Source organism: Watersipora subatra, chromosome 1, assembly GCF_963576615.1.
Source record: "Watersipora subatra chromosome 1, tzWatSuba1.1, whole genome shotgun sequence".
Taxonomy (NCBI): domain Eukaryota; kingdom Metazoa; phylum Bryozoa; class Gymnolaemata; order Cheilostomatida; family Watersiporidae; genus Watersipora; species Watersipora subatra.
Genome location: NC_088708.1, coordinates 64,264,554 through 64,336,642, shown reverse-complemented (window position 1 = coordinate 64,336,642; position 72,089 = coordinate 64,264,554). Strand labels below are relative to the sequence as shown.

The following is a 72,089-nucleotide window of genomic DNA, read 5'->3' as shown; positions in this document are numbered from 1 at the left end:
GCGTATGTTCTATCAAACAGTCCCTTTTGCTTTGTGTTTGTATCTTGGTTATTTTCTATGCTTCAGCAGTAAATTACATCCAATAAAACGTTGAACGAGTAAACACCCCCACGCAATCGTCAATTTTCAAACCATTGAAAAAGCTGAAAATAATAGGTTTTTTATCAGTGTTGCAATTTGAAAAAACACTAACACACCAAAAGAGAAACTGCAAAAATATATTTTTCCAATTTAGCTTTTTTATTTAGAAACTGGGTCTCAGCACGATAAATAAATTTAGTCTAGCAATTGCACAAAATTTTTATATTCTAAAATTTCAGAGAAAGATTGGGAACAGCAAGATTTTTTGTGGCAGCCTACAATGCTATTGAGAAAGTTAGAGCTGAACTGTTGGTCAATGTGTATGGTGCCGTCCTGGCTGTGCAAAGTAAGGACTCCATCTCTCATTTTTCTCTGGTAAGTAACAAGCTATCTTAGAACTTAGCAAACAAGTTCCTTTGACTGGCACGCAGCATATTTACTTAAAACAATAGCAAACTAACTTCTCTGAGCAAACATCGAATGCCAACAACTTATTTTAAATCATCATTTTGCATTGTAAAGCTGGCACAAATCTTAATACTCTTTAAGCTGCATTATATATAAAAAATTCTGTCCAGGTTTCATAAAGTATTGAATGTTTGTATGGGACAGTCTTACACTGTCACTGATAGTTTTGTTATATTGTACTACATTGTTTGCTGATGGGCTTTGATAAAACAAAATGAACCAGCTTGTTGGCATTTATGCCAACAAGCTGGTTTAATAATTTTTTTCTTTATAAAGTTGCATTCAATATACGCTGTAAAAACAATTTAGGTTCATCACTATATTATACTATATTATCAATGTAAATTTGTAGTTTATTTTCTTTTTACAGGAGGACTACCTGTATCTCTACAATCTGTTGCTCTTTTCCACAAGTGCCTGAATTTTAAAACTATATCATGCAGAATGACTTATTTTTCATTTATAAAACATTATGTTGTCCTGTTGTACGGGTTTCATGTGCTTGCCCCTTTAACATCACATTTTACGTGAGCAAAGTTAGTGGAAGCACATGCAAATTATTATTATCTTGCACCTGTGAAAAATTGTTATAACTTGAAGTTGTGCCAACACTTACTGAGTTATAAATACTTCATTTACATAATACACATATTTTCTTGCGTAATCCAATGTATTTGTTGATGTTTATATTCTCAATAGTTGAACGATTTTTTCTCTATATCTCTTACACATGAACATTCTTTATTAATATCTCATCTCTGTTATCCTGCTGTATGAGTTTTGCATGCTGGTTCAATAAACTCTTCATTTAAAATTTGAAATGCTTATAGAAACACACTTAAATTTTATCTAGTTGCATTTCTACCAACTGTGGAAACTTGGGATAGCCTTAAGTTAGGTTAAAACTCTTTGTTTACTAATATTGGCATAACATACTTGACATATTCAGGTGATCGAATAAAACTTTGGTGTTTTAGGTGATTAATCCCTTCTTTAAACAGTTTTTCACATATACAAATATTCTTCCAGCAACGAATTATAAATTATGTTGCACAATATTTATGTTTCACCAGTGATTATATACATTTGTACTCTTTAAAAAGTACCTTGTAATAAGGTAGACAGTCTCTAAATGTCAACATGGCAGTTAGTGATCTTGTGCAGCTTGCTTGAGCAGTGATCTGGCTAGTGAGAGTGCTTATGTACAGACATACCACAAAACCAGCCAGTAATTATGTAGTTATACTACTAGGCAGTCTGAGTGAAGACAACTCAGTTGATATATTTAGGCTATACAATTTTGAAAGCAATGATAAAGTAATTTGTATTTAGTACTGCAAATAATTTTGCACTATAAGACCTAAAGTAAATTTAGTTTGGGATTAACAAGCTTAAAGATAATCTGATCCTAAACTTAAGAGTTAGTACAAATAAGATTTATAAAGGTTAGAATTATAACCTTCTGATATTAACCTTCAAGCAAGCGGGAGGGCAAGCGAACCCATGAAAAGTTATGGCGCTATACAAGGGGCACATAATGCGTAATTTACAGAGACTGTAAGAAGGTAATACAGAGAAACCTATATAAGTTTTGTCTAAGCTACCATGCAAATTATATACAGCTTTATTATGTAAAAGATAAGTATCACACAAAAAACATAAAAATTGCTTCAAGTTTTATTAGTAATAACCACTAACTAGTCTGTAAGGTATATAGAAATATTTGCTGAGCACTAACACTCTGGCAGTCAAGTGTGCAGTGAAGGATTATCAGGTGTGCTGACAAAGCACTAGGAATAAGTAGGTGCACAACTATTCATGAATACTAAAAGTTGGTAGATGAATGCAGTTGTCAGTGTTTGGTTACTAACCTGATTAACACAAGTTTGAGTCCAGTACAGAAAATTATTAAGCCTAATTTTTAACCTTGAGTTTGGACAGACATAGAGAGAGACGATGCTTTTATTATAATAAACAGGGAAAGTGACACAAAAGCTGAATGTGTAATATTTAAAAAATTCTTTGAATGTACTTGAGTTTACCAAAACAGTTGATTTCTCATTGAATATTTATTTTACTTGTGCACTAAAGTTATTCTAAAGCGTCAAAATGTTACAAGTCACAACCTCTCCTTTCTACATGCTAACCAATTACTAACTGCTTGTCTTATTCTTTAGAATTTAGTTTTTGTTTGCTAGAATTATGATTCAGTGCATAGGTTTGTGTGTTATGATTTTTCTATAACACCTTGTGACTGTAGTTAGCCAATGAAGCACCAGCTCACACGGTAGCTTATTATTAAAAAAGCAGCTGAAGTTTTCAAATCTTGCATAAGCTAATTTGAGCTAAAGAATCCTGGGTAGGTTTAAGGTGTGTGAATAAAATAAGCGGAGTGAGATTACTTTTGTGTATGAATACCATTAGCTCACAGCGAGCCTTCATAGACTATTAAGGAGCAAGAAGGAAGTTAAACTGAGTAAATATTCATTGTTCATACATAGCTTATATCAACAAGATTATCAGCACAGCTTTAGTGAGCAACAGTTCAGTAAACATGGCAGCTAGAGAGAAGTCTACATTGCTCTACACCATGTTGTTATGGATGTTTCTCTGCTGCTCTGGTATGTTTAACTCATTCATATTAGTCCGCTGTTAAGCATCTCTTTCATCTGAGTCTTTATCAGAGGATTACACTTTATATACTGTCAGCACACTAGTAGTGTTACTAGTCAACACAAGTCAGCTGATTCATTCTTGTTTTCTTTCAATATTCAAACTTATCAGCGTAGTAGGGTAATAGACCCTTTGCAATGATAAACTTACACAAAATTACAAGAACTTTTATAAGAAAATATCTGTATTTTTAAATCATTCATGACTGTTTTTTACTGTTTGAGCGAATTTTATTGCCAGGGAGTTTAAAGACTAAAATTGATCAAACTTTATCACAGTTTGAATGCTCAGAACAAGTGAAAGTGCAATTATAAAGTTTATAGTTCTAAAGACTCAGACAAAATATAAACTCGAAATGCTCCAAACTGAAGGCAATAACTGGTCTGGTATCACATATTGCAGCGATAGCATCCAGTTACATCATTTCATGCATATTTTTATTCTGAGCATTTTAATCGTGATTAGTTTTTGTCAATTTTAATCTTGAAACATCTTGGCCATCAGATCGTCTCAAGCATAAAAAAACTTTCTTGAACAGTAGAAAAATAATGATGCTTTCTGATGAACTTTAATAAAATTTTGCGTAACATCATTTTTAAATGTATGTGTTTAGTAAAACAGACATCTGTATAAAAACAGTCCAGTTCCCTTTTATACTAAAGCTAATTGACTTGATGTATATTACATATTCACTGCATGTTTTAGTGTATCAAGTACAAAGTCAGCAGAGTTCTGTGTTGTACAAGAGCTGTTCATCTAGCAGTCAGTTGAACAGCCAGTCTGGGTGTGAGAAAGCTATCGATGGGCTCATTACTTCTAGCTTCAGATCTGAGCAGGACTTAGAGCAGTGGTGGAAGGTTGAATTAGCTGGAGAGTACTTTGTAGAAAGGGTCAGAGTCTATCATTCTCCCCTACAAAGTACGTGTTTCCAAGTTGGTAAAAAGAAGAATAGCATAAATATGAGTCAGTAGTTAAAACAAATTGTCTTTCTAGGAAAACAATTTCGTATTTCCTTGACATTTTAAATTAGAATCAGTCATTTCATAGCTATAGATATTACAAAACCTTTCTTTTATACTTTCCCACATACTTTTTATTCACCTTTGCAGCATATTTTTGCTGATGTGGAATTTGGTTTTAGTGTAAAAATTAGCTATTTTCTTGTTCATTGCATATTTAATTCCCAAAAGAAAGCTAAAATATATGTATCGTACTGTTAACTGTATTAGAAAGTTGCAGCTGTTCAATCAGAAATGATGAGGTCACGACTGTTTACTAAACAGCAAAATAATATAAAGTGGTGATAGATAATAATCTTTTAACCCTTGCTGTACAAATTTGTACACTCAGGTGCATCTGATCATAATAGTTTGAGAACAAATAATTGCACTTGGAGTCAATGAGTTTGTATTCAATTCAACCGTGCGCTTGTTAAACAGTGTTGAAAAGCATGGTACAATTACCCTATCAACAATAAACTAGTAATTTGTATTTTTAGTCACAAGAATCAGAATAGCCCTTCTTTCAACATTTATCTATCTCTCATTCCATCTACATCTATGTTATTAATCTCTCTGCTTCTTTCTCCAACTCTATCTCTATTTTTGCTGCATTGTCCATCACCTCTGTTCTCTGCTATCCATTTATGTTTAGCCCTGCTCTATTGCTGTAGTGCAGTCTAATTTTATATTGTCTTCTCTCAGCATCAACAAGTTTTGAATACAATAGTTGTATCAGCAATCTTTTAAGATTTATCCGTTGCACATATTTCTAAAACCTTAGAAAAAATTAATTAGAGTGAAAACATTGGCAACAGGTTGTTGTAATGTTCTCACATTTTTTCATGGAATATTTTCCGATAAATAGTGGCCATCAGAATTTATTTATTTGTGCTTAAAGTTTCTGCCAAATTCATAATAAAATGTTTTTTATCAGATGATGAAGTTTTTATCTGTGGGTAGCTATAAGTATTGTATTTTTGTTTCAGCTTTAATACTTTACTCAATATGAAAAACTTGAAATGGCTCTATACATGAGTCTGAATATGTCTTACTTCATATAAACTAACTGAAACTATAATAAACTTGATGGACAGCAACATAACAAGAGAAATGATTGAAGATAATCTTTTTTGTTAGTACATTTGTTATGGTGTCAGACAGTCAAGCAGAAAGTCAAGCAGCAAGCAGTTAAAAGCGAGTTAAGCATTAGTCAACAATTATGAAAACAGATAAAGGAATTAAAACTTTAATAATTTTAAAATAAGTTTGAGTTATACGTAAAACAAACTTCCCAGTAGTTTTGCAACATGATGAACTTGCTAATACTGGTAGAGTGAACAGAGAAAATAACTACAGTATTGTTGTTTTGTTTCCTTGAACAATGCATTATTTTGGTGCCTGTCCAGTTTGTCAGCTGCAAGGCTAGTTCAGAAATAACTCATCGTGATGAGATGGCACATAAAAAATGTGAAGGTCTGCTCACCTGACTCACAAATAGTTGACTCATCTTATTCAAGGTTAGTCAGTTTTTGTCAAAAAGACATTAGGACCTTGTCTTTATTTTGTGACAGACCAGTTCATTGATCAATCTGTAAATTTAAATTTAGGTTTCTGTAGCAACCAACAAACTGTGTTTACAATGTTTCACAGGCTGTAATAAACATATAGTTGGTAGAACAACACAATCTGTATGGCGTGTTTTATATCTTGCAATACTTAAATAGGTTTTGTTAAAACAAGTACTTTAGCTCAGAATATACTTAATGGCAGATGTTTCCTGCACCAACAAAATTACAACATCGAATCAACTAGTCAATATTGAGCCGGAAAACATGCTGTAGAAATCTGTCACTTATCGATAATTTCTTCTCCTTAGCGACAATACAAACAAGAGACAGTAGATAAAAGCAGGTCATAAAGTAAGCACTATGAATAGATATAATAATATGATGAGTACCATTTATGTATAGTGAACCATATGGCCCAATGCTTGTGGGGAAAGTTAACTTTTTGAATCTGAGCTTACTGATATGAGATGACATTGAAAAACACCTTGTCACCAACAGTTTAACTTGTAGTAACGCAAAACAGTTGAGCGAGTATTGAAAAATGACATGCTCCGTAATTACACACTGAGCATTACATGGCATGATGAGGATTGTTGTACAGAAATTGCAGAAGCTCCTTAAAATTTATTACTTTTTTGAATGTCTCACTCAAGTGCAAACATTTGATACAGCTTAAAATCGTAGCAGATGTAGACACAATATGACTTGTTTTTCTGTGTTTATTCGGTCAAATACCTTACCAAGGATTTAATAATCCAATTTGTGATGCATATTTTCAACTAATATTTAAAGAAAATGTAATGGCTATAATTACAACAACTACTAAATTTAGTTTAACATATACATGTACAACATGTCATAATTAGGTACAACTTAAAAAAAACATGTTTATGCTTTAAAATTCTTACAGAATTGTAGTTTTTTGTTTAGTTTGCATTTCTGTAGAAAAAAACCTAATTTTAACATCACACTACTCTCCCACAAGGTCTTAAAAACAATTATACATTATTATTATTATTGTTATTATTCTCTTTGCTACTTTCTCCGAATTCATCTCTCTTTTTATTATATTGTTCGTCACCTCTGTTCTCTGCTATTTATTCATGTTTAGCCTTTTCTGCATTGCTGTATTGTAGTTTGATTCTATATTAGCTCATTTTGACATCAAAAAGTGTTAAATACAGTAGTTGTCTCAGCAATCTTTTTCAACTTATCCGTTGCACATATTTTTAATGATCTAAGAAATCTAATATAGAATAATAACAACATTGGTAACAGGTTGTTGTAATGTTCTCACAGTTTCAATTAATTAATATCTGGTAAATAGTTGCCAGTATAAAGTTTTCATTTGTTTCTAAAGTCTTGATAAGATGTTTTTCTCATTCTATGATGAGGCTTTCTATCTATAAATACCTATATAAAAAGTTTTGTTTTTGAGTTGCAATACTTTGCTCACCCAGAAAAGCTTCATAAAGGCTCTACCCATGTATCTTAATATGTTCTACTTTATAAAAGCTAAATGGAAGTATTAAGATAGTAATCGTGGTGATGGACAGCAACATATTGAAGACATTGATTAAAGATGATGTTCTTAATTTATTGGTAAAATCTGTTGTAAAATTATGGCAGCAGGTTAAGCATTTATCAGCAATAATTAGAAAAGACGAATGGATTGAAATTACAATAATTTTAAAATAGGTTTGAGTTTTACGTAAAACAAACTTCACAGCAGCATTGCAACATGATGAACTTGATAGTGCTGGTAGAGTCTAAAGATTAAACAACCATTGTAAATTTGTTTCCTTGAACGATGTATTCGTTGGGTGCCCGTAATTTCTGCCAACTGCCAGGCTAGTGTAGAATTGACTCATCTTTATGAGATTACTCATCAAAAATGGCGCAAGCCTGCTCACCTGACTCACAAATAGTTGACTCATCCTATTCAAGGTGAGTAACTTTTTGTCCAAAAGGTTGTATGACCTTTTTCTATCTTGTTACAAATAATTATAATTTTTTGAACCTTGTCTGCAACTTAATACAAAGAGTATGTTGATGAATTGTAAAATTACACTCAGGCCTGTGTAGCAATCAATAAACTGTGATCACACTGCTCCAAAAGCTGTACAAACATGTAATATGTAGCATACACAACATATATTGCATGTTTTATATTTTGCATTAGCTAAATGAGTTTGGTTAAAACAAGTACTTTAGTTATGGGTACATTTAATGGCACATGTGTTATCTGCTAAGAAATTCCAACATCATATCAGCTCATCAATACTGAGCAGGAACATCTCCTGTTAGAGTCTGTCACTTATCAATAGCTGTTTCCCCATTAGCATTAATACAAACAATAGATGATATATAAGAGGATGTCATAATATAGGCACTATGAATAAACATGATAACGTGCTAAGTAATACATATGTATAGCGAACAGTATGGTCTATAGCTTGTAGTAAAAGTACAGTCTCTGAATCAAAGCTCGATGGTGTGGGTTGACATTGAAAAACCCCTTATTACAGACAGTTTAATTTTTGTAACGCAAAATAATTGATCGAGTATTGAAATATGACCTTCTCAAAAATGACACACTGACCGGCGCATGGCATGATGAGGATTGTTGTGCAGAAATTGCTGAAGCTCTTTAAAATTTGACACCTTTTTTAAAAGTTCCACTCATGTGCAAACATTTAGATACAGCAGTCAGTGTTAGCTGTAATCCCAGGTGTACTTTTCAAATGAAATATTAGCCAAATTAGTTTTTTAACAGGATTAAATTGAGTTGGTGTTGGAAGTCAAATATTTTGTGCCCATTATGTTGGTTTTAAATTAAGATTCTTTTATTGGTGTCAGTAGCACATATTGAAAGCAATATTTAACATTACTTACTTGTACACATCATTTATGAGCTGGAAATTTCTGCTGGCCATTATGATGTAGCTTACTTGAAATAGCATACAAAATGGTGGTGATTCCTATATATTATTTAAAATTTTAATAGTCGCTGTCATTTGATGAAAGCTTGCAATGGATCTTATGACTTGTATTAGCAGCTATTCATTATTTGTTTTACACGTTCAATTAGCTTTCAAGTTGTGAGTGCATTGTTTAGGTTATATAATATAAAAAAAATTGTTTGCTCACCCCGGAAACCCTGTATTGGTGGTAAATTCTGCTCTAACTCGGGTCTTCTACCAGAGACCTGGGAGTTTGAGCACTCGCCTCAAGATCTTAGCTGTTCCCAATACCACACTTTTCTGCAACTCACCTGAGTTGATTGTTTTTGGTATTTGGGCAAGCCACATTTTATGCGCCGGTGTTATTGCGCCCAGTGCCCCAATGACTACTGGGATTACAATTGTTCTTACATTCTAACATTTTTCAATCTCTTCTCCAAGAGGAAAATATTTCTCTACCTTTTCTTTTTCTTTGCTGGCTATATTGTAGTCATTGGGTACTGCTATATCTATTATAATAGCCCTCTTGTTCTCCTTGTCTGCCACTACTATATCTGGTTGGTTTGCTAAGACATGCTTGTCAGTTCGGATTTAGAAGTCCGAGAGGATCTTAGCGCGGTCATTTTCATTCACCTTACCAGGAGCTTCCCACCAGTGTTGTGGTTTATTAAGGCCATACTCATCACATAGACTTCTATACACAACACCTGCAACATGATTATGCCGCTCAGTGTATGCGTTTCCTGCTAGCTGCTTGCATCCACTGATGATGTGTTGGATGGTCTCAGATGCTTCTTTGCACAGTCTGCATCTAGGATCGCCTCTAGTGTGATAGATTTTCGTTTGGAGTTGCCTTGTTGGGATCACTTTCTCCTGGGCTGCCATGATTAGCGACTCTGTATTGGCCGTTAGGTTTCCTTTGTTCAGCCACAGATATGACTGGTGAAGATCGCCAACCTTAGATATTTGTTGGTGGTAAGCACCATGAAGAGGTTTCGTGTGCCAGTCAATTTCCTCATCATCAGGGCAAAGGTTTGTTGTAAGAGCAGCCGATTGAAATTCAGCTAGCAACTTATCTGAGATGGCCATGGAGGCTGCATATGCTTTGATGCTTTGCTCCTTCTCTTTCACTGTCTCCTGTACACTGTTGAGTCCCCTACCGCCATCTTTCCTATCAAGATACAATCTAGTAGTATCAGATTTTGGGTGGAGTGATCCATGCATGGTCAGCAGTTTACGAGTTGCTATATCAGTTTCTTTGATGGCTTCCTCAGTCCACTTTATTATGCCTGCTGGATATCTTGTTACTGGCAGTGTGTAGGTATTTATTGCCATGACTTGGTTCTTGGCATTGAGCTGGCTCCGTAAGACCTGCCGAAGGCGTTTCTTGTATTCGGTAATGGCTTTGTGACGTACCTCGGCTTCGTGGTTGATGTTGCTTTGCATAATCCCCAACTACTTGTACCCTTCTTCTATATCTTTGATGGTATAGAAGAAGGGTATATATATTTATTTATATATATTTATATATAAATAAATAAATATATATATATATATATATATATAGATATATATATAAAAGTTATACTTATACACATTAGCAAAAATAGTGCTCAATATTTTGAGTAAAAACAGGGTTGATATAAAATTATGTGTACACATAGTTTTTAGTACAAATAGTTATATATATATATATATATATATGTATATATATACCTAAATGTTTATATACTAACCCATTAACACATATATACATATATATGTATAGGTGCAAAAGGTTTAACATTTAAACATTTAGGTTTATACGTAGATATATATTAAGAGCTTTGTGTGCCACTTCTACTAAAATGTGCTCAATGCTATGCAGAGCATATGTAAAGTGTATTAAACCGTAGAACTAAGAGGGTGGCAACATTTTATTACTATTCAGTTTCGTACAGCTAGAACGACTGCACTCATCAAATAAAACTCGTCTAATAGAATATGCTCTATGTAAGGTATACATAGGTGTCCGAACGAAAATAACAAATAATGATAGTGATTATATTTATTGCATTGCTTAAACTTTGCATGAAAAAACCGCGTCACATGTAATGATTACCAGCTGGCATTTTGGTTGAATGCCTGGCACTGCATTATTAATAAGAATGTTCTATAAATAGTTGCAGATGAAGTATTATACAAATAATGTATTAAGTAAGGTAATGCAATGTTTATAACCTGTTTTTATTATGGTACAATGCAGGACATTCACCTAGTCATATAATAGGTATTAAAATATATTTGATATATAGGTAAACAGCAGAACTACTGCAATATTTTATACGTTACGCTCTTTACCTAAGAAAATTAAAATAACTGTACTTTTTGTAAAGTACCTTTTAGGTTTTACTATTACACCATAGGTGATAGTTGAACTAATTTGGTAAATTGGTTGGCACGTCTTTACCAACATTTTCATTCTGCACAATTTCACCCAAATACTTGAATAATGTTGTTAAGCGTTTGCTTTTCATTTATCATATATAAAGCTGTGAAAATTAAGTAAGCTTCATCTAATGCTTAGATCGGACTCAAAAATTTACCAAAATAAAGGACCATTTATTACTGTGTTACCTTTCATTAATTAGAAGTATTATATACACATGAGTAGCTAGATTGTATTCCTTTCTTGTTCATTACTTTGATGGTAAGTATGCATGACTGTTAAACTGTACTGTAATATTTGCTAAAAGAATTTCAATAATAAATGTAGATATACTTTCAGCATTTCATACCCGAAGCAACTACATAAAGCATGAAAGATGTATCTGCACATTCTAGAATACCAAACAATAGCCAAAAATATATACAGACCTTTGCAACGTTTGTACATTGAGCATATGTTCAGTAAAAAAGCTACATGTATATTTGTTACATTTTCGAATTATTCATAAATTTACAATTTTGAGATAATTTTTATAAACAGTTTAGTTCAAAAATTATTGAGTCATGGAAAAAATGTATGGCTGTGCATATTACAACAAGAACTTTTCCTGATCATTTAAGGTCATTTATTTAACTCAGACTGCTGCCTATTAGAAACTCTTCAGCAAATAACATACTTGAGTCCAGTACTCTAAGTATATGTCGAGTATCACCAACAATCACTACTTCTAGTGTTATCAGCCAGTGTTAAAGGAACTGACATAAGTTATCTAAACATTAATCAGTTATTTTTTCCTGCTGCCTTTATGGTTACATATCGTACTTAAAATCTGTATCAAATTGGTCTCAAATGTTTTTTTTATTGCTTTAAATAAGCCTGTGATTTTAAAAAAATTATAAAACTCAAAAATGGATTTGATTTTATAACACTAGTTTGAGATTTTGAAAGTTTAAAATTTCTAAAAGCCTTAATGTGTTCTCATCCCAAATTGAAAAATAGTGGCTGTTTCCTGATTTACTGATGAAAATATTTTTATTTATGTTTTATGAAGGTCTAAGAAGGCACGAACCAAAGATCCTGTCGTCAAATAAACTACTTCCTGGAGAACCGCATCTCACCACCTTGCTTCACTGGATGCTTTTTCAAAAGTCTGATTTTTACAGAGATAATTTCATAAGTTATCAAGAATATGAACCTAAACAAGGGTTACAAACTCATACTTTAGCTAAACACATTGCTCTCTACAGCGCAACAGCCAATGGTATCAACATTCAAGAAGTGGAGGTCATTGGTTACAGTGAGTGAATTTAACCTGCAGAGCTAGGACAGTGCTTTTTATCATTGAAATACCTTAAAAACAAAATACAGCTAATAGATTATCAGACATTTGTGTGATTTTTGAATAAATGTTTATTTGCCGGCGTATTCATTTTGCAATTAGCTTTATGATTAATCATTACTTTGCATTAAAAAAACATTTTTCAAAGGCTACCATGTTTATTTTTGCTAAATTTTTCATAAAAAGGTTTTAAATTTTTGTAAGCTGGTTTTGCCACAAAAATTAAGTTGGGCCTGGCTACAATTAATTTGACAGCTTTTTTAGAAATGAACTATTGAATCAGCATTTTATGTTGTTAAATTGAGTGAGTTTAACTTCAAGTTTAACATTTCACAAATATTGATGGAGCCTGTAAACAAGTTTTTAGAACCAAGATTTTTCCTTGTAATATTTAAAGTTGACATGCTAAAACCACCTTGCAAATACCAACTTTAATTATAATTGGAAATAGCCTGAATAACAGTATTTTTTATGTAGGCACTGCAGATTTTAGTCCAATCAGCATCAATACACATCAAAGACACTCAGACTGTCAGATACTTACTCGGATTCTTACTGCTAAAGACGTAAGTACCAGAGGGATAAAGAAGGTTAGTACTGTGTTGGTCTTAGTTGCCTGAGGTGTTTGAAAGAGAAAATCAAATTTTATAAACTAAGGAAAAAAATTTCATTTTAAAAAACCTTTAGGACAATAGTTTTAATGCATTGAAGTATATTGTTTGCTAATTTTTGTGTTAATCACAAATTGTAAAATGATATTCAAATATTTATGTATTTAATACTCGTTTTTGTTTGGCAAACATCCAGCTTTCTTATTTGTTAATTAATGCTCAGTAAGTACCATGACTCATGTTTCTGAATACTTGACATCTGCAAAATCAGCAGCATCAGCCGCAACTGCTATTTTTATAATATATATGGCAGCTACAATTGGTGGACAGAGTCAGTAAAAGGGTCAATCAGAGATAGGGCTCAGAGACATGTACAACTATGAAGTTGTACCATGGAGTAGAACTATGAATTTGTACTCCATGGTTAGGCAACTACGTATTTTATTTTACATCAGCAATAAATGAAACGTGTGCAAATTCACAACTGAATAGAAGAAGTCAATGCTATCTTAGATATGGAAAAAAATAAGTGCTAGTACTCTTCTACTACAATACAAACTTTTTCATCTCTGGTTACACTGTCAACATGAAAACAACCCAATTTTTTATTGATGTGCTGTCTAAGCATAATATGCTTAGACAGCACGTCAATAAAAAATTTGGTTGTTTTCATGTTTTCTCCTTATATTATAAGGAGTGGAGTGTTAGGCTTTTAGCATTTTAAATATGCCGTTTTCAGAATTTTTGCAGCCTTGATCATGTGGTGTTGACAGTTATAGGTGGCCAATTTAAACATGTTTTTTTGGCAAAATATCAAAAAATTAAGAAGTTATATCAGCATTATATTGTTAGTATTCTTGGTCACTCATGAATTTACATTTGACGACTTGTGGCAAATACGTGTAACAAGGCGTGATTGGTCATCGACTTATTAATATCTGAATATGTTTCAATTATTGCAGGTATCAAGCAAAGAGGATGTTCAAAATCCGCAGCATATAAAGGTGTGCAGTAAGAAAAAAACTGTGACAAAGGTCAGAGTAAAAAGATCAACCGCTTCTGTAGTGAATGTAGAAGACTGCATAGGTATGGTATTGCTTAGCAGATTTGTAATTATATTGTCTAGAGCTGAATTAAAACCATTTTACTTTTTACAGCTAAAATTTTATCCAACAATTAAGTTAACTGATGAGAATAAATCATCAAACAGCAACAAATGCTAATAAGTCTGTATCTGTTACAGCAGTGTTGAAACTGTTAATGTATGTTAAAAGCCATTTCAATAGAGAGCCTATGAGAAGAAGGAAGTTTTGCCATTTAAAATTAACAGGTTTTATACTGTGGCTGATCAGTCCAGTTTTGGTACTTTGCAAGGATAAAGCTCAAAATTCCTTAACCTACCTTGAAATAAACATATTTTAGTTGAATTTGATCAAAAATTATGCAGCAACCAGTTTACTGCTTGTCTCTACGGAATATTGCAAAACTTTATATCATTAGAGAACCATAATTTTCTTCTATCAGAGCCAGTGAGAGTAAAATATTTTGATAATTTTCTACATTTACAACTGCCTAGAATGTCCTTGCATTACTACTAGCTTTGCTTTTATTTAGCACCAGACAATCCACGACATCTTTTGAATGCTGGTAATAGAAACAAGCCAACCAAGGTCACAGAAAGTGAGAGAGAAAGATGGATGTACACGATGAGATGGGAGGTGAGCGACATACAATTATAAATGATGATATTATACTAGAACTACTCTAGTATTACAAGACATACTGTCTATCAAATTTTTATGAAAAAGTCACTAACATATTCGCTCTCATGTGAATGACGATTAAATTCATAGAACATCCATGAGTGTCTATGAATGCAATTACTATTCATATCAGTCGCTTAATAATTATTATTTGATCTGCTTTAGCTTTTTTGATGGATTTCTTATTTTCTATGAATTTGGTTAGCTGAGATGAATAAACATTTATTTGTAGGAGCCAACCAGTTCAGGATGTAACGGGATAACTCACTACCAGATACGATATCCTAACATGACCTCTCAGCTAGTAGCCACCAATTCTACTACTTACACTTTTTATGAAGACGGAAACGTAATTGTAACCTTCTCCGTAGCAGCAGTGAATGATGCAAATATAGTTTCTTTTTCAGAATCTATAACAGAACATACAGGGGAACTGCGTGAGTTTCTAGTCAATTTTTATCACAAAAAGCCATTTGTGACTAATTAAGTAAATCAGTATTGTTCAGTGCCTTTACAATCGATAAAAACTTTGAAATTAATTGCGTTTGATAGATTGTCATCCATTCTCCAACTGAAACTAAATATTTCATTTAGGTGACTAAATATTAGTGGCATCATGCTAAATGATTTCTGGGTAAACACTGAAATGTTAAGTACTTTATGTTGGTGAGTCATTTTTACCAGCAGCCTAGTTAAGCAATACCTGCCCTTCAATAGCATTATATGAGCATAAAATGCTTGCTATGTTTTATAATAAGCAGAATCATGGCAGTCCAGTGTTCCATTAGACATGGGCAGGTGTGCCAATAGAGTGCAGAGAGTATGTATGTACATGACAACTCTAAAATACCAGCAGGCAAACAATATGTGCAAGTGTTAGAGTCCTTAGCAGCCAATAAGAATGTTATATCCTTGATTTCTGTATGATGCAACCTTTTTTCTGACCTTTAATCAGGGCTTTAGACAAATGGGCCAGCTAACACTTATCTTATATCATTAAATGTTTCTAGCAAAACCTGTTTGTGCAACATGGCAGAAATATTTATGATCTTTCATAACTCTCAAAAAAGCATTTGATTATCTATTAGTTTTCGTTAATGAAGTACTGTATAGGTGATGCTTGTCACTGATGCAGGCAGAGAGTTATTACACTTAGGGCAGTTATATTTTTATAATTTCGAACTTTTATTGTTTATGAAATACTGAATATCTTTAACTATTGACAATTGTATTTTGTTCCCAAATGATAGTGTTAGTAATCTCAATCAAAATGCACTAAGACTTGCATTATATTTTGGCAGTGTTGACAGAGAATAAAAAATGATAGAGAAAAACAAAGTGATAAAAGATTAAACTAAACTTACAAACTACAGATATGTAAGGTATAGCTACAAGCTATACCTCACGAACAATACAACTAACTCAAAACGACCAACAATGACCTTTATTCGGTTCAACGAGAAACATCGCAATCAACAGCTATTACTAATCACCAATTCACCTGTCAGACCACCCATCCGCTTATCTCCCCACATTGGAATATTTAATAATAACATTTTACAGTTTGTTTGACACCTGTTATCTCTTGGTATTCTACTCAACTGATAACCTGTTTAGTGCTTTGTTTTGCAACTGGATTTCTACTGATATTGTCTGTTCTTGTGTCTGTAACTAAATCCATACAGCAAATTAATTATGTATGTGTCTCTCGCAACCTGCTCTTGTATTCATAACAAATTCATATTATACTTACAACATCCTGACAGATGTTATTTTATCTGATGCCTAAATACTTTTTGTATTGCCAAACCTATAAAAGGCAATACACTTTTTATATGCAGCAGTCTGTTGTATACAACCTTCACTAATGCTTGTATATACGTACTCAAATATACTTATTCGCATCTACGCAAGATAAACTTGTTACTTAGTATAACTAAGTAGTGAACTTGTTGCTGTGTGCAAGAACGAGTTCAAGTGTCAGTTGGCTGTGTGCCCTGACATTTTTGGTGTCAGAAGTTGAGAAGTATCTACAACTAAGACATGACTGACGAGGAGCCTACTGGGCAAGCTGCGGTTGATGCCCAGGTTTCTGCTGCGGTAGAGGAAGAAGTTGTGGGGAACCCCGCTGAGGTGGGAGACGATGAGGCTCAGGCTGAAGGCTTGCAAAGGCTGAGAGGTCAGATGACGGCAAGATTTGCGGATGTGGCCGACCATTTAGACGCCACCAACAACAGGATTGATGGCGTAGAGGAAAGATTGGACCAAGTGCTGCGTGCAATTGGCAGACTAGAAAGGCGTCTGGGAACGCAGGAGACAACCAGACCAGAGAAGGAGGAGAGTGAGATCTCTTTTGACGGTAAGTCAGTTAATTATAGTTCAAAGAAAGACTGGGTCAAATTCGGTCTTGTGTACTCTGGAAAAACCGCAGAGGAAGATTTTGACTCATTTTGCTTACGTTTTGAGACATGCTGTAATTTGAACGACGTACCCAAGGAAAGTTATACAATGCTTTTGGGTGTTTATGTTAAAGACTTAGCTGCGACATATTTGAGAGAAATAATTAAAGAGGTGGGCACTGTGGCACCATATAGTGTAGTGAAAGTACGCATGAAGAAGCGCCTAACTGCTTCACATGGCGCAGAACAAGTAGCTTTAGAGCTGTCTACCATTAAACAAGGTGCTAACGAAACCGTTAGAAAATACTATGAGCGATTTAGAAAACTAGTTAGTCAGGGTGAAGACTCTGAACTCAGCCCTTTTGTTTTACTACATTTCCGGCAAGGACTGAGACCTAAGATTAAGAAAAGTGTAATGGCGTTGGCAGGCAAGACTCTGCCTGAGTTGTTGCAGGCTGCCACAGGTGTGGAGGCGGGCTTGGCTACAACGGCCGAGGAACCTTCTTCTGTGGCTGCCAATTACAGCTCGGACAGAGGTCACTTTCCACCTCAAAACACTAGGTTTAATAGAACGAGAGACACTAAACAAAAAAGGTTGTGCTACCGATGTGGTTCGGATAAGCATTTGTCCTACCACTGTGATGGTAGCAGTACTAACAGCGCTAACAATAGTAGACTTAGTGGTCATGGGCGCGGTGACAGTAGTCGTGGTGGCTACCAGCAACGCACCAACAACCACACATACAATGAGGCTCAGGGCGACACTAAACAACGCAATTTAAACTCGACTAATGGTAAAATAGTTCAGCGGAATCAGCAGGTGCATCCAATGCAGTCACATCCATGGATGCAACCTCCACCTTAGATGGCTTGGTATGGTCAACAAGTTCCATACCCTCCTCAGGCACCAGGGGCATCTTTTGCGTCGACTGGGTCGCAGGAAAAGCAACTTGCTATTTCGAGTGAGAAACCTGAGCCAGTAGACAATTGTACCATCTTTGCCTCTTCTGCTTTTGAAGTCATTGAGACTGTTGAGGAGAAGGTGGTGGTAGTGGAGCCTGAGCCCATTGTAGATGTTGTTGAGCCAGATTTAGAATGCAGCGTTGCTATATTCGATGACACTGACCTACAAACATATACTAACACTGTTTCTACTTTTGCAGAGAACAAATTGTTAGATGTTAGTTTAGGTACAGCTATGATAGCGACAAGCAAGGAGGAGATGCCACAAGAAGACAAAAAGGACAGGTCAATAAAGGAGACGGAGTTAGAAATTCCAGCTCCTACGCAAACAATAACAATTCCTGAGGGAGCACCCGAGCGAGCTCCCCATCAATCAACCATACAGACAATGCCTTTGGATAATAGAGGAGGTCGTCCTAATGAGGTACTGTGTGATCAACAGTCAATGCGAAAGGGTGAGTCACGAAAGTCATGTACTAGACCCCCTGACCGCAGGCAGGTCAATGCGGGCAGAATCAGTCACCTATTACTGAGTGTATTGTGCTTATTCACTGTGGTTACGCCTTGTGCGTGTCAATCACCAATGATATGTAGGACAGGGCATACTATTGCCAAGTTCAAAATTCCTCAATTGCCACCCTGCATTTTACCTGATACGAAATCTTCTCATGAACCCTATGACTTGACATTCACACTGTACAAACCTAATTTGGTGCAGTACAAAAGTAAGGCATTCCATTGTCGCATCGTGAAAACTGAAATTGTAACTCACTCTGGATTTTTTGCGAATGGGCAAACTAGAACAGATGACTATTACGACCAACAAGTGTCAAGAGACACTTGTTATTCCATGTTTAAGTGGCATACGTCACCGCATGGTGATTTAGTCCAAATTGGCACTTTATATCAAACTGATAATATAGCTGAACCAGCTTACCATTCCGGTTTCTATTGCTGTAAGGACTATGAATTTACTGTTTACAATGCCTATTTATATGAAACTACGGTGTTCAAAAGACATGGAGAAAAAGAAGAAGTAGAGAGTCCTGCTGGTGTGACAAGTCATTGCACCTACCTTTCTGGGTTCTGCAATCTCAGAGATGGATCTGCACTGCTTTGGGAGCCGGACAGGAAGGAACAGTGCCAATACTTACCACATCAGCAGTTTCATGGGAAATTCCAAGATCGTTTCTGGATGGCCGATAGTGGTGAGCTAGCTCTTAGTTTCAATAAAAATAGAATTGTCAATCAAGCTTCGGAGTGTGGTGGTGAGGTACAGATAAGTGATCAAGGAATTGCGTGCAATAGACCTTTAAATTCTTCTCGGTCAAGAAGACAAATTAATAAACTTGATGGCGCAGTAACTGACAGTGAAGTAAATTCTAAACTACAAGCTCTTGAGTTGCGAATTAATGAGAATTACAACCATCTGTTCAGAACCTCTTTCTTGGCAAATTGTCAAAGTATGCAATCATTGGCGCAGCTAGTTATTTCTGCACTGGAACGCAATCCTACCCTAGCAACACGACACTTGTTGAATCATACGTACATACATGCTAAGCTGACACATGATTTACTATCAGTGTATCCATGTGAACGAATTAATGAATATTCGGTGCTAACTACAGAGACCTGCTCTAGTCGCATACCTTTAAATGCTAATTTGGCTGGGAATAATCAATCAATTTTGCTTGACACCCACACTAATATTGCATACCACACTCGGGAGCTGAGCGACTGTTCTTTAGATCAAGAAATTCCTGTGTCATTGGAAGGCCAGTTGTACTATTACCATCACAACACTGGAGATTTAACTAAAATTACAAACTTGGATTCTATCAATCTAGTATTTTTGAATTATTCAGGTTTTGCCATTGCTCCAGATAAAATTGTGATCCATGAGTTGCTACTCTATGATTGGGATGTTTTCAAAGACAAATTCAGTCTAAATGATTGGACCGGTTCTGTGTCACACCAAACTAACATTTTCACACACCTCGGGACGACTTCTGGTTTTCATCAAGATCCAGAAAAACAAGCTGGTATCTTTGCAAACAATGTAGTAAACACGGGTATGTTTTCGTTTTTGTCAAACGTAAATGAATTGAGCGTCAAACAGCTATGGATTTTTTTATGTTGCTTAGTAGTTACAGTCAAAGTATTGTGGAGTTGTCTGCTTTTGTGCACTGGTGCTAAAAACTTTAAAGCCAATCCACAACAAACCATTAGAGAATATTTCATGGGAGCTAGTGCTAGTAGAAATACCAAGGATAGTAAAAACACAAACATTAAAATCTCGTTGAACCAGAACACTACATCCAAAAATGAAGATAGCTCGGATAGTCCGTTAGAAGATACAAACATTGACATGATTGAATCTCAAGTAGTACAGCCTAGGTCGGAGGAACCTGTTGTAGTTAAACCAGCTACTGTAGCTGCGAGTACATCAAAACTATTACCAGTAGTAACCTATGAAAGACCACAATGTGTTAGTGCCATCTCATCACGAGCTGCGACATTTGATACTTACACCACCAGGGCAGTTAGAATTTCTAAGTCGCCTACTACAAAAACTGCAGGTAGCAGGAGGCACAGGCATGAACATGCTACACGGTCTAAGCCGCCGACATTGAGTGACATTTTGTGTACTTTCACGCAGCTTGTACATGAATCTCTAGTTAAAGCAACAATTGGCAATTCAGAGTTCAACGCATTGATTGATACTGGAGCACAGATTTCGACCATTTCAAAAGCACTTTGTGATAAGTTAGGGTTAACCGCAAAAATGAGAGAAACTGTAAGATCAATTCGGTCTGTGAGTGGTGACATAGTTAAGGGCATAGGTGAAGTTTATGCGCCTATCCGCTGCATAGATAATGAGCCTGTTGATGCTAGGCTTTTAGTTATTGCTACATGTCACTATCCATTAATATTAGGTGTTGACAACTTGAGACATATGGGCAGGCTTTGCATGGATTACTCGACTGGCAAGTTACACATTTGCAAAGACTAAAGAAAAGTAAACCTCCAGTGACTAATGACTTTCAAACACCTACATATGTATCTGTGAAGCGCGGTACCGACCCAGGCACTTTGAACGATGACTCTAAGACTACGCATACTACTGACTCTACTGACGCAGACAGTAACAAACCTAGCCATTCTTATAACTTGAGATCGAGACACTAGACTGATTAGCTTTACAGGTATGTTAAAATAGACCTTATCTAAAATGGTAATGATCTTGTTAGCTAAATTAATAGACTTACCTAATGTTCGCTGAATTGGTGAACAGCTTGACTAATGATCACCTTTATTTTCGGTATGCACTGAGGCTAGCTCTTTGGAACTGCGGCAACTGCTGCTTTCTACAGCTGTTGTGAAGGCCAGTCATCAGTTTAGACCCATGCTATGCTTGGCTGAAAAGACTGGTCGGCTCTCGTACTCTGCTGACATCTGATGACGCTGCCGCCATAGCTACCTTATTATGGACTTACTAGCCAAGATAAGTTTTCAATGCTGTTATACTAGCGATTTTTTTTTGTTTGTTTTTTTTTGTTTTTGTTGGGAATTTTCATTTGAGAGTAGCTAGTTCCCTCTCCAGTTAAAAGGGGGAGGGGAACATGATAGATATAACAATATATGGATATTTTAATCACATTTATTGGCATGTAACTTGTGAAATCTACACGTTCTTTTGCTTTATTGTAAGTGGCTTTAGTCGAATCCTGAATAGTAGGTAGGGACTCACCTAGTTAGGATGCCACAGTTCTATTCATTTGTAAAAAAAAATTTGTTTCCTAAGTTTTCTTATGCAGTCAGTTGAATATGATCTAATGAGAATATTCTACTTCCTTTTATTCAGCTATATAGAAACACGAAACTCCATGATGTTGGATGTCAGAGAGAATACATCAGCAACTTGCCAGAGACACAATTTTGGACATTACGAAATGAATTGGGCTCATTCACGAATTACAGACGCAAGACAGTCAGTGTTCCAGAGACAAACTGAAAGGCTGACAATTGACAACATAACCTTAACGAACCCGCCACTCCTCATCAAACATCAAGAAGAACGACAACGCAATAACCAACACCAATCTACCTTAAAAGAAGTATAACCAGCATCTCCAAAGAGGGAAGGTGTAAGGTATAGCTACAAGCTATACCTCACGAACAATACAACTAACTCAAAACGACCAACAATGACCTTTATTCGGTTCAACGAGAAACATCGCAATCAACAGCTATTACTAATCACCAATTCACCTGTCAGACCACCCATCCGCTTATCTCCCCACATTGGAATATTTAATAATAACATTTTATAGTTTGTTTGACACCTGTTATCTCTTGGTATTCTACTCAACTGATAACCTGTTTAGTGCTTTGTTTTGCAACTGGATTTCTACTGATATTGTCTGTTCTTGTGTCTGTAACTAAATCCATACAGCAAATTAATTATGTATGTGTCTCTCGCAACCTGCTCTTGTATTCATAACAAATTCATATTATACTTACAACATCCTGACAGATGTTATTTTATCTGATGCCTAAATACTTTTTGTATTGCCAAACCTATAAAAGGCAATACACTTTTTATATGCAGCAGTCTGTTGTATACAACCTTCACTAATGCTTGTATATACGTACTCAAATATACTTATTCGCATCTACGCAAGATAAACTTGTTACTTAGTATAACTAAGTAGTGAACTTGTTGCTGTGTGCAAGAACGAGTTCAAGTGTCAGTTGGCTGTGTGCCCTGACAGATAATTGTAGAAAAAAATCAACTTATTCAGCTTATAGTTGTGTTTTTGCTCTACGTATAGACTTTTTACGCTGTAGTGACTTATTATAGGTGATTAAAATTGAAACTCACAGCTAATTGTTTGTTTGACAAGGTCCCCAAACAACACCAAAAGGAGTAAACTTAGAAGACAAACCTTCTCAAGATTGTATGATTCTAAAATGGGCATCCATTGACTACCCTAATGGTGACAACCTAAAATATCGGGTACGTATAAGTATTGCAGTAAAATTAACCAGAAAGGTTAGCTGGTAATAAATTTTTTGTGATGATGCAAACTTTAGAAATAACAAACTTCTAATCATGGGAGCTGCAACGCATTTCGCACAAAGTTGCCACAAACTCTAATGTCTATGTACTGATTCTGTTATATCTGAGGATCATTGATAAATACGATAAATGCATAGCACAAATAATCGTTGGACGTGTATCTTTAGCAAGATAATTATTAAAGTGGTTCTGTGTTTTAAAATATGTCTATAAGAAAAAGAAGGAATTGCTAAACTACTATTATATAAAGTCATTTTCATGTATATGATTGATACAGTAGTCATTTAAACAATTTTCTACCATTCCAACATTATTATCAGGTAACGGCTAAGTTTATTACAGTATAAATGTACAGATGATAGTAATTGGAATGATGCTGGTACAGCACTAGAGAAAGAACTCTGTAATCTACCATCATACTACTCTGGTGTACAGTGTGAGGTGAAGGCTGTCAATAGCAAAGGTGATAGTAACATTGCAACAACAGATTCTGTAAAAGGACAATGTTCAGGTCAGTAGATAAGATATTGTTAAAGTTTTGTTTAAACAGAGTAAGTTAATGATGTGACTACACCATTAAAACTGTTCAAATGAAATTAGGACCAATATAAGGCTAAGGCATCAGCTGCAGTTTCATGTAATTTTTGCCTTGGTAGGCTAACCCTGTCTAGAGATTTAAGAGTTTGAATGAGATATTTTTTTGAAAAATGCAGATCCAAGCGGATCGCTTTGATGTGGCATATATAGTCACCACATATGAAAAAAGATGTTGAGCAATAGGTATTCCATATTTTATTCAGCCAAGGAGCACAAGATTTTTATTTCAGTCCTAATAAATGTTGTCGTTAGCAAACTCACTGCCTGTGATCTCAATGATTTTGGTTGTTAGAGAATTCAGTCAATGAATCACAAACACTGAATTGACACGTTTTATTGGCAAATAACAAAAAACTCCTTTATAACAAAAGTCTTATTCAAGTTAGTTTGCCTAACCTATTACTGTGGACTGAAAAAGTTGTAATCAGGTGTGCATATGTTTACACAGCCTTTAGAAAAAACTAATTAAAAAATTTAGGTTAACTGTCTGAGACATTTGAGACACCTGTTATATTGTGTCTGTAGCTACATTTAAACTGTTATCCAAAAAATCATGAGCAAATACAAAACAAAGCACCCACTAATAGAGCTGCTCAACTTTTATTGCAATAGTCCATGTGAATATGAAAGACAGAGACAGGCTGGCTCGCTACAGTATGTACATCATTTTGGGCGACTCGCTGCACATCATTTTTTCTGAGATTTTCCATCATGATGAGTTTTTTTTCCAATTTATTCTTCAAATATCTTAGCAGAGCAATTCCCTAAAACAACACACAACTTTTTAAATGATAAAAACAGTTATAAATTCTGTTAAAATCAACTAGAATTTAGTATGTTTACATTTTTAGGTTGCACCGTAACTTATTCATAATACTTTTTAATTTTGTAAACTCAGTTTGATTTTTAAAAGATAAAGATATACAGTTACATAAAAAGGTACAGATATTCGACCACAATGCAGCAAGCTTAGCTAAAGTTAACTGTCAACAGTTGTAAACCGTTGATGATATAGCAACTCTTTTTTAATATAATCACCTAGCTCTGTTCATCACTAACTACTCTAAGGTCTAAGCATTAAAAAAATATACAAGCACAAATGAATGTTCAATTTTAAACTAACAAAACCATTTTTCTGTTATAAGACGGTGAAGTACAGTTTCTATAGTTCTATGCAACCAGGCTGGCATTATTTTATGCAATTTTCAAATCATTTAAAGTATTATTAAATGTCCATGCCCGGTTTTGAATAGAGTTTCATCAATTACAGTATAGGAACAAGTAATGTAAACTTGTCTTTGCATCTTTATCAATTTTTCTAGCTATTGATGAATTGAGTATGGTAGATTTGGGATTTACTGATACAACCTTGAGCAAAGCCACATAGAATACCAAGTGCTTTTCAAACACAAATTTAAAATATTAAAGCTGTTTCGTTGTTTGATTCACGTGATTTTAGGGTCCTTTTGTAAAAAACCATTAATAAAAAAAAATAATCAGCATCTCATTCCACTTCATAACACTGAACAGAATTTTATGAAGTGCCCTTATTTTTCTAATAGAATACTTAAGAAACTGTATATAATGTTTTATAACTTATCAAGCAATCAAATTAGGACATTATAAGGCAGGATTTAAATGGAGACTTTGATGACCAGTTGTTACAAAACACATTATATCGATCAATAGTTATAATATCTAAGCTACTCCAAAGTGAGGATTATTTTAACAGAAATACTCAGCTGATATTCACATATACTCATTGCTAGCCTTACTAGCTATTACACTATGTATTATTCGACAACTTTAAACCTTCAAACAATGGGAAGCCTTTTTTGTTGCAACCATTGATATCAATGAACTTTTGAAATCCAAAGTGATTCCAATGAACAACCTAATCAATGTGGAATAGAAATAACATAAATGATTTTGAATCATTTTTCAAAGCATTTTGTATTATATATTGGAAAGGCATTCATTTTAAAAATAAATCTAAACTTCAACTCTTACAATTGCATTCTTGAATGTTTTTGAATGAGTATGTAGACTAAAATCTGTACAGACATGATTACTCCTCACACATTTCTGTTTGTTTATTTCAAATATTATACACATAAATGTAAATCATGATAGAAAGTTGATTTACGAACTTTTCAGCCTTTATCTGTAGCATAATACTGCAAAAATAGTACCCATTAGGTAATTTGAATATTCCAAACTAGACTCATCTGAGATGAGGTTTGAGAGAAAATGTTGAAATATATACCAATTTAAAACAAAGCTATTTAAGAATTTTTAAACGTGGTCCACTACCTATTGTACTCTGCTATTTGAACAGAGGTTAATGTCTCATAACCTAAGAAAGTCAAATTTTATATTTTATAAGTAAATCACTACTGTCATAAGCAAATCGAAGTTACGTGATCAGGAAGTTACAGTAAAACTATCTCAAAATTTGATTCAGCTAAAAGCTTTGATGTATGCAGTTTGTTATTGTGGTATCTAAATTTCTAGTTAATTTTATTTGTGGAGCAGGTAATTCTTTTAGTTTTATAAACTGCTTACATTATAAAAATTCTCAAAAATACGTCATAACATATTATAGCCTATTCAATATGTTTTTTGTTTCCTCTTCAGAACCTTCAACTCCAAGAAATGTCTCATTTGGACAGCACTCACTGGTGCAGCGTGGAAACAGGAGAAGAATATCATACAATGTAACTTGGCAGGTGAGTAATATAAGTGTATCTCTCTTTAGGTTGTGCTGCAACACAGGTTGGTACGAGTAGACTAAGAACTGTGTGAGTAGTTTTTTATCGAAGTTTTAATTTTCTGTTTGTTCATGTTTAGGGGAGCAGTTTTTATAAATGAGTTGCATATAGTCAGAACTCATTTGAATAACCAAACACACAACCAGACTACATTCTTAAAAACTAACACTTTACATAGTACTTACTCAATAAACTAACTGTTGTGTTTGATTAATTGCTCAGTCATTTCATCAGGTCTATCATAGTAATGACTGTGCAGTCTTTTCTATGCTGTAGTAGTAAACATGTTATATCATACATCTGATTAAGTGGTCATGATTACTTACCCAGATGCGTGACATAGCATACTCACTATTACTTAAACTTCAAACCTGAAACTGAATGTAAATAAACTTTTAAAGTTAAAAGCAAAAAGGCTACATTTCAAATAACAGAGATTAAACAATTTAATACATCTATTCTCACAAACTCACAAAAGCTAGAATTCCAGAATTAATTCAGAGACCTTGTTTGCCTAACCAAACTCTGACGTAAGTAAAACTAAAAGTGGAGAAAAACTATTAAGTGTGTTGGATTGAGCCACCAATACGTAGCGGCGTACAGGACGTCTTACGCTACAAGTGACAATCAATTACTAACTTCGGGTAGCACTGCGTTGGGCCGAGTTACCAACACGCAGCGGCATATGAAATGTCTTATGCTACAGGTAACAAGTCACCAACTCGGGCAACCTTACGTTAGAATGCGTCACCAACGCACAGCGGCGTACGAGACGTCTTACGCTATAGGCAACACAATTGCTTGTCTCTAGGCAGGGGTCGACCCCTTGTCGACAGGTCGACAGGTCGACAGTCTACAGCAAAGTCGACAGGGTCGACAGCCAGTAGAGGTCGACAGGTCGACTTGTCCTGCTATACCGAGCAGCGCTTAGAGGCAAAATGCCGAGATACTTGCGATAAATCAAGTAATTCTCCTTATTCAGAAAAACTGAAGAGAGAGATGGTTCATGGAACAACATGTATTTCAGAACGAAATAATAAGGCTGATGCCTTCCTTTATATACTATAACATATGCAAATAAGGCCAGTCCCTGAGGGCGTGGCTAAAACGATAAAAAAGGGCACAACTGCCTATATAAAAAAAACGTTATTTACTTGGTGGCAAATCCACCACATAAGAGTAGTGAAAAATGACTAATTTTTCAGAAAGAACAATGTCTACTACATAGAATTGTCACACAAGAACATAACAGAACACCACTATGAAACATTAAAAGAAACACCCAATAAAAATTACAGCTGTTGATCAAAAAAATGCTATGCAGATTTTAACCTAGATAATCACTCATATCCCCAAATGAGTTCATCAATCATCAATGAATAGCTTAATTAATGAGATATTTGCCTGGAAATTTGGATGTTCCTTATAAAATCCAGCAGGATGCAAGTTTTTAATTCTAAGATTTTTCCACGACCAAACACGAGCGAAGCGATTGTTTGAGACATTTATGATAAATACATGTGCACACAACTCATGAAAATTCTTCATCAACATCGTCGCAAACCCTTGTACCGAAATCTCATCAACCAAGTTAACCATTTTTCAATGGACTCGTTTAAGTATAATAATGATACAAAACACATATAAGCCTATTTAAATATGTTACCAAGTCTTTGAAAATTGTCGAAAATAGCCTATAACTTACCCATCTGATTGGATTATACACAAATAGACAGATTTATTCTGCCTGAAATCGTTATTAAAACTTGACAAGCCTTACTTTTATCCAGGTTTTGCAGGTACGAAATTGTGGTACACAGTCTATCTGCCTATGTTTTTTCCCAAATACCGAATGTTTCATTAAACTATTTAAAACGTTAGCCAAAATTCTTTACATCTTATGTACAAGCTAGGGCCGAACTACAACGACCCTTTATGACGAAAACATTTTTTATTTTGCTCAGGTTTGCAGAAAACTTCCGGACGTGTGAACGCTCATACTTGCTTTCAGCTAGATCGCTATCAAAACCATTCTTCATTTAGCAGAACCAACTTTCAAACTGTGTATATTACACAACAGCTTGCCATTTTACTTCTAATATTGCATGTCAGAGATATAATAATCATATTTCCTTATTGCTGTTGTTAAATTACCTACATTACAGTAGGTAAAGCCTACAGCTTTAATTAATATTCATTTTATTGTTGGTAAACTAGATTAGGTGTGAATTTTTTACAACCTTTTGTTTTGTACAATTGACTTTTTGAATTTAGTTTCAAAACGATTTGACAATTAAAATGTACATACAACTTCCCAGAACACCACGTCGTGGCCAACGCATTGGCCGTCCACGTGTCTTTCAATTATTACAGCTCAATAGGAGGATAAATAGAAGGTCCTCCCAGCAACCATCAACATCCAATGCTAATGTTCAACAACACGCTACTCAAATTAATAACAACAACTCATCTGATTCAGAGAATTATTTAGTAGATGTTGTAGGCGATGTAAATGACATGGACTTGGCAGCCCCTTTGTTACCAAATAATGATCATGATTTTATGGACATCATTGGCCATGAAATTATTGCACAAGACAACATTGATCCTCCCAATGCTGCCCCTTTCATCACATTCCTCATTTTCAATCTTTAGATTGTCATGTTTTTTAAGAACTACGCAACAACTTTCTAGGCAGTCTTGACAACAACATATCGCAGCTGACAACAGGGCAGTATCCGCCTGTTTGAAAATGGTATTGCAGGGAAAGTTCAAGAAGGGTGCCGAGCGCCCTCTTGGTGGAGGGGAAGGGGGTCCAGGGTTTTCCGCCAGAAAATTTTTCAGTATAACTAGTCAAAATGGTGCAAATCTAGCACACTGGGCTCCTGAGGGGGCACATGTTCTAACAGAAAATTTGACATTATAATCCAGTTTTCTAAATATAAAACTGTTTATTGAGATTGTCTTTAACAACGCCTATTAAAAATATAATGTGAATGAGAACTGCTAAAGGGGTTGGCCACAGCTAGCATGAAGTAGAATTATCATTGGGTACAATGCTGAATGGTGTATGAGACGAGTAGTCTCCCATGAAATAACTTAATTAAATAATATTGTAGAGTTAAAAAGTAAAACTAATAGAGCAGCATGTTAAAAATAATGTACTTATACTATAGTCTATAATACTGAGCAAGTAGTACCTAGTAGATTTAAGTTTGAGCTATGCATGTTACATGCATAGCTGAAACTTAATTTATTTCTATGAACAAAATCTTTTGTACATAAGCATTAATTTACATATCTACTACTACAAAAAATACAACCATGTACAATTGTCTCTGTATGAAATGCTTGGAAGCATTCCCTTCGGTAGAGTCCAACGCTATAACGTTGCCGTGCGAGCTACCACAACGATCGTTTTCTCTGTATATTCCAAGTATTATAAAAGTCTAACATTTTTACATTACTTCCATCATCTGAATTATTGTTATTCTAATCACACCAAAAAATCACTTACAATTGGAGAATCAAATAACATTTTATTTTACCATTTTGAAAGTCGAGCCGATGTTGACTGGTATTTCCAGCTTTATTCTTTTCCAAGGAGGTGCGATTTCATTAGCACAAAGCAACGCCTTTTGGATAATCGTTTCATATCTTAATTTATCGACTAATATCTTGTTGATGATATTTAAAACTTACTAGCATTCATATCCTTTGTTTATTGTTGCGAGACGGCAGCTTTACACTAAAAGCGACGCAAATGCCGTTTCCCCACACAACTGATAAATGACATTTTGGCCATTTTTCCAGCCAAAGTGTTAAAATCAAGCAAAAATGACGTGAATTCCGGATTTTTGAGCCTCAAAAAATGGTACTGCCATGGCAGTAGCTGCAGTATAGGAGGATACAGCCGTGGCTGACAACAACGTATCATCATGTGTACTGGATGTAATGAGAAACATTTCATTACATACAATGCTCAAATACAACTATGTCATACGTGCCAACAAGTTCCCTTGTCAAACTCTGAGATTATTAGAATTTCCTTTTTGAAGTTGTGCTCCCTCAGATTTATTTTATATCATCTTGAACAACTCTCATTTACACTATATTCTGTCAATTCCTGTTGTCAACTACTTTTTCAACAAACAGCACTACCCTTTCTTTTTTCCATTATAACTTATTCCATTATCAGGCCGTGGGCTGAATGAAGGGGCAATTTCTAGTTCTATATATGGATATATATGTGTTTCCTCACCCTAGTTTACCTAAGGTGTTGTTTAAAATTGTTCAAGGCCTCTACTAGATATGTGGAAGTTTGAGCAGTTGCATCAAGATCTTAGTCTTTACCAATAATGCGGTTTTCTGCAACAGGCTTGTGATGGTTGTTGCTAGTATTCACGCAAGCCACATTTGATGTGTAGGTTTTACTGTATCCAATGCTCTAATATATGAATGAATATGTATAATTACAGCGGGCAACATAGACTAGTCCTAAAGATATTTATAGACCTAAGTTCCTACTTTATATTCATTACTAACTTTTAATTAGCTTTACTTGAGTAGTTTTTAAGTAAACAACTATGTTCTACAGTAGTGCATATATGTATATATATATAGTTTGTGTATAAATATTTGTACATACATGTATATATATCCACAGTTATTTATATATATATAAATCTATATATACAAATATATATATTGTTTCCTCCCCCTGGTTAACCCGTATGGGTGGTACATTCTGCTCTAACTCTGGTCTCCTACCAGAGACCTGGGAGTTTGAGCACTCGCCTCAAGATCTTAGCTGTTCCCAATGCGCACTTTTCTGCAACTCACCTGTGTTGACTGCTGTTGGTATTTGGGTATGCCACATTTTATGCGCCAGAGTTATTGCGCCCAGTGTCCCAATGACTACTGGGATTACACTTGTTCTTACATTCCAGCAATTTTCAATCTCTTCTCCAACAGGGAGATCTTTCTCAACATTTTATTTTTCTTTGCTGGCTATATTGTAGTCATTGGGTACTGCTATATATATTACTACTGTAGCTGCATTACCTGCCTACAGGAACAGATTCACATGCAGCATAAGGTTTATTGAGAGTTGTCTTTCATACTGTAAAACAACTTCAAATATGCAGTCTACTGAAATTGTTGTCCTGATCAGAGTATGCATGCACATATACATGTCAATGTTGGGGGAACAATGGAAATCTGCCATGAGTTTTACAGCTAGATGCGTGTAAAATCTAGTAAATATTCTAGATTCCTGTGTTTAGATTCATGCATTCGTTCATACCCGTCTATATTTGCAGTTGACGATGGCGCAATTCTGCCGCTGAGCCCCCACCTCGGCCGACCAGACTTTACCCGCTGAGCAGTTGACAATTGTGCTCTTGCGCTCGCCTCGCAATCAATCGCTTCGCACTCACAATCAATCACCTTGCAATCAATCGGCCTGCGCCCGCCTCGCAATCAATTGCCTTGCACTCTTCTCGCAATCAATCGCCTCGCAATCAATCGCCTCGCACTCGCCTTGCACTCTTCTCGCAATCAATCGCCTCGCAATCAATCGCCTCACACTCGCCTTGCACTCTTCTCGCAATCAATCGCCTCGCAATCAATCACCTCACACTCACCTCGCAGTCAATCCCCTTGCACTAGCTTTGCAATCAATCTCCTCGCACTCGCCTTGCAATCAATCACCTTGCACTCACAACCAATCATCTCGCAACCAATCGCCTCGCAATCGCAATTAATTGCCTAGCACTCAATCGCTTTGCAATCAATTGCATCGTACTCACTAACTCATTCATCCGGCAAGCCACGCTTGGAGACTCTCGCTGTAGTCGGGGCGAAAAAGGTATCCCGCTCATCCCGGTGTGACGCCAGGCTCCAAGCCTAGCTGTGCAACCTGGCGTTGCCCAGGTAGTAAAAAAAGTCTTTGCACAGAAAATTGATTTGTATTTAACATATAACAACATTCGCCATTCTAACTTTGAAACTACATACTGTATCATGAGAAAAGTGTTTTGTGTATTAGAAATAAATTAAGAGAGAAAATAAAACAGCTGTAAAGGTTTTCAAACTATTTTAAACAACTACAACTTTCAAACTTCATGTCGTGAGGAAAAGGTTTTGTGCAGGACAACTGATTTAAAAATAAATAAAACAACTGTAAAGGTTTTCAAACCAATGTAAATTTAAAATTTCATAGCTTTCAGCGACCTATATCTTTTGATAACGTATAGTGGAACTTCAGTTCTCGAACATAATCAGTTCCAGAAGTTCGACATCCGAAACAATTTTTCCAATTAAAATAAAATAATGTAAATTTTTCATGCAATCCGCTTCAAGGCAAGAAAATAACTTTGTTAAAGTATTTTTTGAACATTTTACGCCATAAGCTGTACTTGTACCGGGTAATAAACAAATCTTTGCACAGAAAATCTATTTTTATTTAACATATATAACAACATTTACCATTCTAACATTCAAACTACATAGGTAACATGATAAAACATTATAGGTAACCTATCATGAGAAAAGTGTTTTGTGTAGCTGAAATAATTTGAGAGAAAATAAAAACAACTGTAAAGTTTATCAAACTTTGTTGATCAGCTGTAACTTTCAAACTTCATATCATGAGGAAAAGGTTTTCTGCCATTCTAATAAATTAAAAAAAATAAAACATTTGTAAAAGGGATTAAATATAAATTTCAAATAATTAGCAAGTAATAGCTAAATTAAGTCGACTTTGCAACCATTACAATATGAGATGATCCGGTAATAATACAATTAATACATACTGAGAAAACAAAATAAAATTCATGAATATGTTGAATTAATAGTAGCAATTATTGCATAACAGTGTGTGGGTATAAAAAGGTTACTGTCCCACCAGAAATTATCCATAAATTTTATGAATACGACGATACTAAAAAATATGACAGAATACCATAGTATTTTGTAGTTGAAATTTTATTAGAACAATGTCTGCCAAAAATTGTTGAATAAAAGAATAATATTAAAAATAAAGATTGGAAACTATTCAAGTAATAATAACAGTGATAGGAAAATGAATAATGTTTAAACTTCAAACACGATACTCAATTTAGTTTTAAAAGAATGCAAGTTGAAATAATAACAACAATGAAACAAACTGTAAAAAACTTATATTATAAACTTAAAAAGTTATAAGAAGTTTATAAATGTACTAAGAGAATTTAAATTTATATATCTATATATATATTTCTCAAAATATGTAAATGTATGTAAATATAAGAGAGTGGAGAATAACTGATACTTGCAATCTTACACGATCAATCTTATAGTAATCTTACAAATGTTTGTTGTAAAATGTGAATTTATTTACGAAAAACTAACTGGTTAGGTTTAACAGAAAAGATGTATAAGCTAATACATTTAGTTGTACAACCCAGCATTGCCCGGGTAATAAATTAAACTGAACAGAAAATTGATTTGTATTTAACATATAACAACATTTGCCATTTTACCTAAAGCAACTGTAAAGGTTTTCAAACTTACTTTGTCAAAGAACTTTTAAACTTCATATCATGACAAAAAAAAGGTTTCGTGCAGGTCAAATAAATTTTAAAAATAAAACGACTGAAGGGTTTACATGTAACAGTGAAATAATTAGCAAGTAATAGCTAAATTGAGTCTGTTTTGCTACGATTACAATATGAGATGAACCGGTAATGATACAATTAATACGAACTGAGGAAACAAAATAAAATTCGTGATAATGTTGAATTAATAATAATAATTCTTGCATAGAAGTGTCTGTATAAAAAGTTACTGTTCCGCCAACAGCTATCCATCAAAAATCTGAATACGACGATACTGGTATGACAATATGTTATGTAAAAATAAAATATTGTAGTGTTTTTGTCTGATCGAAGGTGAGAGAATCTAGATGCTATTCCTACTCGAGATAATACAATTGTCCGCGTGAAAAGTAGTGACCTTAACAGCGATTTAGCAATTGAACCTTAAGAAAAGCCAAAATTAAAGGTTCACAAAAACGGCATCGTGTTTCATAGAGTTAATAAAATTTAATCGCTTAATGCTAATATCGAGAGAGTCTATTGTTGATATCGTTTTGCCGAAAACAAATCAGCCCTAATACGTCGAGGACAAAAAAGCATCGCGTGTCATGAAGCTAAAAGAAAGCCATAGAGTTGTAATTATTACGTCATTTTTGTGTGAAAACGGCAAACGATGAATAGGTTATTTATAGAGGCGCACTAACCGGAGATTCTCGTTAATGTGCCCTTGATACCTAGTGGCGGCTAATACTCCAAAAAGCACTGTACTCTATAAAGTGGACAGACAGATAGACAGGTAGACAGATAGACAGACAACGATTGCCGTTTATATAGTAGATAGTAGCTCTCTTTTTCTCCTTGTCTACCACTACTATATCTGGTAGGTTTGCTAGGACATGCTTGTCAGTCCGGATGTAGAAGTCCCAGAGGATCTTAGCGCGGTCATTTCCATTGACCTTACCAGGAGCTTCCCACCAGTGTTGTGGTTTATTAAGGCAATACTCATCACATAGGCTTCTATACACAACACCTGCAACATGATTATGCCGCTCAGTGTTTGGGCTTCCTGCTAGCTGCTTGCATCCACTGATGATGTGTTGGATGGTCTAGTGCATCTTTGCACAGGCTGCATCTAGGATCATCTTTAGTGTGATAAATTTTTGTTTAGAGTTGCCTTGTTGGGAGCACTTGCTCCTGGGCTGCCATGATTAGCGACTCTGTATTGGTCGGTAGGTTTCCTTGGGTCAGCCACATATATGTCTGGTGAAGATCGCCAACCTTAAATATATATTTAAATATATATCGATAGATATATATTATATATATCTAAGGTAGATATTTATATATATATCTATATATATATATATATATATATATCTATCTATAAATATATATCTATATATATTTAAATATATATATACATATATATATATATATATTTATGAGTAAACATAAACCTAGCATTTCTTACTGATTTTAAATAAATAAAATAAATGTTTTTACTTAATTTACTGCTGTCAGTTTCTATAGTGTGGTAGTTATTTCATTTAGACTATAAGCAGTATTACTATATGAGTGCATGCAAGTGTATGGGTGCGTTTGGGCATGTACGTTTGGATGGGCCGGTGTGCATGTTTGTGTGTGCGTGCGTGCATGTGTGCGTGCATATGTGTGCGCGCGTGTATGTGTGTGTGCGTGTGTGCATGTGTGTGTGCGTGCATGCATATGTGTGTGTGTGCGTGTGTGTGTGTGTATATATATGCATATTATGTGCATTGGTGTGTATACTTGTGAGTGTGTGTTTGCGTGTGTGTGTGTGTGTGCGTGCTCATTGTTTTCTGTGCGTGCAAGGGTGAGCATGTAGAAATTCAAGCATTTGTACTTATTTGAGATGACATCTGAATAGGCGTTCTTGCATCTGACATTGGGTTTGATTTGTCATTTAATACAGGAGCCAATTGAGACCAACTGCAAAAGTATATCATCGTACATTACCAGATACCCAGCATCAAGCTCTAATGTAACACCCATATCAGTTACAAACAGAGTTGTTTATGCAGATGGTAACAGACCAATAGAGTTTTATGTAACAGCTGTAAATAATAATGACTCGAAGTCAGCAACTGCTTCGAGTTCTATTATCACTCCAATCATACGTAAGTTTAACATCGTGAGGTTTGCAAATACATGTTCTCTAGGATATATCTTTGACAAGTTAGTGGAATTGTGAAGTAGAGTTGAAATTAGCCTACTATGTGGCATTTACAAATTTGATTAAAAACCAAAAGTTTTTTTTAGAAACTGTGCATTTAAACAGTAAACACATTTCATTGCAGCTCCACAACTTCATCCAAAATCCTTCTCTCTCAGCGCTAATAACTCAATGTGTGTGATTTTTTCATGGCAACCACCTGAATGGCCTAATGGACCAATTACAGGCTATCAGGTATGTTCTATCAATTTCAAGTTTCTGGTTTTCTTTTTTACATTTTCGTGCGCTAGTCAACTAAACTAATGTGACATCATTTTTTGAGAGTAATTGCTTTAATTCATATGTATCTGTTTTACAGACTCTCTAACAACTCTACAAGAAGTTGAAGTCCAAATTTTCTTTATTCCAGCATTTTTTAACTGATTTAGTTTTTTTTTCTTTTGGATGCATTCTTTACGACCTGATTTACTATATCTAGGTGGTTTATGTCTGTTCGACCATCCTTTAAATGTCAAGTTAAAAGGTTAGGATAAAGATTGCTTTCAACAAGATTTGAATCAAAGAAAACCAGCGTTGTAAACTTATATATGTACGTTAACACCTGCTACAACTGACTGCATTGAGGCCTTTCAGAATAACTATACAAACACTTATTCTTTATCCTTTATCTGCCTGATGATCTGATGATTTCTTACAGCACACTAAATTGTCCGGGTGCTAGCAAATTAAAAAAATGAAACAAATATATGCAAACTTGTTTATTTCTAAATAACTCATCTGCTCAAAAGAACATGAAAAATAAAAAACTATAATGTTAATTAAGATTTCATTACTGAATATGTTCAAGATTCCATTGAAAACTTATTGTAACTTTAATGCAATACGAGCTGAAATGGTCTTTTATGGTTTTTATTACAATGGTAGATGACCGATTATTCACTGTTTTACATGTATACCAATATAATTGTTTAAAACTTTTTAGGTTAGTACCCTATTGTCTTATATTTTGACAGAAATATTCAACTCTCTGACAATCGGGAGTGTACAATCTTGATTGTTTTGAAAATAATTTTTTAAATAATGGCATGAAAGTTACCCATTCATGCTCAGTTCTTATCAGCCATTCTATTTGCCAAAGCGCTGTAGAGCAACAAAACCACAATTAACCATATCAGCCATCTACATTGTGTTTGGTGGATGGCTTACAATGATTTGGGTTGCTGCGTAAAACCAAATCATTTTTACTCTTTAAGATTTTAGAGAGAATTCTTGAGAACTGTTTAAATTTGTTTGTTTCATCAATACTATATATTGACAGTACAAGTGCAAAGATAAGAATTCATGGACAGGCATAGAAGATTCAGCAGAGAAGAGAATGTTTCAACTCTGTCAATTCTCTCCATATCAAGTAGTACAATGTGAGCTTAGAGCAGTGAACAGTGCTGGAGAAAGTAACTCAGCTACTGCTCCTTTGATTACTACTGATTGTGATGGTGAGTCATAGGTTTAGAAGAAACCAGCTCTGTTACCTCAGAATAAATTGTAATTAGAATGAAAGGTTTTTTCCTTTGTAATTAGATGTTAGGTAAGCCTATGAAATTCATAAATGTTTTGATACTTGTTGAAATTTGAAGCTATTCTAATAGCAGCTCCAAGTTTGATATTTAAAAGTACATCATAACTTTGTTAATATTACAAACAAATATACAGTACATAGCACTGCTGTTTAATAATAATATCCTGTCGCAATAAGTTATTTAGATATTACGTACAGCAGAAAATAATTTATTAAGTAATGAACTAAATAACAATCTATCTTTTACGGTTTTGCCCTTTGTTTATCAAGTGTAAACAAAGCTGGACAGATTCCTTTACTATGTACAACACCTAATCTCAATCAGCAAGAATATGGCGCTTTAGATAAAATTTAAAATCTATGCATTTTGCATATATATAATAAGATAAGAGATATATATATATATATATCATCATAAATATATATATATATATGACATGCACTTGGACCTTGACCCAAGGGTGAGAGAGCTTGCGGAAAATATCATCAACAAGATGTCAGCTGCTAATGATTATGGAAGCAGGATACCACTACGAAGAGTTAGCAAGGCAATACCTAAGAAGCTGTTAGAAGACATTAACATGGCACTGGAGTCGATCTCAACTGGATCAATCAGTGAGACTAATGCCTTAATCTGCAGTACAGCAACCGTCATCTTGGAGGAGATGGATATTAAGCCAATGCCAACAAGGCTTTAAGGCATTCCATCCTGGCAGCTGAGGCTACAAAATAAGATCAAAGACTTGCGCAAGAAAGTTAGTAGGCTCAGTGAGAGATCTAACCACAGTTTGGAGCGTCCAAAAAGGGAAGCCACAATAGAAGCTCTAGAATCTTCCAAACAGCAGCTAGTAGCATTCTCGGCACGACTGAAGCGGTACACCAAATAGCGGGATAACAAAAGAATGAACAAACTGTTCATGATTAATCCATCTAGAGTGTATTCCCAGTTCAAAGGTGAACTGCAGAGGCCAATGTCTGAGCCTCCCCAATCTAGCACTTCAAAGTTCTGAAAGGACATCTGGAAGAAAGAGACTACTCATAACACCACTGCAAATTGGCTGAAGAGGCTTAAAGAGAACCATCAACACACTGTGGCTCAGCAAGGACTCACCATCAGCAAAGAGGACATCAAGTGCAGAGTGCAGCGTATGAAGAACTGGGCAGCACCTGGCCATGACATGATTCAAGCCTTCTGGTTAAAGAAATTGACATCACTTCACACTAGAATGGCTAAGCAGATGGAATGCCTAATAGAACAAGGTGACCATCCAGAATGGCTGACCAAAGGACGAACTGTACTTCTGATAAAAGATCCAAAGCAGGGGCCGATTCCCAAAAACTATCGACCATTAACGTGCTTGCTCACCACTTGGAAACTGCTCTCAGGAATAGTTGCAGACAAACTGGAAGCGCACATGAGTCACTATATGACCAGTACACAGAAAGGAATTGGGCGCAACACCCGAGGAGCTAAACATCAGTTACTGGTGGATCGGACGGTCTGTCAAGACAGCAGGAGAAGGCAAACCAATCTTGCCATGGCTTGGATTGACTACAAAATGGCCTATGACTCAATTCCCCATAGTTGGATACTTGAGTGCCTCAGTATGTACAATGTTCACCCTGCTCTTGTGGCATTCATCAAGATGTCAATGACCAAATGGAAGACGGAACTGGAGGCTAATGGCAAAAAGCTGGCGAGTGTACAAATTAAGCGAGGCATCTATCAAGGTGACTCCTTATCACATCTGCTCTTCTGCATATGCCTAAACCCTCTAAGCAATATGCTGGAGGAGACTCAAAATGGGTACCAGTTTAAGAGTGGCACCAAAATAAACCACCTCTTCTACATGGATGACATCAAGCTGTACGCTAACAAAGAAAGGGACATTGATTCGCTAATACACCTCACTCAGGTATACAGCAAGGACATCGGAATGACCTTCGGTATTGAGAAATGTGGAAGGCTAATTCTTAAGAAAAGCCATTCTATGCTCACAGATGGCCTAAGAATGCCAAATGGTACCATCAAAGATATAGAAGAAGGGTACAAGTACTTGGGGATTATGCAAAGCAACATCAACCTCGAAGCCGAGGTACGTCACAAAGCCATTACCGAATACAAGAAACGCCTTCGGCAGGTCTTACGAAGCCAGCTCAATGCCAAGAACCAAATCATGGCAATAAATACCTACGCACTGCCAGTAATAAGATATCCAGCAGGCATAATAAAGTGGACTGAGGAAGCCATCAAAGAAACATGCGTGTGTGTGTGTGTGTGTGCGTGCGCGTGCGCATGCGCATGCGCATGTGCGTGTGCGAGTGTGTGTGTATTCGTCCATCTGTGGTCGTTGTGCATGTTTACCAATAATTATTAGTATGCACACACTAATCATTGTAGCATTGCAACCACGCGTTATGATGCCCTGGGTTAAAAAATATTTTTCGCAAGGTTCAAGCACCAATTCTAGGGTAAAGGCCCTAGATAATATATTATAATATCTGCCTAGAGAGATAATATAGGTGTTCTCACGCAAAAAATTACATAATCTCTCTAGGCAGAATCTCAACATTCTCTCTAATCAGTCAGACAAAGACAGTACATTATCTCATTTTCACAATTGTACTAGTATCGAGAGGTACCATTATCGACGTATTCAAAGTTTTGATGGATAGATTCTGGTGGAACAGTAACGTTTTTTATACACACACACTTCTGTGCAAAATTTATTCGTATTAGCTCAACACATTTAGGTTTTCTGTTTTGTTTTTTCCAGTTTGTGCAAATTGTATCATTACAGAATCATTTTTTATTGCAATCGTAGCAAAACCAATTTAATTTAGTTATTACTTGCTAATCATTTCACATTAACATCTAAATCCTTTGATAGCCGTTTTTTTTAAATGGATCTTTCCTGCACAAATCATTTTTTTCCTGACATGAATTCCGAAAGTTACAGCTGTTTGACAAAGGTTGAAAACATTTACAGTTGACAATGACAAAACGCTTTTCTCATGATAAGTAGTTTGAAAGTTAGAATGGCAAACATTTTTATATGTTAAATACAAATCAATTTTTTGCACAATACTTTTTTATTACCCGGGCAACGCTGGGTAGTACAGCCTGTCTATACATATTTCTCAAAGTTTGTGTATGTCTAGCTTAATAGCTATAGCTAAGTAGCTATAGTTATTAAGATTTCTTAATTTAATTGACCTGTACAAAACATTTTTCCCATGATGTAAAGTTTGAAAGTTACAGTTGCTTGAAAAATTTTGAAAACCTTTACAGTTGCTTTATTTTTTTTACTAATTTATTTAACCCAAACAAAACACTTTTTTAATATATGTAGTTTGAGAGTTAGAATGGTAACTGTTGTTATTGTTATATGTTAAATAAAAATCAATTTTCGGTTCAAAGACTTCTATTATCTGGGCAAATTGGGGCATTCAACTAGTGTAGTAATAATATATAGGTGTAATACATATCCAAGTAAGGTGCAAAGGTGCTTTAGAGGTTTTTCTGAATTAGACTTCTATGTATGAATACATCAGGATTTTTCTACCCCAATACCTAGACATATCTCTTGTTTCCTTGACAGAAAAATCTGGTTGTTAAGATTGAGTCAAGCTGATCTAAGCCAAGAGTCTGCTCTCGCGCAAGGCCAGCTGGCTTCCCATCTCCCACAAGACTCTAATTAATACCTATATAATTCCATATCTGAAGTGGTCACCATGAATAGCACATGGGATGAATAAATTGTAGAGTCTTGGTGATAAAACTTTGACATTTCTGATTTGTGCATGTAAACCGACAGAATTTTTATAATGTAGAAAGTATATATTCATATTTTTAGTAGTGAATATTTTCTTGAAGATCCATTTTTATTTTCACATTTTTTGGCATCTATAGTCCTAACTTGTTTGGTAGAGCTTGTGACTCTTAGATGGATAATTATGGATAATTAGTATATAGAAAATATGTCAGAACTTAATTTGTCAAACTAACAGCAGATAATAGCTGCAACCTAAATGAAGTTAGCCCATTCTGATGTTTGCGTTGTATGTCCAAAAATTGTGCGTGGAAAGAAACTTGAGCCAATGTTTGCCTATGGGAATGGAAGTTAACATATAACTGTTGATTCAAATTAAGCAAAATGTATGCCAGCATTAGAAGATATATCTTTAATGATACTTTGATACCAAATATTCTCTCATACATGTTTATGCACAGATACTGTGTAATACAGTCTAAATAACTAGTCACTATATAACATCTGGTTGACCTGCACATATCTTTTCTCATTTTTATAAGGGAAATTGAACTAAAATATTTGTTCTCTGCTGTAGGTTTATAAAAATAAATTGCATATAAGTTTTATATGCATTAAACTGCAACATTGTTTTATTATCTACCAAACCCCTACACTTACTTCAACCTGTATGTATACGTATAAGCAAGTCCATTTAGAGCTTCGGCAATTTCTAATAAATATTGCAAGTTATGCAAGAGCTACATTTCACAACGTTCTTAAGCAGTAAAAAAACCTGTTTTCAAACTGTTATATGCACTTTAATGGTTGCAACTAAGAGCATAATTAATCTTTTTATTTATGACACTTCTGTTGCCCCTTTAATTCACAGCCTCCACAGCACCTCGTTACATACAGTTCAGTGACCCTGTAGAAGAAAATAATGAAGGGAGAGTGAGACTCAAGTACACCGTAACTTGGAGAGTAAGTTTCTTTATTGATAAATAACAGTAGACCCTTTTTCAATTCTGTGTTAAAACACCCTTGCAATACATAACATTTCTTTTACAACAGCATATCTGTATTTCAGAAACCTGAAACTATAAACTGCGCCGAAATAAACCACTACATAACCAGATACCCAGATTCATCTTCACAGGCGGTACAGACATCAACATTAAGTGAAGTCGTATACGCTGATGGTGAAGAGAAGGTTACCTTTTATGTCTCTGCAGTGAATGATGCTAATCTTCACTCTCCTGTCAGTTCTCACAGAATTACTAGCGGAACTTTGAGTAAGCAGTAATATTTCTGTAAGGATTAGAGGATTAGATGCCAAAGTATTGAACAAGCCAAGTCTTAGACATAGTCTTTTGTAAGTTCATAAAATGTATGATATGCTGTCTTCATAGACCTAAGTCGTGTCCAGTTTTGAGATAAATTGTTGATGTCTTATGTTATTACAAAAATGGTTAATTCATTTTGGATATCTGGTACACTTTTGTAGCATAATTTTTATAGTGTTGACTGATGATAACCAAAAAAGTCATTTCAATTAATTAGTTTGTAGCGAATTTTTGAAGCCTAAATCTCTGCCACTTTTATTTCATTAAATCAAGCAAAGTATAAATTTTTGATGAAATAATGCAAATGTACCCCATTTGATTTTATATCTAGAACATAATTTTATGAAGACTAATTTGCAATATTATTTTTGTTCCTCGATTCGTCAGTGGTAATATATGTCTTTTTGAAAATTATTGTTTGCAGGCCGCGTCAGTATTTATAAACAGTTTTTAAAAAATCTTTGACACTGAGAATGTTAATGTGAAGGTTGATTTATTTGTAAGACCTGCTCATAGATTTCATTCATAGCTGACTAATGTCTACCTGACAGATCAAAGTAAATTTTCATGTTACGGCTCACTCATCAATGCTCAGACAATGATGGAAATTGATTGACTATATAGTTTTTCAGCTAGTTTGTATATTTTATACCAAACATCAATAATTTAGGATTATTTTGTACGTTTAGAGCCACAGAAAGAACCAACTAATGTAGTCATTAGAGCAGACAACTCTTCTTGTGTATCAATGACTTGGGATCCTCCTCAATGGCCGAATGGAATAATCACAGGCTATGAGGTGAGGTTATTGAGTGCTTTATCATACCTAGTAGTTAGTTTGATGCGTTTCTGCTAATTTTGAGCAGTTTGACAAAGACTTTAAAAATGTTTGTAATGTTTTTTGCTCACCGCTGATTTTCCTTCATTACTGATTAATAAACCCTGTGTGGGATTTCAGTACAAGCGTAACACTCACATTGACATGAAATGGAGTATCATAGGAGATGTTAGAAGTATACAGATCTGTCAATACACACCCTATGAGAGAGTCCAGTATCAGATTAGAGCAAAGAATAATAAAGGGAGTAGTGATACAGCAACTACAGAGGAGATAAGAACTCTATGTGCAGGTATACAAATAAACTCTTTATTTGATGTGATGTACAGTTGCATACTTTTTACAGTGTAAGCACAACCAATGATTTTAATAAATCTATGCCTGAAGTATAGTAATTTCTCGATGGATAATGTACACATACATATATAACATTTATACTCAGTTACTAGCCTATGTCTACCTGTAATGGTGATAAAAAACTTCATGAAATTGGCAACACTTTTTCTACTACGCACTTGGCACCTCTTTGTGCCAAACAATTTTTCAAATGGTAGTGCCAGCAATGAACTTGAGATAAAGTGTTTTTGAAAAATCAATATTTGTGTGTATATTTAGAATCAATCTACAAGATTCTTTGCTCTATATGTCTAGAGACCTCACACAACCACACTTGAAACAATTTGAACAAAATTTACCTCCTAATCCTTGCTAATGCTGGTCGTTTATGTACTTTCCAATGCTTCCTACTTAGTATTATAGTCTGGACTAAGCAAAGTGAACAAAGCAATGACCTTGTGACGTAAAGTATCTGACTATCTGCAGTATGTAGGTACAGTGAAGTATGTAAGTCGGACACAATGCTGAGCTGTGATGCATTAGATTGCCCAGTCTAGTATAGTTGATTGGTCTAGGAAAAAAATTAGAATGAGTTGTTCATCAATCTTGCATAAATCTTTAATAATCTCATCTTCTACTCTTATCAAATTATAAACGTTCACCTAGCTAGTAATAACAGTTTTAGCATTTTGAATCACCTTTAATAGTGAAAATAGTTTAAGAGGCCTATTAAGTATTTTGAAAAATAGTCTCTAACTTATTGGGCTGATTTTTGTTCTGGAGAGTTTATGTTTTTTTTGTTCTATCAGATTCTTAAACTTGGTTAAAAAAAAACTAATTTTTCAGCCTTTGTTACACATTATGTGAGGAAGATTTTTTGAATATGGTTAAAAAATTGTAATATAATGTAAAAAACATATCGTTATCTGAGTCTGTAATAAAGTATGTATTTTTATTCAACTTTAATACCTAATAAATGATAACATGTCAAAACCAGTGTAATGAAAGCATTTAACTACCTTTAATGATATGTTTGAAATTGTCTGCACATTTGAACTCCTTCTGCATAGCCCAACAAAAAAGCCCCTAAAGATCTTTTAGCAAGCATATTGACCGAAAAACAATTGACCAACAGTTTATCTGTCTGAGTGATGCAAAGCTTTGATAGAGCAATAGGTTGGAATCTTTAAAAACAAATACTTAAACCCGTACAAAAGATCTTGGGACGACTTAAAATTAAAAATGAAAGTTTTTGAATTGTGATTTATAAACAATTTTTACAGCTACATTTACAACAAGGCGTAAGACACTTTGTTTCATGTTATACATATAGTATAAATACAATATTTTTGCACATTTTAGTAGCATTTATATTACTGAAACCTTGAAACATGTTTCTACACTTCAGTATATAATTATTTCAGTATCTACTGGTATCGTCTAAACGCAGACTAAATACTTACACCATTTACGTACATTTCAGTGTCTGCAGTTATCCAGTCAAAACACTTCAGTAATATATCATAAATATATAAATGTGAATAATATTGAACTTTGTTGTTGTGTTGTATTCTATAAAAACTAAAGAATAATAACTTGTTAATGATTACGTTTTTATTATTGAGAATTATAATTGAAGTGATAATCAAATAATAAAAACTTTGATCACTAAGTTTTTCTTTAATAATCAATATTTCAGATTTACACCATAACATATTATATTTGCCTATACATGCATAGTTGAGTATAATGAATACGCTGAAAGCATTGATATTATACTCTGGAGTTATCTGCTCCTAAGGTAACATAAGTTTAAGTGTAGACTCTATAAACTGTGATTGCATGACTGAAAAACTTAACTAAAAAAGTATTTATTTTCTTTTTTATTTAATTTTAATAATGCACTGTTCAAAAAAATATTTCTATTGTAGGGTGCTTGTGCTAAGCATGTAATGTAACTGATAGGATTAAATGCTGAAATGTGACACCTTACATGTTGTTTATAGCTCCGACTAAACCAAACAACATAAAGTTTAATGACCCTGTAGAGAAAATGAATGATGGAAGACTAAGACTCAAAAACAATGTGACCTGGGAGGTAGGCATGTCTTTAGAAGTTTGTCAGTAGCTATGTTTTTTTGAATATAGTCTACATTTTGTAAAAGCCTGACAAGGTGTTCATTTTTTAGTTGTACTATAATTTATTTCAAGGCTTCATATTGTTTATTTCATTTCAGGAGCCTCAAACTATAAATTGCGCTGAAATAAACCACTACATAACAAGATATCCAAAGGCAACCTCACAGACAGTGCCGACATCCGTATTGAGCAGAGCCTTATACGCTGATGGTGAAGAGGATGTTACATTTTATGTTTATGCAGTAAATGATGCTAATCTTAAATCTCCTGTTAGCCTCATTGGTACCACAAGCGCTTCTCTACGTAAGTGTCAATGTTTTCTCTACTATACAAACAATGATTAATGAGGAAGTTGTAAAAGCTGTTGATATTTGGTTGTTTTTGTTTCAACTAAAACATATGAAAAGTAGTTATAATTTATATGACAATTGCAACCACTCAACTAGAAAATTTAAATTTTGAAATTATTATAACAGAACATAATCTTGATAAAAGTTGGCTTAAACTTGTCTAAATATAAATTCTTTACTAAACTTTGTATGTAGCTGAAAACATAAAATACTTAAATGGGAATATATGCTTTGTGTAGATAATTTATGCTACTGTTTATTTACTAATATTGCGGTTCGTGGCTTTATAGAAAACCAAGCACCACAGCGTTTCTTAGGGGTCTGTAAAAATGTAGAATCTGAACACGTGTGGGATTGAACTGAAAAGGATTAGTAAATGATACTTGCTAAAAGCCAAACATTTATCATAAAGAAATGCCACCACTTGTTGTAAACTACTTATTATTTTTTTTGTCAGATAAATGCAAACAACAAAGCCATTTTTAATTTTATTATGTATATAAATATATAATATGCATATATTGAATATTTATATACATATAAATATATATATATATGTATATTTATATATATATATATATATGTATATATATATATATATTTGTATATATATATATATATATATATATAAAATGCTGGAATGTAAGAACAACTGTAATCCCAGTAGTCATTGGGGCACTGGGCGCAATAACACCGGCGCATAAAATGTGGCTTGCCCAAATACCAACAACAATCAACTCAGGTGAGTTGCAGAAAAGTGCGCTATTGGGAACAGCTAAGATCTTGAGGCGAGTGCTCAAACTCCCAGGTCTCTGGTAGGAGACCCGAGTTAGAGCAGAATTTACCACCCATGCGGGGTATCCGGGGTGAGGAAACAATTTTTTTATATATATATATACTAGCGGCACTAGCCTGCGTTGCCCGGGTAATAAAAAAGTTTTTGAACAGAAAATTAATTTGTATTTAACATACATAATCACATTTTCTACTCTAACTATCAAACGACACATCATGAGAAAATATTTTTGTTCAGTAAAGATGAATTAAGGAAAAAACAAACAACCGTAAAAGTTTTCAAACCTTCTTAAAGAACTATCACTTTTGAATGTCATATCATGAAACAAATGTTTTGTTGAAGTAAATTAAGAAGAAAAATAAAACTGTAAAGATGTTTAAATGTAAATATGAAATAATTAGCGAGTAATGACTAAATATAGTTTGTTTTGCTATAATTTCAATGAAACTTTACATGGTATACGATTATATGATTTTAGTTTGTTTCAGTGTTGGCATCATAAGATGAAAATATCATATAGACCTATTTATAGTGGTATATACTATTTAGCTAAGGCTAGATGTACTACCCGGCATTGCCTTGGTAATAAAAAAGTCTTTGAACAGAAAGTTAGTTTGTATTTAACATATAAGAACACTTGCCATCCTAACTTTCAAACTGCATATCATGGGGAAAGTGTTTTTTGCAGAACAAACAAATTAGAAAAATATATAACAACTATGAAAGTGCGTAAATATAAATGGGAAATAATTAGCAAAAAAGAGCTAAATTAAGTCTGTTCTGTTACGATACGATAAACAATGTTTTGGTAATGATACGGGTAATGCAAACTGAGAAAACAAAATAAAATATGGAATATGCTGGATTAATATTAACGATTCGTGCGTAGAAGTCTGTGTGTACCAAAATGTTTTCTATAAAAATGGTTTGATAATGGTACAATTATTACGAACTGAAAAAGAAAAATAAAAGTCCTGAAAACGTTTAATTAATAATAACAATTCGAGCAAAGAAGTGAAGTGTGTATAAAAAAGGTTATTGTTACAAAGATACTGGTACCTCTCGATACTGATACAAATGTAAAATGAGATATCAACCTGTCTTTGTCTGATATTCTGTCTGACTAAACTGAGAGAGTGTAGAGGCTATTCCTGTGTGAGATAATATAATTCTCTGCCTGAAAATTGTTAGCCTTTACCGATTCAACAATCAAACCTTATGAAAAACCGGAAATAGAAGAGTAATGGCGCATTTGAAAATTAAATGGCTCACCTAAAAATTACAAATTAAAAAAATTGTTATTGGTAGCAAAAAATTAGTTTGTGAAGAGTTTCAAAAAATAACAAATGCAAAAGTTAATATTAGTTAATAAGCAAAAGTGCACATCTAGCGTCTACATATGGTATGCGGTATGAACAATAATTGACTGTTAAGGACTGTATAGCTCTTTTTTGCATTTTACAGTAGTGTATATTTGCTGCGTATTTTACATTATAAAAACTCCACACTAGAAATAACTAAATTTTTATTCAAAATGTGTCAATTTAAGTGCAATAATCTTTTAGTTAAAAACATACTTTTTGAGGATCTTTTGAATTGCTATATTGCATCAAAATATTAAAAAACATAGCTTTTAGTATCCTGCTGCCTAATTCACAATGCTAGTAACTATAAGGTATTAGGTACATTTGAACCAGGTTATACTGTGAACTATACATTCTAATAATGATTCCATTTACAGGACCACAAATAGCTCCTACCGAAGTGTCTATTCAAGCAGACAATTCCTCGTGTGTTACAATCAGTTGGAAGCCTCCCCAGTGGCTTAATGGAGTAATCACAGGCTACAAGGTACATTCACCTTATACAAAGCTGTCATAAATCGTGAATACTGCTACTCTATTACGTTGTTAATAAACCTTTAATCAGTTGTTCTAAAACAACTTTTGTCGTATCAGTTTTTCTATGTACCAGGTGTTTAAATGTTAGTGATGTGATAACTGCTGAAATCATAAATAGTGACTCTTATTTCAAAATATAGAAATAAGATTAGATTACATTTGCAAAATACCAATTTAAAACAAGGCTATTCTGCACACATAGTTTATTTTCATATCAGCTGACTGTCAATCAAACTCTTAAAATACAATTAACTTGACTTATAGACTCCTCAGACTCAGCGATACATAAATCCAAGCTTTATTCCATTATTTACTCATTTCCATGTTGGAACAAAAACTGTTATGAGGGTACATCAAAAGACCAGATTAAAATTTAGATGTAGATGTGCAACCAGCAATACCCTAAAAGTAAAACAATGTGTTCCTCAAGATATTACTATTTAGAAAGTTGAGGAGATACATAGATTGCTGCATGACAGTAATCATATAGTATATTTTTATTAGCCTGAATTACCGGTTGAGAACAAGCAGCCAAAATGACAGTAGATTGTTTTACAAAAACTCTACTGTTGATTAAAGTTAAGCTGCCAGTTCTATAACCACTTCACCAAATGCTGTAGAATTGCCACAGTCACTTTTTATAAAACAAAAGGGCGCAAAATCAGAGATTCAAAGCTTTAGTTTTAAATTATCATCAGTAACCATCAGTTTCCCACATGATTACCTTTTCAGTAAGGCCTGTAGAAGTTGATCGATTAAGTTTAGTTTAATATTAGTTAGTTCATTAGTTCAATAGTTTAAAATAAATAGTTTGTTGGATAGAGAGAATAAATGTCATATAAGAAAAAAACTCTTTTAAAACAAAATTTTCAGGTGCAAGTCATTCAATACATTGATCACTATGTTAGCTAAAATTTCACAACTCCTGATCGATACCAACTCCTATAGATCTCAGATTCAGGATTTTGTTGTTTGATATTAAATTTTGCTGCTGTAAATTGCATGAGTAATTTTTATTGCACTTTGATATTCACTTTTGTTTTTTTTAAACCTAAGTTTTAGCCTGGAAACTTTCCAGTTCTTCAAAAACTTTAGTGGTTGTTTTATTGTCGTTTTTAAGGTTAGAAACCTATACGCCATTAGTTGAAACTAGTAGTTTGAGCAGCCAAAATAAGTTAGCTAGTGTAGGTTGCAGTATTATGTTTCTTTGATAATGTTTGTAAAATCCAATGGTGAGGTTCTGCTAGCTTTTCTATTAAATCCTTAGATTACATCAATAGTTTTGTAGTTCGCATACACAGACATGATTTGAGCCAATGTTTTTTGCTAATTTTATAGGAGGAGCAAAAAAGAAAAAATCTTACGTAACTCCAATCTTTAACATAAAGCTAAACTGCTAGTTGAATCTGTGTACAGTGCGCTTTTGAGTTACGGTTTCCCAGTCATGCGACATTTTTGGTTTACAAAGTGGAAATGGTTTTTTGATTTCCCTTTATGAATCCTATTTCATCATACAAAATCAACAGAAATTTTGCTTGAAATTTAAATTTGGCTGTGGATGTGCTTTTTACGTTGAAATAAGAAAGAAATGTTTTCTTCAAAAACATCGTAACGCCTAAAAGAGATATGATGACCGATTTTTCTCTGTTCTACATTTTTCGTGTGAAAAGTGTTATGTAATATATTTTTGATAAAGCTGGTAGCAAACTTGGAGTTAGGCTCTTTTTAAACAGAGGGTCAGGGATTAGAAAAATTCCCTTAATCTGCTAGCAAAAATCCACTTTATTACGAGAACAGAATCATTCAAAGTTCCAGGTCAAATTAGGTTGAAAGAGGTTTTAATGAGGTCGGCTAAAGGTTATAGTGAAACAAAGCCAGAAAGTGATATGGGATAATATTTTAGTGATTAAAAAGTTGATGTTCAGTAAAATAGTTAAAATGATATATATCAACTAAAACTTAGCTTTAAGCGTGCTTTTAGTTAACTAAACTTATTTAAGTTAAACTAAAAGTTGATACTATTTGTCTGCCTTGAAGGTAAGAACCCTCTACAGTGTCATTGCTTGCACATAGCATATCATAATATAAGATTTTATGGCAAATCATCACCGCTAAGCGCACAAAAATTACTATAGGTAACTATAGTTACTAAAGTTAACATACTATTTCGTCTCTAATTTAACATGTATAGTACTTGCTTGTTTAATTAAAAGATTTTGATGAATTTTACCAAGGGATGTTTGTGTCATATAATTAGTATGAGTCTCTATATATATGATGCCAACCCTATATCAAATTAAAATTGCATGGCAAGGAAGCACTGTATGTTATATTTACACTTCCATGATCTTAAATAACCGGACTCTCAAGAGATTTTTTTGTCAGGCATGGATTTCTCAGCTCATTATTCAAAATAATTTTATAGTCTCTGAGAACAGTAATGACTACACTCATTTGATTCTTGGCTAGTTAATCATTTTTACACACAGTTTACGGAGAAGAGAACATTTTGCTATTCAGACATATTTAGATGTAAATGTTGCGTTGAACAATACATGTCTTCTAAGGCTTTCAAATACTTGTGCATTCATTTAGTTTTTAGCTCACCACTAACACTCAAATTTAGTTAGCTTCACTTCACTTTCTTACATATTCAGTATGTAATTAGTATACTGCAGAGTTTTAGTGGATCTTAACTCTGCCATTCATTTTAGTACAACAGCTGCTTTTTAGGGATTGTTTAGGGTTCCTCTTGTTATATATTTGAAGCCATTGAAACCAGAATGCTAGTACAGTATCATGTGTGACAAACATTTACTTTTTTATGCTTTTTCAATAATTCTTGTTTTATATTCATTTGTTCGGGTCAAATTGGGCTTTGGATAAAAGATTTGGTGATTCACACAACCTTTTTGAATGTTTGCATGTATTATCAATTTTTTCTCAAAAAATAGTAGTTTGCTTGAAATTAATATTGCAATCTATCATTTGGTTCTAATGGTTTCTTTTGATGATTTTATTCCAAATCCATCTTCATAAGTAAAAAGCATTTTTATCCCCTTTTTACTGCTAGTATAAACAAAGCATAGAGAGTGGTACACCATGGACAAGCATTGGAGATGTGAGAAGTGAACAGATCTGTCAATACACACCCTATGAGAAAGTTCAGTATCAGATTAGAGCTATGAATAATGCGGGGAGTAGTAATACAGCAACTACGGATGAAATAAGGACTCTCTGTGCAGGTAAACTGAATATTCAGCACTTTTATCATTTAGCAAAGCATGTATATGCCAGTGTAGTAGTTGATTTTTTTATGACCACTTTTTTATTTTACCACTGCTTTTAATTATATGTGAAGGAAGAAGCGACTAAACCAGACTTAACAATATGCTCATTTTCACAAAAACAGATATGTGCACAAAAACTTTTGCACAGTTTTTTAACGAGTTATCAATTTCAATCAAGTTTTTGCTGTCTTTTTTGCACAAAATGTTCAACATTGCTAACTACTGAACTGTTAATATGTTTATTTCAGCCTCATCAGCCCCTCGCAGCATTTCCTTTCGGGAGCCTACTAAAGTTCAACAAGCTGGTAGAGAGAGACTGAGGTATAATGTGAACTGGCAGGTGAGCTTTTTACTAGTACATATTTGTTTGGTAAATAGAACTACTGCTATTATACAGAAGCCATGCTTTGCATACTTGTCATACTCCGCAGGAAAACACTGATATCAAAAGGTCATTAAAATTGTTTAATATGAAGACCGTAATAAAGTACAATGAAAACTTTGTAGAAACCACTGAAGGAGAACTGTGAAAGTATATCATTCTACAATACCAGATATCCAGCCTCAGATTCTATTGTAACACCCAGATCAGTTACCAGCAGGAATGTTTATGCTGATGGTAACACAGTAGTAGAGTTTTATGTAACAGCTGTAAATAATGATAACTTGGAGTCAGCTGCTGATGTCATTTCAATTAGGACTCCTGGTATACGTGAGTTACTTGTGTTACTTTTGTGTTACTTGAGTTGATATACTAACAAGATTGGATGTAACTAAATAGCCATGTACACAATATAATAGCATTATTTGTCTTTGTACAAGTAATATGATGAGCAGTTTCAATCGTAAAATTTTATTTTAATCCATTGCGCAAGCGCTATACTTTAACTGGACCCATAATCTTAAATCAACTCGTTCCAATGCATGTAAAAAAGTAAATATTACGAGTGTGAAATCACACAAAATTAAACATTTAGTAAAGTTACTAAAGTTTACAATGTTCTGTGAATAAAATAATTACGTTAAATCTCAAACTGGTCTGTCTTCTGAACTCGAAAAGCTCAATCATTCAAAAGTGACTATATATTTTGTCAGCCTCTTTGGCTGTTATTCCTTCTTGTCGCATAAAAATTAATTTTAATTTATAATTGTAAATTTTAATGTGGTGGTATTTTTATCTTTGATGGAGTTTTTCTGTAATACAATGCTATGAAATGAGAACTCAAAAATGTAATAAATAATTTCAATAGTATAGTTGTTTAAATTTTTACTCCAGCAGTTTGAAAGATTGTAGTTGATGTAAAATCTATGCGGGAGTAGCAACTTCAGCGATAGCCACCAAGTTGGTGAACTGGTATTCTGAAAAGAGTTGAAATTGCTCTTGTTATTGAAATAAAGAGTGCTCCAGTGACATCGCGTCTTGATTTATTTACCAGTGCTGTAGCGAGAGCTAATTGGCAGCAGTTTTTAGCTAGTTATTAAACTACTGGTAAAGTTCGGCGAGCTATTTGTACATAAAATTGTTTTGGCAATTATTTGAGAAGTGATTAGGCAATGCGTTACCATTTTAATATTGTAGCATTTTCTAACCATCTTTTCAAATTAGTTTTTAGAAACTTCCCTCTATATAAAGTTAATTTGCCTAAAAATGTGTACAAGTAAATATGATTAATGCTTGTCAGTAAATCTAACCACAATTCTTTTTCTCAGTTTAGTCTTTCCCAAGTCAAATAGACTGGGAGACATTACAAAGTATAAAGTTAATTTTTTCTATTTTACTGTTTACACTAATGATCAATTAGCTAAAATGCTAATAAAGTTTGGCACCTTCTTATTTAGGGCTATGCATGGCTCCCACTAATCTAAACTATTATAAAAAGTATTTGTGTTGCACAAGTAAAATAAGACTAATTTTTAGGACATACTTTTTGAGGTGTTTTTTATGCAAAAAGCTATAAAAGGTCACACATGTCTTACAATGTTAGGCATAAGTTAAATGTTTTTTTAGTTCATACACTTTTTGCATGCATTTTGTCAAACCTTCTTAGAGCGGACAAATTATTTTTATAATCGCCATTTTTATCAACTCCATTTAGTTTACTTTTAACTTTTATGTTGCAATTTATGATAAAACTGCATCAATCATTTTGCCATCTACTTCAATGATGATAGTTTTTTAAATAATCGGTATATTTAAAATATCTTGCGAAGGTTTGCCAGTGGTCGACTTTAACCCTTTTCTTCTAAAAAACCATTCTTAATCAGATATTCATGTTGATTTGACATAATTTTGGTTAGTTAAAAAGGTGCTGTAAGCAGCAACTTTTTCATCACATTTTTTCTTCCCTTTGAAATCCAGCAAAATGGATAAGTCATTAGAAGACGACTAATTATTCATGGTCAAAGTCCTAAATTTATTGATTAAAACAAGCAAGGATCTTTTTAGCGCAGCAGGTGACCTGTCATATGCCAGTACTTAAAATCCATATAGTTTTCTGCATATATTTTTGTTATGAATATCCAGGAAAAATTAGTAATTAAACCTGGTGAAAGAGAATAAAATGTGTGCTAAAATATTTATATCCATAGTCGGTTGTCAGAAATCATGACATGGTTGATTCAGTAAGCTGAAATGTTGCATACATTATTTTGTAGGTCCTCAGTTGTATCCAACATCTGTTAGTAGCATGGTCAACAACTCAACATGTACAACTATCTCTTGGCAACCTCCTCGGTGGCCTAATGGACCAATCACAGGCTACCAGGTTAGACCAAATGGGCAATCATTCTATTAAGCCTTGAAGATCAGATTATAGCTTAAGTGATCAGGCATTTTATTATTTCGGCAGTTGTAGAGATATTAAAACATGAGCTAGGTGGGCTTGGTACAAGTTTTTGTAGTTTCCATACTTAAAGGAGTATGTGATGAGCTAGATATGTTATGCTTGTATTCCAACTCAATTCTTTTGAAGAATCTAATGTATGGTAGCTTCTACTTAAACGATGAGTGTGCATAAAATTGAAATATCTCAGACATTTATGACTGGTTGACATGGGAAATTCGTATGCATGACAAATATAGTAGCAATAGTAATGGCTTGAGATATTCGTTTGGAAGCAGTTCAACGTTCCTAAGCAATGATAACCAAATGCATGTATTGCATGTGTTGCACTTACAATTGCAATCAAGGTTAGCCATGATTGGTAAAATGCTGTGACTAGGGCAAAGTGTTGAAGGCGATGTTTTACTGATAGCTTCAAGTCTATGAATAGCTGCAGGACTGAACCAAGGCTCATGTTAAATCCTCTCAAATGCTAAATATTTTTGATAATAAGCATATTTTGCTAGAGCTTAGTCTTTATTATCTAATCAATAAGAGCCAGCTTTGCAATATTCTCTCAGTCATTTCAGTTCTCCAGGATCTCTATAAAGGTAGTTTAGTTATGATAGGGAATCAATTAAAAAAAGTGTTCATATTTAGCTGAGCAAATGTTACAGAGACTAAATTGATTTTAAGTAATGCTAACACATTGTGGAAATTCCTATGACAGGTTTTTTGAGTTAGCTCTCCTATATCATTTTTCAGTACAAGTGTAATGATGAGAAGTCATGGACAAATATAGCAGACTCTGCAGATAAGAGAGAGTATCAACTCTGTCAATTCTCTCCATATCAAGTAGTAGAATGTGATCTAAGAGCAGTGAACAGTGCTGGAAATAGTAACTCAGCTACTGCTCCTTCAGTCACTACTGACTGTGATGGTGAGTACTTGCGTAGTGTCTACCATGTTTTTAAAACCTTACTGATAGTTTAAATGAAGGATACGTGTACAATGAACCAACACGCATGTACAAGAAATGAGTAGCTTAATTTAATGATTTAAAATTTATTAGCTTTATAATCTTTAAAAATGTAAATTTAATTTAATAACTAGCTCCTCAGCTGTAGCTCAATAAATACAGTAATATATATTAATGCATACAATATAAAGTTTTTAGGTACAACAAGGAAGCAAAAGTATCAACATCTCCAAACATTCGATTACTTGATTAAAGATTTTCAGCTAGCTTTTAGACATTTTCTCAGCAAAACCGTGAATTAACCACACCTTATAGTTTCACTCTGTTCTTCAAAGTTTTCACATGTTGAACTAAACGTGTGAATATATAAAATATAATGCAGTTGCTTCCCTTCCACTATATTATTACAAATTCATTAGAACATTCAACCAAAAGGTGTAAATATGTATTACTATTAGTCAACTTGCATTGGTAGGATATAGAATGTTGTGGCTTTCTATCATGTTGTGTACTTTTGTTTGATTTTAGGGCTAACAGTTTTATCTATTAAATATGCCATCAAAACATAAATGAGTTAGACATAAAATGGCTAATCAATTATCAGAATTAAAGTGGTGTCTCCTCAAACTATCACTAAAAAGGTTTAGCCTTTTTTATGTTTTCTCTTTATTCATATCCTCACCTATAATATTTGGTCATCAGCACAGTTTACATTTTCTTAATTTAAATTCTAACAAACTCATTTTATTATTTATATCTAACATATTTTATTTTAAAGGTGAAGTGAGGCATTTTTACTTTACAAGCATACCTAGGTTACTGAGTGGAAAAACTTTTGTTGAACTTAATTTAACTTACATGTACTCTGTTATATCACACAGTTCCTACGCTACCTCCAAACTTATTGAAGTACATCACAGAGACAAGTTACAAGCCAAAAGACTCTGAATATCACAGAAGAAGAGTTATAATGCACATTCCCAAAAAGGTGATCAGACATAATAAAACAATGTGTTTGATCTTAGTGATGTTTTCATAAATGCAACATGTTTGACTTCCACACATTGTTTGAACAGTTTTATTTTAAGTTTCGCGTCATTTTTCTTGCATGTCTTTTTTTAATCTCAAATGGATGATGAGGTTTTGCTACTTCAATGAAAAATTCTATGAGCATATTCAGCTTTATTACTATACAAACTTTCAAAATAAAGCAATAGTAATAAAATACATGTAAATGCAGTATGTATTTAATGCTACCACATTTTGCATACCTCCCTCTTACAGGATATCTTGGCTAACTGCAGGGAAATCAAACTCAGACAGTATAAACTGAATGAATCCGTTGACTACACATTAGACAATCAGCCCATAGATGACCTGAATGCTGTTACCAACTATAGCATTGTGTATAGTGCTGGGAATAATGAAGGATTCATCATTACTGTAGCTGCTGTTGTAACCACTGGAGAACTTGGTGGGTTTCTTATGAAACAATTCTTTCATAATTTATTCAGATAATTTTTATAGTCAACTCATGATTCTGACCCATTCAGATAGACTTATACTTGCCATGTCTTTATCAAGTTTGTTGTACCATAATGCTCAAAGAATTAATGTGCAAATATATCTTGTGGGAGTTATTTGTTTAGAGCCAGGACCTGTTGGAGTTTTGGTGAAACCCTTCAACCTGAGCTGCATCAGCTTGTCATGGACTGAACCTCAGCCACCAAATGGAATTATTACTGAATACCAGGTAACTAGCAATGATGGATTGCAGTGTATTGCATAGTGTTGATGTGCTTTCAGAAAAAGTCAAGTTATTTAAGTGTTTAAAAAATGCTAGCTTACCCAATAACATAGTCATTGTTTTAGGGCTGCCTGTCGCATCTATTACACCAGTTGCAAATAGTTACCCTGAGCTGATCTATTTTATACAAACACTGAATGCATGCTACCACTGTTATTGCTACTTTTTAGAGCATTTTAGTACAAAAATGACAGTTTCCAACCTACTTTATTCCTTCAATCCTTTCAATTTGTATTCAAAGCATTTTTGTGAGACATGAACTCAAAAATTGAATGGGATATAAAATTGTTTTTCAAGTCACACTAGATGTGGGTTAAATTTTTAGAAATTTAAAGGTTGTCAAAAAGAAGAGGTTTATTAGGCCAAAAATTGCATTCGGTTTGCAGATGCTTAGTATTATTCCTGATGCTAATAACATTGCCTTTTGATACACTCCATAATTGTTCTTGTGTCATTTAGTGTTGCCAAAGTTGAAAATCCCCTTCTTGGATTTTGTAAACAATTTATAATTTATGTTTCTATGTACTCCAGCCTGCTTTTTATAGCAAATTTTAGTTTTTATTTTCAATATTGTGCTACTCTGCTTGAGATTTTTGAGCCAAATCAAGACGATGAATTTAATAATATTCAATATAAGTTGCGCGATTATGAAAAAGAATTATTTTGAGCATTTGCATAAATGTTGGTGGTAGTTTATTTAGCATGGTTTAATTTTACCAAAAACTTTGCAAAATACAATTGTTTATGTTTGTTGTTTAATCTTGTATACATCTGCTTAAAAGAACATGCGCAACCTTTGGTAAATTCTATATATTAAGAAGCTAAGTAAGCATTTGTAGAATTTCAGCTAAGTACAAACTTTAGTTGCATTTTATTAGGCCCGCTTCTCCCACAATGTTATGAGATAAACTCTCACTCAGATTTTTTATTTTATGGCGTCTTGAGCTTTTTGTGGTTTTCAGTACAGATGCAGAGCTCCTAATTCACCTTATCCAAGCTTCACAACAACCAGAAAAAGAGGAGAGCTTGTTCTATGTAATTATCAGTCAGGAGATTTAGTAACTTGTGAAGTAAGAGCTTCTACAGCTATTGGATATGGACCAGCATCTATGAATGAGACTACCGTGTCCTGCGGAGGTAACTGAGGGTGGATTATAATTTTAGACAAGATCAATTTATCAATGTTAATGGTTTCGAAAGTTTTTAGCTCAGAAATGAATCTCAGTAGTATTCAATCTTTTTCTGTAGACCCTGGAGAAGCTGTTGTATTTGTGGACCAGACTGTAGTATACAGTGCGGAACTGCAGCGGGAACTTGTTAATGTTAACATTACTTGGCTGGTACGTGGAAGCTTGCAGATGCGCATGATGGAAAGTTGGTAGTGCATAAACAGATGTTTCGATTGTTTTTTGCATTTTCAATTCAAAACTAGCATTAGGATTAGTATTTACTAATTCTATTTTCTAGTTTTTGATATCTTGTATGTTTTAGGCTGTCACAGCAAACTGCAAGAGTATAGTCAACTACAGTGTATCTCTCTCATATCAAGAGAAAGCTCTTAAAGTCAAAACAACTGAGGCAGATAAACGAGCACTCAGCGTAGAGGGTCTCTACCCATTTACTAACTACACGGTTATGATAACAGCCACTAATAATGAGGGATTGATGAGTCACTCCTTCTACACATTAATTACACAGGAAACTGGTGAGTGTGTTTAGCAAATCAACAGAACGTAGTTGGCAAGTAGTCAGTTTGCTAAAATTGAACCATTTTTCGAACTAGGCAACTTGTGCCCAAAAATTTAAAATGTTTGATGCTCTTTTTAATGCACACATATATTTTTTTGTACGTTTTTTAATCGCGTTGAGTTTTAACTCTTTTGGAATGGTTCAACGACTCGAATAAAATAGAAATATAGATTATTTATATATAATGTACTTATTTTTCAGGCGCTTTTAAAAAAACTGATGGAAAATCTTTCTAAAACATACAAGGATTAACAATGATAATGGTAGACTTGACATTTTGCATCTTAATAACGATGCCAAGCATTAGCAGCACTACCACTCAAAAATTGCATGTTGTTAAAAGGAAACTCTGTGTGGTAATATACTATATCCATATAGCATGCAACAACACACATACATACAAAAATGTTTCACATGAAATTGAGAGAAGATAATTATAAGAAATTAGCTTTAATAAAAATAAATAAAAATGACATTGAAAATGTAAATGAAAAAAATAGGCAAAGCTCTGCTTATATTCAATTATTTATTAATTTTTATGTGTAAAATAACAAATAAACAACAAACATTCAAAGATACATGTATTATTAATCAACTCAGAATAATATTAAGGTAAAAAATCCTTACAAGCTCATAATATTAAATCCACTTTGCATGGTATTGGATAGTTTAGCCAATGCCCACAAACTTTGCCATAGCAACCAAAGGTCGAATACACTTGCATTTTTTAAAGTAACCTCTTTCGCGCAAGATCATAGGCTAACATGGCTAATTCTTTAGCTCTGTAACCCTTTAATTCCTATCAATTCTAAAGCTATCAGTTCTTTCATTTGTTAATTTATGTCCTAACCATGTTCACACATTTAGTGATGTTTTCTTTTGATTCATTCACAAAGTTATTTGGTTTCAAAGGATTCAGGCATGTTAGTTTCATTTGAACTGCAATTTTAGCACCAACTGATTCCCCTTCTCTTGCTCTGGATTTTTCTTCTTCCTGTGTTGAACTAATCATTGGATCCCCAAGCTTACCAAATGGACTCATTCTGAATTACACTGTAAGTACTGCCTATAAAACTACCGGAATGTTACAGCTTTTTGTACTGACTGCTTTTGAAATAATTATTTCAGTGCACCATGCACAGGAAGACGTCAAATCTAGGCGTAATGTTATATGCTCTGATTCTAGGTAATTGCTGAGCAATTTGAATCATTAGGTTTTTACAGCACTTTTTATAAGTCACATTCAAATGGTTGTGAAATCTTTAGTCATTACCGAACTTTTCTCTAATATAAATAATTAAACACATAATTTAATAAATGGGTTCATTTTTTGTGTTACCAACACACTGCTAAGCCAATTTAATGTCTAAATCGCAAATCTTCCCCAATTTAACGTCCAGATCGGGCATAACAAAATACCTCAAATCTATACAAAAGATTTATTGCTCCAATAATCTGGGAAAATATATACTGATTACTTTGTTATTAAATTTAGCAACAGTTCAAAGCTGGTTAACAAATAACGGTTCCTTAAGACTATGTTTTAAAATTAATTGGTTTTGGGAGAATTTTAATTGAAATAGTTTATTATAAATACTGAAGCGATAAAAATGTAAACGCAAATACTAATCGTATTTCAGATGGCTGTTTACAATATTTGAAGGACACAATTATCAGCTTAAAAATCCAATTTACTTTTCAGACATTTCATAAATAGTAATACATAATACAAGACATTCAGTTAAATTCCAACTAACTTTAAAATGAGGTCTAACCTGAGCACATCTCCTGATGTAACAATATGTGACTAGATGAAGGTAATCAGCTGTTCTTTGTCTTAGCAGTTCTTAAAGTTGTCAGGGCTGATGTAGTTGCATAGTAATTTTTTGTCCCTACTTAAAACCATCATTGTTTAGGCCATACTGTCTAATTTAGTTATTATTAGTAATACTACGGAGTGTTTTATGATTGCATAAACTCGTAAGAAATAATTAGGATGAATACTAATTAATTAAATACAGCGCCTGTTGAGAAAAACTTTAATCAGTTTAATCTATTAATAGAAATTGTAATATTTGAGTGCTATTGGTACTGTCATGATGGACTCTAAGAATGATTTATATTATTATTAAGATCTACATGTAGTCAAAAACCATGAAACCCTCAATTAGGGATAGTTTTAAGTTGACCTACGCATAATGGCCAATCACACATTACAAAACAACTATAACACAACTTTGAGTTAATTGTTTTTATTTTGTTCTACAATGCCATTAATTCAGCAAATAGATTTTTTTATTAGTGGAAGATTATTCTATTCACCTACAATAAAACTGAATTTACTAATTACATTGGTATCTTTTTAAACAGTACAGCTGTCAATACGGCCACCAGACGCTATGGAGCTCTACTAACTTTACAGTAGACGTATCAAACATCACAAGAGGTTCATTTCCAAAACTCTGCAAATTGGAATCTGCTTCAAAAGTTACTTGCAGTGTTTATGCATCCAACATGGCTGGTGATAGCCCAACATCCAATGACGCAGGATATACTCAGCTTCAATGTAAGTTTCCCGATAGTTTGCAATAAACTCATTTTGTTATAACCTTTACTGAGATAACAGTTTTATTGGCCAAGATTTTTCCAATATGCATAACATAGTATATTCGTTCGTACAGTTGAAATGCTAAAACAAATGTTGCCACCTTGACATGAAGTTGAAAGGATTTTAAGATATCTTAATTAGGTTCAAATAGCAAGAAAAAAAGTCTGGTTTTCTGTGCAACTGTAAGTCATTTTGCCAAATGGATTATAGACTCTCTGTGTACCTTGATTCGCATAGTAAGCATTTACTTAGGATCAGGAGCTTTAGTTGGTTCCACAGAGTCTGAATAATTAGTAGTTAAAGGATTAGCCCATTGTATCTGATTTTCTGTGCAACCATAAGTCTTTTTGCCAAATGGATTATAGACTCTCTGCGTACTTTGATCCGCATAGTAAGCATTTACTTAGGACCAGGAGCTTTAGTAGGTTCCACAGAGTCTGAATAATGAGTAGTTAAAGGATTAGCCCATCGTATCTGATTTTAAACAAAAGACAAACAATTACCTGCATGAGTTGGGCCAAGCAAAAGTATGTATACAGCTCTTAGGGAGTGTAGCTTTACTTGTCAAAAATATTCCTTATCACAATTTCTTCTTCGCTATGAAAAGTCGGGACCACACACATTATATAGATACGTAAGTTGTAACAAAATGCAGATCTTTAGGCTGAAAATATTTTATTGAACAATAGCACTACAAAGGGTGGTTATTTTTTATTTCAGCAGTAATAATATTGAGAACTTTTTCAACACAGACAGGCTCAAGGTAGTAGCCAAAATGTCTGAAAAAAGAGTTCAAAATCATTTTTACAGGATCGACTGATGTAAAATTTTATGCCGCTAATCTGGTATTGAGATTTTTATAGGCTATATGGCTTGAAAGTCATGGCAGTTCACATGTGCCTTTGTCAAATATTAGGTTTTATGCAAAACACAATTATGTCTGAGTAAAGCAAGTAATTTTGCACTCAAATTGTAAAGCAGTTGACCAAGATCATTTGCTGGCTCTTCAACGATCAAACCACTTCAGTGCAAAGCAATGATAAAATAATTTTCCCAAATATATACATTGGAACGATGACTTATGCAAAAATTATATAAATAACTGCACAGTGTGAGACTTTCCTGTGCTCTATTTTTCTTTGCACATCAGAGCACCTTTTATAATCTTTGGATGCTGTCAGGCTCGGCCTGTCGATTGTAGGGCCAAAACAGTGACTGACCTTCAGCCAACTAAATCTCTAATGATGGCTTGGCTGTCAATTGAGTCAGGGATTGGCTCAGTCCTGACGTCGGTCACCTCGGTGTCCCCTATTTCAGTTGCTCTCAGCTTTTCTTAGCCACAGCAAACGGCCACACCAGAATGTTGATATAAATAATAAAAAATTTCGGTGGGGCTCAAAACTACGGATTTATTTACTACCTAGCTGTGCTACCGAGGGTTTCCCGGGTAATAAAATAGTATTTGGTCAGAAAATTGATTTGTGTAAAACATATAACAACATTTGTGATTCTAACTTTCAAACTGCATATCGTGAGAGAAGTTTTAATGAATAGCTTCTGTTGGAGCAGTAACCTTTTTTATAGACAAACCCTTCTATGCAAGGATTGTTGGTAATAATTCAACATATTCAGTATTTTTATTTTGTTTTTCTCAGATTGTATTAATACTATCATTACCAAATGATCTTTTATTGTAATCATAGCAAAATCAACTTAATTTAGCTATTACTTGCTAATTTTTTCACATTTATATCTAAACCATTTTATAATTGTTTTATTTTTTTCCTTTATTCGACCTGCTCAAAACATAGTTCTTAGGATATGTAGTTTGAAAGTTAAAATGGCAAATGTCGTTATATGTTAAATACAAATCAACTTTCTGTGCAAAGACCTTTTTATTACCAGTCTTGTTATGTTCAAAGTTTTGATGGATAGCCTTTGGTAGAACAGAAACTTTTTTATACACACACACACTTCTAGGCAAAAATTGTTATTATCAATTCCACATATACAGGGTTCCTATTTTGTTTTCTCAGTTTGTAGTAATTGTATCATTACTGAACCATATTTCATTGTAATCATAGCGTAACAGCTTTAATTAAACTATTACTTGCTAATTATTTCACATTTACCTTTAAACCTTTTAAAGTTGTTTTATTTTTTGAATTTATTTGATCTGCACAAAACACTTTTCCATGATATGAAGTTCAGAAGTTACAGCTGCTTGACAAAGTTTAAAAACCTTCTCCGTATTTATGATTTTTTCTCTTAGTTTATTTCAGCTACACAAAACACTACAAAAACAACTACACAATCGATCCTGGTGCAAATGTAAAAATTAAATATTGTGCTATCTTGGTCTGACCAAAAGAAGAGAGGAGGTCGAAGCTTTACCATAAATTTCCGGGGGAGAAGAATTGGCCTTGACCTCATATATAGTAATTGTACTTTACAAAAAAGCATTTTTAACAGGGTCATCGTAATGTGTCGGCGCATTGCAAAAATAATTAGCCAATGGTTATGATATATCAAACATGATAACGCCTTGGACCGAATTTTATTAACAGAGGCGTCGTAGCACAAACACGCAATGCTAAAGTAATGCATGTAGCTATAGCTGAGCAAACACATCAACCTATGAATAAACGAATACACGACCACACAAGCTTTGAGATATATATACAGATATGTATTCACCACTATATGTAGAGATACAATTAATTATGCAATAAACATATAAGTAGCTGCACAATGTGAGGCTTTCAGTGCCAAACACAAAATTTGTGAGTCTGTCAGAATTCAATAATGAAACTGCTAAAAAATGACGGCGTTTTGTGATATTTTTAGATGATTTAGGCAAGAGTCTGGTTCAGTGCTAAAACTACCAAGTTTAGAATGCATTCAAACTTAGAGGGAAAGTTAAACTAAGTTGTTAAACTTTCAGTTTTAAACTAACATCTCAAAATATTATTTTAGCAATGAAAGATAACATGAAATGTCCTAAACCAGCATGTAATATTGAACCGGTTACTAATAGATGGCTGTCCTTTAATTTTAATTTGGTCGGTTTTTAGATAAGGAACCTTTTGTGTAAAAAGTTAATATAACCCGAAACATTTATAAAAAGTTTTCACACATATAACGATGATCTTTTTGAAAATAGAACACACAAAAAATAGTCTAATGTTAATCTGTTGGCTTGACTAGCATCTGACGACAAGACTTTTAGCACAGCCGTGGTTTATAACACAATTGGCGACATAATTAGACTATATACAAAATAATTGATTTGAGTAAATGGCACATAATGTACGTACCTAGCTCAAAACAAGGTAAAATTGATTTTTGTAAAAATAAAGCTGTACTGGCAAGAGTAGCTTAGATAAGCAGATTCTGAGTATGTTACACATTAATTAAACAATATTACTGCTAGACTGATTGTGTCACTAAATGGGTAGTTATGGTCTCGGCAACTGAAGTTGTCTTGCAGCAGCTGCGAGGAAAATTTCAGCAAATACAATATATGTCATAAATACTTGTTGGATATTTAGCGTCTTGTGTTAATCGTAAAAGCTACTTGAAGTAAAAGTGTAATTTTGTATGCTAAATGCTGAACTTTTGAGGAGAAATTAATAAGCAGTGTTACATGATCACTTATTTAAGTGAGCCAAATTCCTGGAGGTTTTACTAAAATGACTAAAATTTGTTCGACAACGAGTAACTATACTCTGTAGATGATTTTCTTGAAAAAGCAGACAAATATTTTAACTAACTCAGGTTTTACTTTACTATGGTCTCCTGATTGTGGTTTAGTAGTACTCTAGAAAAATTTCAGATCAGTTGTCTGAAGAACTATTCAATTTATTACCACTAAAAGCTAGTTTTTTGTGGGGTCGATTATGCCCTGCCAATGATATTATTACCTCTATTAGGTTTTATTTATGAACTACCAGTATTCACTGGTTTTAATGCACGTTGTCTCAATGTAGATCCTTTAAACAAGTTTTCATGTTTTACTTCTAAACTAGTGTGAGTCTCGGAGTGCCAATCATATTGGCGAAAGGTTGGTAAGCCTACTGAACTTTTGACATCAACGAATAGTTTTAACTAGAAACAATAATAGCGATAAAACATCTGACTGTAACAAAGATCAGTATTTCGGGTTCATTATAATTTTAGTGAAGAATACTTCTATCACCAGCACAGATCACGTGGTATTGTTCTCTAAGATTTTGAAGGGCTTTCATCACACATCCATCATTCTGAAACCCATTGATTTGATGAATGTACTCGGAAATCAAAGGTACGTATGTCCCTAGCAAGTTTTCTTATTTTACAGATATCTATTTAGAAATATTTGCACTAAAGATTTTCAATCTCACAATTGTAATAACAAAAGTGTTTGTTTTACTTTTAACATAATTCTAATCTGCCTAAAATAAATCTTGCTTTCAAACATAAAATTACAACAATATATTTCAGCAATTACCAGCTGATCGTCGGAAATATTAGGGAACCAACCAGAAGCAGACAAAAGAGATATGCTCTATTTGAGAACAGCAGTTGTGACTCTGACAGTCTCTATGGCTATGATACATCAGCTGAAGTTGTTATGACCTGCTACATCACTGCAGAGATTCCAGGTTCATTGGTAACTGATGGTGGGCTGACAGTGAATATTGGAGATGGACAAACAGTAAATAATTACTATAATGCTCCACTTAAACCTGAGACTAACTACTCCCTTGTAGTTGGTCTCATTGTTTACCTTGAGGTAGGTGCCCTAAATTTATAGCTTCATTTTAAACAGATTGTTTTCAATGTATTTTATAGTGGTAGTTAATTTGAGGCCATTTATTTAGATTTTCAAGCTATTTTCAACTTACATGTAGGTTAGTGAGTTACTTTGAGCATTACAAAATGTTTCCAATCAATGAACTATTTCTCGTTAAAAATATCCGCAAAAAATGCTGTCTTGTTCTAAAAGTTAGAAGGCACACTTGACACCTAATGCATTCAATTAAACCACTTTGTTAAAAATATGAGAGACCTTATGTGCAGCTATGAAACTAGAAATGTTTGATTTTATAGTTAATAAAAACAACAACATTTTAAAGACCCTACAAATAGCAGTCTATAGAACCAGTATTTTTCACATTGATGGAATACCCTCAGTTTATAAAAGATGAAACTCTTTGGTTAAAATAGAAATATAGGCTCCTACTGGGTTCAGAGGTAGAAGCACTATACTAAACCTTCAAAGCAACAGAAGCTATAATCTACAAGATAGCGATGAGGAGAGATGATTTAGAGTGAGAATTAGTACTAGAATTAAACAACTCTATGGAAGTTAGTGAGATGCTTGCTGATGCAACCTTAAAAACAGCTGCTGGTTACATGATTAAAAAGAGAACTTTTGCACAGTGTCTGTTTTACTGGTAGTTAATTTTAAACTGCAACTAGATTGTGCCTTGTTCCCTGCAACAAAAGTGGCTGCTTAGATAGTTCTGTTAGATAGGAAATGCAGTGTGCTTACAGTCTTACATTTTGCCACACTACAAAGTTCAACAGGAACATTCCAACGTTGAAACTTAACATTAAAGCGACCAGAGCTCTGCTAGAAACTAGATTGTTTTGTACTCTCAACATAGTGTATGATGAAAATCTAGCGAATGCAAGAGTATACTAAGAATCGTGCATTTGCTGGCTATTTTCTCAATCACTGGGTTTTCATGCTTTGAATAGATTAGGAGTAGACCTCTGCTGACGATTTGGGTGGCATCCTACCATTTTAACAATTCGAAGTCGCACTTTATGGATTTTCCACGACTCGCCAAAACATAACTTGTTGAAGTAGACTGGCTTTTGGGTCACAGTCACTCTTCAGTTTAGGCTTTGCATATTGTTTGCACTAACCCAGCCTGGATATCTGATCAAAATTTTTTTATTTATTGATACATTTCTTGAAGTTTGTTGTTCTCCGGTCCAATTATTATAATGTAGGAAGGATAAGTGAGCTATGTGTTTGATTTGAACTCATGATGATTACAACCTCAAGTGTGTAAGCATGCACACTAAACCACAAGGCTAAGCAGCTCCTACCAATACCATTGCTCCTACCTTATACTGTATATCCTTTTTGCCATTGCATATACAAAATCAACAATAATACTGTGCCTCTGTGAGCCACAATGCCCTTGTTAAGAAATTTTTTGTCTTATTGTATGGTACAAGATGTTTTTCTATCATCCCTTACAAAAAATAAGTTTATTGGCTTTTTTCTGCCGTCACCTAACATTTCTCTCAAAATTAAAGTTGGCTGTCGGTGTAATGATTACGCTGAAATAACGGAATTCAGACATGCTATTTGTTGAACATCTTATGATGCATACTCTCCATTTATTCAGCGTTATTCATTATTTATAAGTTGTAGAGAAAATAAAACCAGATTCAGATAGGTTATATAATTTTAAATGATGACAAAATTAAAATCTTGTTTAGAAAATACGTACTCAAACTTAGCTTGAAGCAAGTGTTTAATAAGCGAAATTCACTTAATTTAAACTCAAAGTTTTTGTTATAATCTGTCTTGAAAATATGAACTTCCTATGTATGTACTCCTTGTAGTACATTGCTATGTTATATTTTGTTGCACAACATAGCCACTAAACACACTAAAGTTACTGTATTTTCTATTTACTGTATTTTTGCTGTACTTTTTATACACACACTTCTATGCATGAATTTTATTTTTAATTCAACAATTTCATGAATTGTTTTGTTTCTTTTTTTTGTCTTGTTGGTACCATTACCAAATAATGTTTTATTTTAATCGTAGCACAACAGACTTTGTTTAGCCATTACCTGCTAAATATTTCACATTTACATTCTAACCTTAAAAGTTGTTTGTTGTTTGTTGCTGAACCTTTGCAATAGTGTAATGTTTTTCTAATGTATTTCAAGAAAACATTTTTTCATATTATAAAATACCAAAATTACGGCTATTTGAAAAGTTTTAATAATCTTCACAAGTATTTTTTATTCCTTCTCGTAATTTACTCAAACTGCGCAAAGCAATTTCCTCATAAAATGAATTTTGAATTTAGAATTGTAACTGTTGTTATATTTTACATAAAAATAACTTTTCTATGTTAACATTTTGTATTACTTGAGTAAGGCTAGGAATATAGCTAATTCTGATAGTCAGAATATTTCTGAGAATTCAGAATTTTCGATTTGCTATACAGCTATAATGATTGCTTCAAAGGTTGCATAAAAGACCTTCGCTTTTGGTATAAAAAATTTTATGCTAGAAAAGCTAATCCTAAGAAAAGTTCAGCACCAGTGAAGTGGTTATTTTACCATCGGAAGTTCAGTTTGTCAAACAGCAGTCACGCTGAAAATGCTTTTACACAAATTTTGCTAATCAAAATGGCGTCGAATCTGTTTGGATTTTACTGATTTCATGTTTCTGAGAGAAAGAAACTCCAAATCCAGTTTAAGCATGAACACCCAGAAAATAAGTATTGATGAGTTATGGGCTAACTGTGTAACACTATGCTGAAGAGATTATAATATCCCTCATACAAAATTCTATGAAAAATAACACTATAATTTTATAAGGATATTATTATTATTTTAGCTTTTGAACCCACAGAGCTTTTTAGACACTTTAGGTATGCAAGACGAGAGTGTCATACAAACAATAGTACTCCAAGTTCAAATGTATTTCTTTTTGCTGAAAGAAATTATCTTGTGTTGTTATGGGAAATTTTACGATAGGATTGATTGTTGATAACACTTTTTATGCGGGTATCACTTTATATGTTGCTAGTTTAAATTACATTTGATATTAAATAATATCTTACCTGTTTAATTTTGTTCTTGCATGAGCACGTGTTGGTTTAGTAAAACACAGCTTATGACACTTTTATTGTCACTTCAGAATGCATTATAATCTTATATCTTATTATTTGTAATGCTTTCTCTAATAACATAACTTTTAAAAGTTTTCACTACTTTGAACTCACTCAATTTGAAAAAGTATTTAAAAGCCTACTACACATTTATGTTGAATATATATTATAGGAAGATGAACCACTCACTCTGCTCCTGGAGCCAGTGCAATTTTATAGTAAGTAAATGGCTAAATACAAGAATTACGTGTAAACAACTGTTTTCGAGCTATTAAAAACATTGGTCATCCTTTGAGCAGAAAAATTCAACTTTAGTGATGAAGCAGTTTCAGTTGATAGCTGTCAATTATCTAACCTATCATGAGAATATAATAGTTGGTAGCTATAGATTTTGCAAATGGCTTAGTACATATGTGTTATGATGGTTTTAAAAACATGTTTAGGTTAATTACATCATTTCCTAACATGCTAATAAGTAAACCAATTTATTTTCTTTAATGAGCTTCCGCTAAATTTTATATTTACTGCTTTTATGGTTGTTTTGTTTTTAAAATTGAGCAATGCATTAGTTTTTTAAAATAACAACTTGTTTTTCGTAATCTTTAGTTGCTTGCCAAAGCACATCTAAAGCACATCCAAAGCTTGTGTTTGACGGATCAGTGTACTAATAAGATTTTTTTTTCTTTTGAAGTCTGAATGAGAATCAGACAAATAAAATTAATAATAGATAAAAAAAAATATATCGTTAATTGCTCAGCTTTAATACTTGTTTCCATGTTCTGCAAACTTGAGGTGTTTTGACATTAAGTATACATATGCTACAGAGTTTTTTTTGGGGAGTTTTTGCAAGAAGCAAGTGTAACGTAATTGATGCATGTTGTGACTAGCCAGTTTGACTTATAACAATCAATAACTAATTACTTTGTCATCTATCCACTTCATGCGGCTGCCTCATAATATTTTACACCCCAGCTTTCTATTTGCTACCCTGGAGATTCTTTAATAGAGAATATTTGTGCAGATCAAAATAAGCCATTAAATAGCTTTTTACCTAACTTAATCAGAAAATGAATGTGAATAAGTATTATTATCAGAATTATTAATATTTATTTTAGTTTTGTAAATCTTTGGCTTAGTATTAGATAAATCTTGTGACTTGCCATTATATATCATGAGTAGTCCAAAGAAACCTCACAATTGCTAACTTTTCATTAAGTACATTTGGTTGCTTTCTCTCACCATTTTCTCAGACTCAATTATTTATACTTGTGTGGTTACCATGCACTTTACAAAACTATTTCATAGATTAACTAACCAGCGTGCTAAACTGTTCGCAATATCTGTGATAACAGAATGAGTAAGGGTGTGACACTAACTCACTTTTAAG

The 72,089-nt window shown here is 33.8% G+C and overlaps 3 protein-coding genes across 3 annotated transcripts in view; all 3 read left to right on the top strand.

The window, feature by feature from the left end:
- The window catches only part of LOC137390269 (receptor-type tyrosine-protein phosphatase epsilon-like), a 17,888-nt gene extending 16,918 nt beyond the window's left edge, over nucleotides 1-970 (top strand). The window contains exons 10-11 of the mRNA XM_068076607.1: nucleotides 321-456; nucleotides 920-970. Coding sequence (XP_067932708.1) covers nucleotides 321-456; nucleotides 920-970 — 187 coding nt within the window. The remainder of the gene's footprint in view (nucleotides 1-320; nucleotides 457-919) is intronic.
- A 28,490-nt stretch (nucleotides 971-29,460) lies between these two features.
- On the top strand, nucleotides 29,461-68,527 carry LOC137390260 (phosphatidylinositol phosphatase PTPRQ-like). Its single transcript, XM_068076598.1, has 26 exons — nucleotides 29,461-29,551; nucleotides 36,622-36,731; nucleotides 37,816-37,990; nucleotides 42,718-42,809; nucleotides 42,916-43,120; nucleotides 43,861-43,970; nucleotides 44,130-44,301; nucleotides 46,352-46,443; nucleotides 46,583-46,787; nucleotides 49,372-49,481; nucleotides 52,605-52,776; nucleotides 53,070-53,161; nucleotides 53,329-53,533; nucleotides 55,477-55,586; nucleotides 56,409-56,583; nucleotides 57,504-57,610; nucleotides 57,907-58,096; nucleotides 58,272-58,375; nucleotides 59,392-59,566; nucleotides 59,678-59,769; nucleotides 59,921-60,134; nucleotides 61,130-61,233; nucleotides 62,549-62,744; nucleotides 66,966-67,089; nucleotides 67,365-67,560; nucleotides 68,456-68,527. Exons 1-26 carry the CDS (start codon nucleotides 29,461-29,463, stop codon nucleotides 68,525-68,527), a joined length of 3,690 nt encoding a protein of 1,229 aa, XP_067932699.1.
- A 3,528-nt stretch (nucleotides 68,528-72,055) lies between these two features.
- LOC137390251 (receptor-type tyrosine-protein phosphatase alpha-like) overlaps nucleotides 72,056-72,089 on the top strand; it is a 15,468-nt gene continuing 15,434 nt past the window's right edge. Inside the window, exon 1 of the mRNA XM_068076585.1 lies at nucleotides 72,056-72,059. Within this exon, the coding sequence (XP_067932686.1) occupies nucleotides 72,056-72,059 (4 nt within the window). The remainder of the gene's footprint in view (nucleotides 72,060-72,089) is intronic.

Bases quoted from the DNA above. Each gene is read 5' to 3' on its own strand.
- LOC137390260 (XM_068076598.1), top strand. From the start codon at position 29,461: ATGGTATTGCAGGGAAAGTTCAAGAAGGGTGCCGAGCGCCCTCTTGGT. The intron at 46,788-49,371 runs GTAAGTGTCAAT...TTCCATTTACAG, and splicing joins TACCACAAGCGCTTCTCTAC to GACCACAAATAGCTCCTACC. The intron at 55,587-56,408 runs GTTAGACCAAAT...ATCATTTTTCAG, and splicing joins GACCAATCACAGGCTACCAG to TACAAGTGTAATGATGAGAA.